Source organism: Micromys minutus (genome assembly GCF_963924665.1).
Source record: "Micromys minutus genome assembly, chromosome: 9".
In the NCBI taxonomy this organism is placed as follows: Eukaryota; Metazoa; Chordata; class Mammalia; order Rodentia; family Muridae; genus Micromys; species Micromys minutus.
The window spans coordinates 61782236-61852779 of record NC_137978.1 but is presented as its reverse complement, the minus strand read 5'-3'; the positions used below and the strand labels follow the sequence as shown (position 1 = coordinate 61852779).

The window sequence follows — 70544 nt, the reverse complement described above, 5'->3', positions numbered from 1 at the left end:
ATGAAACCTAGAGAAACAACACCCACGTAGCAGTGAGCAGTAACATCTTGTATCTTACATATATGTGTGTTTGTATATACATATGTATATTTGTATAGTATATTTGTATAGTACACACACACATGTGGTATATACATATATATATATATACATGTATATATGTGTGTGTGTGTGTATATGTGTGTGTGTGTGTGTGTGGTTGATGTCTATATGCAGGTGACAGCAGGCACAAGATAAGACAAGGGCTGTGATTGGGTAGTGAAAAAGAAAGGCAGGCACAAAGCCTTTTGAGAGACGGGAGAGATAGGAGAAGGGAGGAGAGAAGATAGCCGCAGGTAACTATGAATGTCAGATAAAAGGGATGGATTGTTACAGGACAATCTGTCTTATCTAGGTGGGCAATTTGGTTCTGAGTTTATTGTGTGGATGTTTAGTGGAGTGAGAATTTACTGATATAAATCTGATTGATAAATTACAAGCCTCGAGAGTTTTCATTTTGTCGGGTTACTAGGAATTGTGATGATAACAACGGGGGGCGTGGAGGCTGGGAACGGGAGCAGAGTTCACAGCGGGGAGCAGCGGGAGGGTGGCTGCTACATGGGGCTAAACAAGGAGGCAGGGAGACCACCAGGGGCAGAGAGTAACAGGAGGTGGTATGGTGCCTGAAACCATTACCTTTGTTTAATATTAACCACTGTGTGTGTTTACGTATACATATATAATCATATACATATGTATGTATATGATTGAACTGGAAAGATGGAGGATCACAGGTTTGATCAGGGAGGACCACTCCACAGCACCTGAAAGTCACTGACAGTGCTCCACAGACCCAGGGCTGAATGTCATGGAATCAGAATTGAGGGAAAGCCCTCGGCATCATGCAAATTTAAAAAAACTAATAACTTGGCACCATGATGCAGGTCTGTCATCCCAGCACTTGGGATGCTGGGGGAGGAGGCTCAAGAGCTCACGGTGGCCTTTGCTGCGCAGCAAGTTAGAAGACACCTGGGTTACTTGAGGGCCTGTCTCAAAGGTTGACTGACTAGTTTGCCACTTCATAGCAACAGCAGCCTCTGGCTACGTGGAGCGAATGGTCGGTCTGTCTGTTCATGGGTGAGCCGTGAGGTTTGCACAATGCCAACATTGTGTTTCTTTGATTATGTCCCCCTTGGTAAGCTGTGAACTTGGAGACTGTATTTAAGGAAGTTGTTGAAGTTAAATGAGGTCATAAAGCAGAGGAAGAGACTCCAGCAGGGCACACATCAGAAGGGAGGTCATGTCAGGACAATGGGAGAAGGCAGCCAGGAAGAAACCCCTCAGCAGAATCCAGCCCTGCCCATCCTTGGTCTCAGGCACATAGCACAAGTGTCAGCCACTGGAGCTCCAGTCTGTGAGACCGTGCTAGCAGAATACATTATATAACCTGCCATTTCCAGCTCTGGGGACAGTGATGTATACATTGTTGAAAGCTGTGTTCCTCAGCCAAGCTGGCTCCGGAGCTGTGAATGCAGAAATTTAGAGGCCATCTCTGAATGTCCTGTGGCTCATCACTGTAAGCTAACTGTCCAGTGTGAAATATTCCTTCGAGCCCCTCCCAGGCATTGAGAAATGGTGCATTCTTACAGTTCCCAGTGGGAAGCAGGCCACTGGGCAGTAGTTTACAAGACTCATCCTTAAAAAGAAAAAGAAAAAGTAGACATGTATAGCTCAGGTGCAGAAGACAAGCTTAACTTAGGAGGCAGGGGTTGTTTACTCAACCTTCCGTTGTTTTGATCCTTGGGGCTAATCGCTGATACCAAATATAAATCATAAAACTATAAAACTTGAGTTGATGCATCCTACCCTGGCCCCCTCCTGGGGATTGATAAGTAGATGAGACACCTGCTCCCAGTCATTGTCCCAGATACTCTTGATTGGGGCTTGGGATCAAACCTTCCATTCAGGAACAAAACACTTCTAAAGGTCTAGGCATGGGAGTGTGACCAGTGTAGAGACGCCTGCCAGGGCGCAGATATGAGCCAAGTCCCTGCCTTGTCTTTAACAACCAGGATAGAAATGCCAGCTTGGGTTCTCTATTCAAAGACTCACTCATCTTGTGGTTGCAATGCCAGCACAGCCTCTTGTGGAAGGTTATCTGACCCCCATCCCCCTTCCATTTCCAGAGAGAAAGCCCTAGAGTGAAGGACAGCCAAAGCCAAAGGAAGAAACATTTCCTGGGACAGCAAGTTCCCAGGAGCACTTGGGGTTCAGCCAGGACAAGCCAGTCTCTCAGAGAACCACAAATGGGGTAAGGAAAGGGAGAGGCACCAAATGTGGGCTGGAGAATGAAGGGTGCAGCCAGGTGGTGGCATCCCAGCACTCAGGAGGCAGAGGCAGGGAGATCTACGAGTTCAAGGCCAGCCTGGTCTACAGATCTACAGAGGGTAGCTCCAGGATAGCCAGGGCTACACAGAAAAGAAAAAACAAAACAAAACAAACCTGTCTTAGAGAGAGAGGCGGAGGGGAAGAGGGAGAAAAGAAAAACTGGAAGATGCATTTATTGATCTATTGAGTTAGTGTTATGCCTGATACATAGCATGTTCATCATATTTTCAGAGGCAGAGACTCTGGGACTGTATGAGCCAGGGTCCTGCAGAGGAACACAGAAAGAAATCCATGATCAGATATGGTGGTCCACGCCCACAAACTCAGAACCTGATCCGGGGATGGAAGCCAGCCTGGACTACACAAGGGGAATGTCTTGGGTTTCTGTCGCTGTGATTAAGACCATGACCAAAAGCAATTTGGGGATGAAAGGGGTTATTTGGCTTCCGCATCCCTGGTCACACTCCACTGAAGGAAGCCAAGGCAGGAACCCGGTGGCAGGAACTAAATTAAAAGCCATAGAGTAACTGTGGCTCCCTCCCCGTGGCTTGCTCAGCCTGCTTTCTTCTACAGCCCAGGACCGCCCACGGTGGGCTGAGCTCTCCCACGTCAATCATTAAAAAAACAAAACAAACAAAAAACTCACAAAGTTGCCTACAAACCAATCTGATGGAGGTGTTTTCTCAGGTGAGGTTCCTCTTCCCAAATGACTGTAGCTCATATAGAGTTGACAAAATGCTAATTGCCTCAGAGGTTTTTGTCTCAAGGAAACAAAAAGAGAAGAAAAAAGAGGAACAGAGGAGAGGGTGACGAGAAATGTGTTTACTTGTGTGACTAGAGAGGCTGAGAAGTAATGGCATCTACAGGCTGGGGACGCAGAAGAACTAAAACTACAGTTTCCAGCCCACACCCAAGGGCTTGGGATCTAAGAGTTAGTGGTATGGGGTCTCGGTTGCTTAAATTCTCAAAACCACAGACTCTTGCCCAAGGGCAGGTAAAGGAACAGGGAGGACTACCTTCCCTTGTGTCTATGTTCTAGTAGGACCACCAATGGATCAGACAGTCCTTGCACCAGCCAAGGTCACTGTGTGGTTTGTTTTTTTTTTTTTTTTTTTTTTTTTTTGTTTTGTTTTGTTTTGTTTTTTATGTGCATGGGTGGTTTTGGCTGTGTGTGTGTGTATATCACATGCATTCTTAGTGCCCTCAGAAACCAGAAAATGGCTTCAGATCCCCTGGAACAGGAGTTACAGATGGTTGTGAGCCACCATCTGTAGGCGCTGGGAATCAAACTGGGTCCTCTACAAAGAGCAGCAAGTGCTCTTAAGAATTGAGACAGCTCTCCAGCCCTGAGTAGCAGTGAAGTGGCAGAAGGGGGTGCCTGGGCAGGACCATGCCCTGTTCCCTCTGAGAAATCAACCGAAAGAGTTTATTTGGGACCTGGAGAAAGTGGTAGATGCAGAGAACAGGGACAGAGAAGGACACAAAGAGAGAGGAAGAGAGAAAGAGGGGAAGAAGCTGGTTGAGGACACGTGGGGGAGAGGGAGGGAGGGAAGGAAGGAGGGAAGGAGGGAGGGAAAGAAGAAGGGAGGAAGGGAGGGAGGATGGGAAGGGAGGGAGGGAAGGAGGGAGGGAGGGAAGAGAGGTATGGAGAGAGGCCAAACAGTTCTTTTTCTAATGAGCCAGGCTCTTACCAGGCTGGCAGCTGTTGCTAGGTAATTGTTGGGTGGAACCTAGAGGAAATGTAACTAGGAGAGTCTAACTTTTTACTCAGGATACCAATTCAAATATTGATCTCTTCCAGAAAACTTTCACAGGTGCCCCAGAAACACCATGCTACTAGCTGGCAGGGCATCCTTTGACCCAGTTAAGTTGAAATTCAGTGTCACAAGGACCAAAGAGTAAAGAACCTTGTAGGTCACACAGCACCCAATGGGGGTGCTGGAAGATCCCAGGCCTGGAGAGAAAAATCCCTCCTACTTATTGACATGGACACCCAGCTGCTTCTCCTCCTCTTAATTTTTCCCCACCTCTCTCTGTCTGCCCACCCCGACCCCTAAGCCCCCAACTCAGCAGGCTTCAGCCATATTGCTTTTTTCTGTCTCTTACATAGTCGGAGCTTCCTTCCACCTCAGGGCCCTCATACTTCCTTTTCCACTGGTCAGACAGTCTCCCCAGCCTCTTACCATCTTCTGCGTCTCAGCCTCACACCAGCTCTGCACTCTCACCAAAGGGAATGTGAGATGTTCACAGTGATTGCACGTTTACTGCCTTCCTGCGCTGAATTCGAGAATAGTTCGATGGACTTTTATGCCTGTTAGCAGTTGATCTCTACCACTAGGACTGAGCTCCATGAAAGATACAGGAGGATTTCTTATTCACACCGGAATCCTGGGTCTGACATTGAGGAAGAATTCAGGCAGAAGCTGTGTGTGTATGTGTGTGTGTTGTGTGCATGCGTGCGTGTGTGTGTGTGTGTGTGTAAAGAGAAACATTGGGCGTCCTGCTCTGTTTCCTTTTGCCCTACTCCCATGAGACAGGGTCTCTCACTGAACCTGGAGCTAGGCTGTCAGCTAGCAAGCCCTGCCATCCTCCTGCCTCCAACCTCCCACAGCTTTCATGGCCCTGGATTCTAAACTCAGGTCCTCGTGGTTCTTACCCACTGAGCTCTTCAGCCCAACCCCTCCCAACAACCCTCACACTTTTGCAGTGCTGGGGAATGAAATCCACTCAGAGCTTAGCACAGGCTCAGCTCCACCCCTGCCCTATGGCCTACTTTATTTAGCAAAATGAAACCACAGTTTTCCAATGTCTTTAAGGGCTGGCACTGGTGAAAAGGTGCCCATGTCCTAGTGGAATCCACAGGTCAGTGGGAGGGGCCTTGGGGCAGAGCCATAAAAGCTGTAAGGAAGGAGTGGGCAGAGTTCCAAGGGAGGTGGAAAGGCCACTTTTAACCCTTAGGAGACAAACCACACAAAACAGGTCCTTGGTGCCTCAGTTTCTTCCTCTGTAAATGGGGGATTGTGATAATGTGGTCTCTGCTTTGTGTTATTGTGAATGAATCTAGGAGATAAGCCTGAGGCAGGTATTCTACATGTGACCAGATGCCAGACCTGACAGGCCTGTCCCCTCCCCTTGCCTGGATCCAGAGTATCAGCCTCTTTCACATGGGAACCTCCTAACTCTGTCCCACTTGCACTGTGACCATGCCAAGGCTGCAACTGGAGCCAGCTCTTTGGAAGGAAACAGACATGGATCATTTCTACAAACTAATGAATTCTTTAAATCCTTGGGACTTACAGGCCCTGGGCAGAGTGCTTTGATTCCTTCTTTCAAAGTAAGTAGGCCTAGAAAAATAAATGCCCATGAATGGTTAGGTCCCTCTGGGTTAAGGGCCACAGAGGGCTAGGGATGTAACTCAGAGAGAAGAGTGGCTGCCTAGCATACATGAAGCCCTAGGTTCTAGCCCCAGGCAAGTCTTAATTCGTATACTAGAGAGATGGAGGCAGAAGGCTCAGAAATTGAAGGTCATCTTCGGCTAGATACCAAGGTTGGGCCCTACCTGGATTACACAAGAGCCTTTCTTAAAACAAACAAGCAAGCAAGCAAACAGGCAAACAATAACTGCTCAAGGAAAAGTGTCTTGGTGAGCCTGAGGCGGTTCTGTCTCACCTACAACACAGGGACTTCTGTATGAGTGACTACTGGTGTCCCTGGCTGGGACCTAAGACTTTCTGCTTTGAGTGCTTGTTGGTGTGGGATGCTGGTTCCTGGTCTGCCAGCGGGAACTCTAAATGCTGCCAGATGCAATTGAGGCAAAGCCACTGAGCCGACGGAGCCCTCCCTACTCAGGCACTTGTAGCCTTACCCACCCACAGTCCTTCCTTGGTTTGCCTCTAGGCAGATACCTAGCATAAGATGAGGATGCCTGGATTTCAGCACCAGTGGCTAGGAAGGCCAGCTATTCGCTGTTGGGGATCTAGGATCAGCACTTTGGCTCTGAGCCGCTAGGTCAGGCACACTTTGAGCATGTAACCATGGCAGGCTTGGCTTTGGGGCCCATCAGTTTCCATTGGGATACAATGGTAACCCCAGGTTCTCTCTTCTTCTCCCTTCCGGCTACCCTCCAGCCCCACAGGACTCATGACTTGGCAGCCTTTCTCTCCAAGCCTTGTCCCCCGGTGCTCTCTATCCCTAGATCACTCTCCCAACCCTTGCTGATTCAGGTACCCCTTCCTCAGAAAGATCCTCCCAATGCCTCCCCAGAGGAATTCAATGATTTTTTGCATTCAAACCTTTTCAGGCTTTTGCATTTTCTGAGGATCTCCATGAAGCCTGTATTGTGGAGGCTGGGTCATGGTCAGATTTGTAGCAGAGAGAAGGGTAAACCAGCATTCACTGTGTGCAGACATGAATGGGTGAGCAAATGAATGAATGAGATCCGTTCTGTTTCCCCACTCCTCAGGGTTGGATGCTGATGTGAATCTAGGCATCATTGTATCTCCAACACGAGATGGCTGTTAATGCCCTTGGTCCAGCATCTCTCAGAACTCAGGGCAGTCAATGTGTGTGTCTCTGTTGGGATGGGCTTTGAGATCTCTATGCTCAAGCTCTGCCCAGTGTGGAATTCCAGTCTCCTCCTGGCTGCCTTCAGATCAAGATATAGAGCTCTCAGAACAGAGTCTCCTCCAGCATCATGTCTGCCTGCACGCTGCCGTGCTCCTCGCCATGATGGTAAGGAATTAACCCTCTGAACCTGTAAGCCAGCCTGATTAAATATTTACCTTCATAAGAGTTGCCTTGGTCATGGTATCTCTCTACAGCAGTGAAACCCTAAGACATCTCACATCAGAGCCATACTCTGTGGAGGGTCCTCAAAGGCCTTTCTACCACTCAATGTAGCATAAATCCATGCTGAGAGCCAAATTGGGAGAATAATGTGGCTCACATTAACTGGGTGCTTCCTCTAGGTAATCCCATCAATCAATCATCATATGTAATCCTCACTATGCCCTAGGAAGTAGGTGTTGTATAGCTGGAGAAACCACTGCTCAGCAAGGCGTAGGGGTGGGCTCAGAGTCCTCGGATGTGAATCCATCTGGCCTGACTCCCCAGGGGGCTGCTCACTCTTACACCAGCTCAGCATCTCTCTGCCGGCCTGAGCTAATTTCTGACTCTGGACAGGACAATGTACTTAAATTCTATCTATCTATCTATCTATCTATCTATCTATCTATCTATCTATTTCTATCTCCCTCCCTTTCCTCCCCCCTTCTCTCTCTTGTATGCAGACGTCTTACATGTGTATGTTCATGTGTGGGGTGCAGCATGAGCACGTGTGTGCATAAGCCAGAGTTTAAAATCACGTGTCTTTCTCACCCTTAAAAGACAAACCAACAGCAAACAACCAGGGTCTCGTACTGAACCTGGAGCTGATTGGCTCAGGCTGGATGCTGGATGGCTGATAAGCTCAAGGGCTCACCCTGTCTCCACCCCCTTGGCACTGGGACCAGAGTGACATGCACATCATCAGCCTGGCTTTTACGAGGATGATGAGGATCCAGACTCAAGTCCTCATGCCTGTCAGCAGATACCTTAGTACAAACATCTCCCCAGCACATAACCTCTCTTCAGCTTGAATTAATGAGGCTAAGGAGCCTTGGGTGCCTGGGAGGCTCACATAGATAAGGTGTATGAAGCGCTTCGGTGCCCGTCAAGACTCAGGGGGCATGACTGAGGATCTAGCTCAGTGATGGGGTGCATGTGTGAGATTTCAAAGGAGAAGAGCATTCGGGGGAGGTGAGCAGGGACAGAATGTTTGGCTGGTGTGCCCTGCATTGAGTCTAGAACTCACCACAGTCAGCGTCTGGTTGTCAGATGAAGTGAAATAGATTCAAAGTCCTGCAGTAGTAAAACCCCAAAGTCAACAAAGGCGAGAGATTAACCCGCTTGGCATCAGGAGGCGACCTGGCAAGACCTCATCTGGCAGCACACCCTGACCTTTACAGGCCACAAAGCTACTTAAAGGGTGCTTATAAAGTCCCTGCATGTGACTATTCAAAACACTTTATATCCGAAAATGGAGTCAGACACATCCACTATCAGACTTCTGGAAAATCATTACAGCGCAGATCTCTAAAGCACACCCAGGCTTCTGCTGTCAGACACTATCCCTGAGATGTTCAAGGATCTCTCTCTCTCTCTCTCTCCATAACTGTCCTAAAACTTACTCTGTAGACCAGGCTGGCCTTGAACTCAGAGATCTGCCTGCCTCTGCCTCCTGAGTGCTGGGATTAAAGACGTGTACCACCGTGCCCAGTCAGCCCTCTCTTCTAAGATAACATCCTTAACATCTTTACATCCCAGCCTAGTAACAAAGGTTCTGTTTTAAAAAGAATTTATTTGTGCATGTGTGTGTGTGTGTGAGGGGAGGGGGGAGAGACAGGGAGAGGGAGAGGAGGAAAGAGAGAGAGAGGGAGAGAGAAAGAGAGAGAGTGAGTGAGAGAGAGGAAGAGAGGGAGAGAGAGAACATATGCTTGCATGTGCCTGTTGTTAAGGCCAGGCGAGAATACCAGATCCTCTGGAACTGACAGTTATGAGCAACCGAGCAACTAGAAGTAGGTCCTGGGACCTGAACTGGTTTTCTGCAAAAGCAACAATTGCTCTTAACAGCTGAGCCATTGCTTCACCCCCTAACTCAGTCATTATTATTAATCCTCTCTCAGTATCAGCTAAACTAGCCTGGCCACCTGCCACAGCAGGTGGGGAAACCGAGGCATAGGTGACTCTTTGGTCACAGAGCCTTTTGCTCTGCTGCCTCTCAGAAGCTAAAGCTAATAGCAGGAGGAAGAAAGGAGACCTTTTCAGGACAGTACCTATCCTCTGGCCTAACTACCCACACAGAGGTGCCAGCCCCTCCTTCCAGTGACCACTGAGTTTTCAAAGTCATCCAACATAAAAGGAAACACAGGTGTGGGCCTCTTGAACTTGACTTTCTTCCAAAGGTGATTCCCTTCTAAGAAGCAAAGAGAACAGGAACAAGGGGCTCTCAGGGAGGCAGGGAAAGCAGGTTCTATCCTGGCAGACAGAGACAGGCCGTCCTAGCTTTTCCTTGCCAAGAAAGGACAACGTTGGCCTTTCATTAATGAGAAAGCTTGGCTTGAAAAATCTCCCTAGGACCGTGGTGGGAAACCTGGCTCAGGCTGGATCTGGTACAAAGAAAGAGATAGGGGAGAAGAGTGTGTGTGTTTAACCCCAACAACATCTCTGTTGCCTCCGCTGCTACCCTCCTTGCACCTGGATAGAAACCAGGCTTTCTATCCGTTGATTATACAGGAAGCTACCAGAAGCCTCCGGATAAAGAAATGACCCCCGAGCCCTACCTCTGGTGCCCATAAATAAAGCAGTAATTCCTCACAACTCTCCACAAAGCAATGAAACCCTTAAGCCACTGTGGCGGCGGCGAGTCGTTGCCTGCGCTGGCAGTTTCTGCAGGAAAACAAGAATTAGAGGCTTGAGGGACAGCAGTAAGGGGAAGAAACAAGACAGAACCTGCATTGGGTCATGGGAAGTCACTGGCCTTGGAAACCTGAGTGGGGAAGGCCTTTTCTTCTTACACTCGCCAAGTTGGGGGCTAATGAATACTTACTTCCTCATCTCTGAACTTGACATGTAGTATTTTGGTCCATTTGATCAAATTATTTATGCTAGCGGCTGAACTCAGAGGCTCATGTGGTAGCAGCTGAACCCAGGGCCTCTGGATGTTAGCATTTTGTCTAGGTTCCGCCCCCACAGTTACCTGGCAACAGCCAGGTGTGCTTGACTCACTATAAAAGGGGCTGCTTGCCCCCTCTGCTCTCTTGCCATCTTGCTCTCTCTGTGTCTTCTCGCCCGTTTTTTCCCCCACCTCTCCCTCCACGTGTTCATGACCGGCCTCTACTCCTCTGCTTTTTCCGTCTACTACCCTCTCAACTCCCCTCCCCATACCCTGAATAAACTCTGTGGCTGCTCCCTCAGGAAGGCTGGATGCCTCAGCATGGAACCGTAGAGGCACCCCCTCCCCTCACACCTGACTGCACCCCCACCAAACATATTCTTTCTCTCTTTCCTTTTATAAACACAACGGACACTAAACATGTGCTCTACCCATGAGCTGCACCCGCTCCTGGACTGGAGGTAGTCAGCCTTGCTTTTCTCTATCTAATAAACTTCACTGAGATGCAACATACACACAATAGAATGTATCTGTTGTAAAGGGGACTTGGGAGGTGACACAGGTTTCATACGGTCCAGAATAGCCTCAGAATTGCTATGTAGTCAAGCATGGCCTTGAACTCAATCCTCCTGATCTTCCTGAGTGATGAAATTAGGCACGATCCAACGTTCCTGGAAAATTTTCACTTTATTTTCTTTGGATGCAGGGCATATGTATTAGGTTGGCCATGAACTCACTATATAGCAGAGGACAACTCTGAACTTCTGGTCAACCAGCCTCCATCTCCCAAGTACTGAGTTGAAAGCATGTGCCACCGTGCCTAGCCTTAGAGTAGAACTCTCAATGAATTTTATTCTCATTAGGTTCCTAAACCTATATCTCAGAATATAGGACATTTTCTTGACTCTTGGATGTTTCATCCAGCTTCTACTACACTGAATAGTTTTATGTCAACTTGACACATACTGGAGTCGTCTGACTGGAGGGAACCTTAATCAAAAAATGGCTCCATTAAGATGGGGCTGGAGAGGGGGCTGGAGAGATGGCTCAGTGGTTAAGAGCACTAACTTTTCTTCCAGAGGTCTTGAGTTCAATTCCCAGCAACCACATGGTGGCTCACAACCACCTGTAATGGGATCTGATGCCTTCTTCTGGTGTGTCTGAAGACAGCTACAGTGTTCTCATATACAATTAAAAAAAAAAAGTTTTAAAGATGGGACTGTAGAAGCTGGGAGGTGGTGGAGCTCACTTTTAATCCCAGCACTCCAGAGATAGAGGCAGATAGATCTTTGTGAGGCCAGTTTGGTCTACAGATGGACCCTGTCTCAAACAAAATGGATCAGATTGTAGGCAAGCCTAGAGGGCATCTTCTTAACTAATGATAGATATGGGAGGGTGTAGTCCATTGTGGGTGGTTCCATCCCTAGGCTGTTGGTCCTGGGTTTTGTAAGAAAGGAGACTGAGCAAGCCACGAGGAGCAAGCCAGTAAGCAGCACCCCTCCCTGGCCTCTGCATCAGCTCCTGCCTCTAAGTTCCTGCTGTTTAACTGCTTCCACTGAGAGCCCTGTCCTTCCCAAGTTGCTTTTGCTCACCATGTCATCACTGCAGTAGCAACCCTAAGACTGTGGAGTCAGCCTTTCCCATCCCCCACCCCAGGCAGCCAGCCACTCACTTGCCTAGTGGGAGTTATATACTACTGTGTTATATAAACAGAACCACGGGTTCTTCTACTGCTGCTTCTTCCTCCATTTCCACCTCTCATTTTCTCTCTCAAAGCTATTATGAATGAGACCTGTTTTTTTTTTTTTTTTTTTTTTTTTTTTAAGTCACATTTCTTTGCATGTGCCTGGGCATTTGTGTGCTGTGGCCCGTGTTTGGAGGCAGAAGGACTGTCCTCAGAGCCGTCTCTTCCCCCCCCCCCACTGTGTGGGCTCTGGATACTTCGTGTCAGACTTGATGGCACATGCCTTTACCTGCTGAGTCATCTTGTTGGCCCCAAACAGAATTTCTTCAAGTTTCTCTCTCTCTTTTTTAAAGATTTATTTATTACATATAAATACACTGTAGCTGTCCTCAGACACACCATAAATACATGTGTGTGTGTTTGTGTGTACATGCATGTGTCTGTCTGTGTGCATGCATGCTTCTGCTTTTAATAAAACTTGGCTGAGGGAGCTGGAGAGATGGCTCAGTGGTTGTTAAGATCACTGCTACTCTTGCAGAGGACCTGCGTTCACTTCCCAGCACCCACATGGCATCTCACAACCATCTATGATTCCAGTTCCAGGGAGCCTGATGCTCTCTTCTGTCCTCCCAGGGGATCTGGCACACGGGTGGTACACAGATATTCATGCAGGCAGAACACCCAAACACATAAAATCGTTGTTTTTAATTGGCTGTGGTGAGACTTGGCTTTTCCTACTTTTTTATTCTTTACACAGACAGAGAGAAAGAATAGGTTTCTATATCCCTAGGCAGCTCACGGTGACATCAAGCAGGGGCTAGAAAGTGTGTACTGCCACGCCTGGATCAGACGTCGTTTATTGGCAGGAAGGTTGTTGAGTCCACTTATCATGAATAGTGTGCACTTTTGACAAACACTTTTCTGTGTTTATTGACAAGCTGGTTTCCTGTCCCCACCCTCCCTTTGTTCTGTTAATCTGCTGAAGTGTATTATTGATATTCCCATTTTAAACCGGCTTCACATTTCTCTATTATAAGCCATCTGCTCATATTTTACCCTTTTTCTGTAAATGGTAAATTTGGTTGTGTATTTTGTTTTGTTTTTGATAGAAAGTTTTCTATAGCCCAAGCTGGTATAAAACTCACTCTGTAGTCAAGGACGTCTGAGACCTTATCATTTTTCTGCCTCTGCCTCTTAAGTGCTGGGATTACAGACACATCCACCCTGACCATCTTTTTCTATCTATCTATCTATCTATCTATCTATCTATCTATCTATCTATCTATCTACTTACCTACCTACCTATCTATCTATTTTTATGTGTATATGTGTTTTGCCTGCACATATGTCTGTATACCACTGTATGCCTGGTGCCTTTGGAAGCCAGAAGGCGGCACTGGATCCCCTGGAACTGGAGTTGTACAGACAACTGTAAACATAAACTGTGCATATGGATGCTGGCAATCAAACCTGGATCCTTTGGAAGAGCTGCCAGTGCTCTTCCATCTTATGCACAGTTTTTATGCTACACTGAATAAGATACATGAAGCCTCGTGCAAACACACACACCACCACTGACCCAACACAAAGGATTTGTGTCCATTTCCATCTCTGTCAGACCCTCAGAGCCTGAAATACTGATTTACACAGGACCTGTGTCATGCAACGGAAACCAATAGCTCTCACCGTGTGGCAGTGCTGAGCCAAAAATAACTTATTCACATAAGTCAACAGAAATTCCCAGACTTCTCTCTGAACATGCTGCCCAAGTTCTTCCTTCCCAGCAAGAGATACACCAGGGAGTTGATTCAAATAGTTCACAGCCTCCTGCTATGGTTCCATAGTGCAGATGCTGCAGTCAAATCCTTCCAGGGAACAGGAGCCAAGAGGGACTATAAGAAGCTTCACAAGGGGGCCAATCTCTGAGTCCAAGGAGGAGGAAGGAGAGGTATTGTAGGTCCAGAAGGAACCTGCACAGTGGAGGAAGGCTGACATCTTGGAGTCAGAAACAGCTCATTCAAAAGCACGGAGGCATGACAAAGCTTTGCATCAGCCACCAACTTAGCTGATGACCTTGAGTGGATGTGTCCTGCTTGTTCATAAGAGGGAACAAAACAACAGGGCTGCCAACAACATGGGTTTGCAGCGATAGTGGACGTGAAGGCCTTGGGAAGGCTGTCTCGGGAAAGCTGCTTGCTGGCAAGCAGAGAGTGGAGACTGAACTGTGTGACCAGCCCAGCTCTGTGCTGTCAGGCCCTAGAAGAAGAAGCCAGGAGACTGGCTCCCAGCCTCAAACAACAGCCAAGGAAAGGGGTGGCTTCCCAGGGTGGCACCTCTACTGATTTAAAATCCAGCCTAGGATGGGGGCATGGTGGTGCTTGGGGGGTTGAGACAGGCAGGCAGGCAGAGCTCTGTGAGTTCAAGCTTAGCTTTGTCCACATAGTGAGTTCCAGGCTGGCTACTGCTACATAGGAAGACCTTGTCTCTGGACAAACAGACAGACAGAGACAGACAAATAGACAAACAAGACCCCAAATCCTGCAAAGAGAGGGACAATTCCCTTCTGGTTAACAGCCTGACAGTACCCTGCTTAAGTTCCCCACTACCTTACAAACCTCCTTTAACTGGGGCTGGAGAGATGGCTCAGCCTATTCTTGGAGAGGCCCTGAGTTCTGTTCCCAGCATGTATATGGTGGTTCACAACTTTCCGGACTGCCTCTTCTGGCCTCCTCAGACACTAGGCATACACGTGGTATGTTTATACACATATTTTTAATTAAAAAAAAACTTAAAAATTACTTCAGCTAAAGTAAGCTCCACCACTGGACTCCATCCCCAGAGTTGGAACAACGCAATGCCCAGCTCTGCCTGGCTGCAATGGCTTTAACAGAGAGCAATCACTGTGTTTGTAGATGGCTGAGCCTAGCAGTTGTTTCTAAGCAACACCCACTATCAAATACAGATTGGCCGTGTTTGCTCACAGCCCGCCTCCTCCTCCAGTTTTCCAGTGTGTACACACAGGACGTCTGACAGCTTAGACTGTTAAAGGTGGTGTTTTTCATCAGGTGTGGAAGACAGAAGACAAAGGGTTGGTGTGTTCTGCATCTCTGAATACTCTCTGGAGGGTAAAGGAGCAAAGGTGTGGCCCGTGGAAGCAGCTAGCTTTTAGCTACTGAGTCGGTGGGCCACACAGACCTGGAATCCCTAGTGGGGGAGGGGCAGGAAGAAAGAAAGGGATGGGTTCCAAGACTTGCAGGAGCTAGAAGTATCAGAAGGAGAAAAAGGGAGAAAGTAAGAAAGAGAGAAGAGGGGAAGGGAGAGAGGGAGAGAGTATGAGTCAGTTTAGAAGCAGACATTAATGGCCTTGGTGCCTGGGCAGAATACAGAGTCACTACCAGGGCAGGGAACAGAAGAGGCTGTGCAGGTTTGGGGGAGGAGCGGAATGATCAGTTCAATCTAGGACATTTGTTTATTAGTTCCTTGGGCAACACTGGGTGGCAGGTACCGTGACAAGAACAATCTGTTAAGAACAACCATGAAGTGTAAAAACAAGGCTCCTACTCCCATGAAGCTCACATTCCAGAATGGGACAAACGGCTTGAATAAAAAACTACAGAGTGCGTGCAGAAGCCTACATGAGGAAAATCACCAAAGTCATGTGATCAGGGTGCTGCCAGGGCAACCAGGCAAGGCCCAGCCAGAGGCAGGCCTGGAGGTAAGGAGACGCCAGTCTCACTGTGGCAGTGGTCCAGGATATTTAAGCGGAGGAACAGTCTGGGTATCTCAGTCTGAGCATCAGAGCACACAGTACAAAATCCACACTGAAAAATACATACCAAATATAAAGCTATTTATAGGAAGATCAAGAACACACAAGACTAAGGGTATGCTGGAAGCCGGCAGGCTGTTTAGGTCAAGTTATTTTTTCCCCCCACTTAAGCTCAGAGCTATGAGATGTAATATGAAATCTGTATATATTTTTACATATGGAAATATTACAAAATGAACATTCTTCAAAAGATCGGGGGCTCAGGGTGTAATGTACTTGCAGCCAAGCCTGATGACTTGAATTCAGTTCCCAGGACCCACATGATGGACAGCAAAACTGACTCCTGCATGCTGTGCTCTGGCCTTCACGCTTGCAGAGTGGCATGTGTGAACCCACGACATTCCCTAAACACACACACAGTAAAGCACACACACACACACACAACATCCAGGTATGACAGTGCGTGCCTTTAATCACTGAAGAGGCAGAGAGGCAGGAGGATCAAAGTGACTTCGCGGTCATCTTGGTCTACATAGAAAGTTCCAAGCTAATCAGAGCAACATAGTGAGACTATGTCTTAAAACACCAACAAACTCAGGCCAGGCCTGTTGGAACACTTTTTATAATTCTAGCACTCAGGAGGCAGAGGCAGGCAGATCAAATGTGAATTTGAGGCTAAGCTTGGTTTACATGTTAAGTCCCAGGCAGTCAGCACTGCAAGACTATCTCAAAAGCAAAACAAATCACACATACACGTAAACATAACTTTTGTTTTTTTTTAAGTCGAGGCTTGGAGCATAGGCCATGGTCACGCACACGTTTCCAGCCTCTGAGAAGGGACCAAGCGGCCTCAACCGGTTTGCAGACCATCCACTTGCTATCCTGACCAATCCAACCAAGCCAGCCTCCGGGGACCTGGCCCCGCCCCGCGTTGCACGAATGCCACGCCCACATCCACCTGCCGCCCAATAGGCGTACGGGATCCGGGCCCACACCTTCGTCGCACCGCACCCCGTGACGTCACGGCCCGGCCTCCGCCACGTGACGGCAGCACGCTGGGCAGACTAGCGGCTGAAAAGCGCCGCAGAGGCCGTTGACGGGCCGGCGGCGACGCCGCGGAGGGAGCCGGGCGCCTGGGCCTCCCGCGCGCATGGGAGCGTCGGCGGCTGCCTGAGGAGGGCAGCGAGACCAGGGGAGCTCGAGACCTCTCGCGTCCCACGAGCGGCTACGGCGGGCCGCGGAGCCGGCGCGGCCATGGCGACGGGCACTCAGCAGAAGGAGAACACGCTGCTTCATCTCTTCGCCGGCGGGTGAGCCTCGGGCCCGAGTGGTGCTCGCCTCATCCTCGGCCTTCTCCCCCTGCGTGCGGTGGCCTCGGGAATCCGCGGTTCCCTTCTGCCGCAGTATGGGGTGAAGCCAAGGCGGGCGGCCCAGAAGGGTCAGGACTTCGGCGTCCCCACCGCGGGGTCAGCCGGCCACTCCGCGCGTCCGCGTTCCCATCCCCCACCACGGGCTGCCTCTCGCCGTGTTCTCCTTTTGAACAATTCCTGGCTGGTGTGACTGTCACCAGGGGCGATCGCGCCGGGCCCCCATGGCTCCAGCCTCCTGGCGTTTTCCTGAGCCCCCCCCCAACTGCGGTCACTCGCCGCTTCAGAGGTGCGGATGCTGGAGGTCCCGGGGTAGTTAGCCTAGGAGGTACAGCGCAGGGTCAGAGCTGCAGGCAGGTGTCGCCCGTGGCTTGCCCTGCGGAGTAAGGGGGGCGGGGGCGAATGGATGCTGGCCTGCACCACGTGGGAGGGTAAATGGGGGCCCTCGGAAGGTTTGTCTGTGCTTGTCGATCTTAAAGCACCTTCAGTGATTTTTCAGTGGAGGAACGCATTATGGTCGGAGGAAACAACTAGGGGCTGAATTAACCCCCTAAAAAACAAAAGTTAGGTTTTTTTTTTTGTTTTTGTTTTTTTTTTAATTAGTATCTTTTTTCCCTTTTGTCATGGTTGCTAGTGGCTTGGGACCCTTTTGGTGCTGGTTTTCAAACTATTTATGGAACTGTGTCCCCAGCGCTTGGGGTCTTGGGCTCTTTGAGACTTAACCAAACGGTTTAAGTGTATGATGTTTTACATAACATGCAGCGTTTATCCTGTGTTATCATCTTCACTTGAGAACTATATCTGTGGCCTGGACCTAAACAGTTCTTTATACTAGGAAGTAATGGTTGAAGAATTACCCAGAAAATAACCGCGATGAAAGGGTTTCTGGTGTCTTGGTACTTTTACCTGGCAAGCAGACAGCTTGAATGGGTGTGCTCAGGCAGGAGGAATTTCTTGTTCATTCATTTTGGTCAGCCCCTCATTCCTCCCATCCATGTCTTCATTGCTATTGTCTTTGAGAGTAAGCCTCTGAAGGCACCCTTAGAGTAAACCACTTTATATAAGTGTGTCATGCCTGGGAATTTTAAACCTGTTAGGCATATTTTTTAAAGCTGAGAGAAATCAGTTTATACTCGGTGGGGTTTAGTTTTTGTCCCTTTGTTTACACTTTTTTCTAACCGAGTTGTCCCTTATGTTGTATGTGTACGTGCTCTTAACTTGAGGAGTCTCAGAGTGGCTTGTGCTCAGCTCACTGGTTGATAGCCCTGTCTGGATGGATTTTCCTGCACACCCTTCACAGTGCCCTCTGGCTGCCAATTCCAACCTCTCTCCTACATTCTGATAGAGAATGCTGCAGTGGGCAGCGAGGCTTCTGGGACTCATTAACAGGCGGGGAGTTTATTAGTGTGCTTGAAGCGGTGGTGTGCTTAACAAGTTCTAGCGCCTTCATTAAGATCTCTGTGCTTGCAGACAAGAAAAGAAATGAACCCTCAAAAAGATGCTTTCAGAGTTACTAGTTGGATTTTAGCCTAAACTACCTTTTAAGGTAGAGCATGAAAGGAGTTGGGTGTAAAGAGGGCACAGCCTGAAGTTGAAAGTGTCAGCCCAGGGGTCCTGGTAAACGCTTTCCTCTGTTTAGCTGGCATCTCCCCAGGTGCCCCGACCCACAGGACAGTCTACAGGAACCCGGGATCACCTAGGAGAGAATGGGGGAACAAGAGGCTCGAAAAAGGCCAGCAAGTCAAGTGGTCTGATCAAGCTGACAAATTTTTAATTTTTCACATGCTAGTTTTATACAGGTGGTAGAAGGAAATAAGGCATGGGAAAGTAAGGTATGGAACTAAGGGAACTTTCCGGTTAAAGGATTTCTCACAATACCCTTTGTGAAGAATTACTTGAGGAGGGGGACAACCTAGGTACAGGAGGGAATGTTCTGCCAAGCAGGATCCGTTGTCTGGGTGATCGCTCTACTCGGCTAGCTACCTGACCAAAGTGAGATCACCTAATTTCTGGGAAAAGACCTTTACTGTGGGAAACAGAAACCTAGGCTGAGATCTGTGTAAAATGGCGTTACTCAGGCTAAGGAAGTTTCTTAATTCTGTCAGCTCCCGGCACCCAGGGAGCTAAGTTCAGTGCCTCTGAGAAGCCTGAGATCTTGCTTTTAAAATCTGTTGTGTTTCCCTTATTTATTGAATAGACTATGTTCCCAAACAGATTTAACCATATCCCAATTATAACAATACAAACAAGTTTTGTTTCTTTGGAGACAAGGTCTAGAACTCTCAGAGACCTTCTGTCTCTGCCTCTACCTCCCAAGTACCACAACTAAAGATGTGTGCTACCAGGTCCTAGTGATACACTTTTACTAGCTGTCAGAGGCTTACAAGTTAATATAATGAGTGAAAATTTATTTTTGATCGTGGAAAAATGGACCGCACCAAAACAATTCTTAGTCTTTAATTATTTTTCCTTGAAGAAACAAGTTTCTGGATTATTTCCAAAGGTAATTTCTAAAGATTATTTCCTATATTAACAGATCGTAGTCAGATTTTTAGTGTAGCATATTGCCTTTTGAGAAGAGAACAGAAAGAAAGTCCACCACAGACCAAAGTCTAGAAATAAGCATTTTGGGAAAGGTTCTGAGTGTGTATACACCCCAACCCGATTTTACACTTACTTTAAATGCAACATCGAGTTCTTGTTTGTTGTTCTGTGTGGGCAGGTCTGGAATTGATTGTATAGCTCAGGCTAGCATCACACTCCCAGTAATCCTGCCTCAGCCTTCTAAGTACTGGGATTATAAGGCATGAGCCATGTTGCCTGGCTGGCTACAACCCCTGCCTGCTCTTCACTTTGCTTTCTTCTTAGTGATGTGTTGATTTCCATTGTAGTGCATTCCTGAGTAGTTTACTGTTAGTGAGCCTGTGTTTAACATTCAGTGCCAGGTTGTAGAGAGAACAGTGGCTGGAGAGATGGCTCAGAGGTTAAGAGCACCGGCTGTTCTTCCAGAGGTTAAGAGCACCGGCTGTTCTTCCAGAGGTCCTGAGTTCAATTCCCAGTAACCACATGGTGGCTCACAATCATCTGTAATGGGATCTGATGCCCTCTTGTGTGTCTGAAGACAGTAGAGAGAACAGTGAAGGCACATCAGTCTCTAAAGCCTGTGTGCAAGTTGGCATCAGTGAATGAATGAGTGAATGGCATAATTTATAGCAAACCCTAAACACACTGATGACATCTTTTAAACGCCATATTGTCCCTTCTCATGCGCTAGAACTCATACCTGTGGAGATACAGCTGCTGAGTCAAATGTTTTTTAGATTTGATTTTATGTGGATGACTGCTTTGTCTATCTGTGTGTTTATGTATCACACACATGTGCTATGCCCATAATGGGCTAGAAGAGAGCATTGGATCCCCTTGAACTGGAGTTACAGATGGTTGTGAGCTGCCGTGTGGGTGCTGGGAGTCAAGCCTGGTCCTCTTAACCACCAAGCCATCTCTCCGGTCCCAGTCTACAACATTTTAAAGGTGTTTGGTCTCAGCGTTTTTGTTTGCCTCCTCGTGTGTGGTGTGTCTGTGTGGATGAGCCTCATTCCTGGCATTAAAGGGCGGACCTATACAGTTTGTGCTTTCCTTGATGTTGTCAAAGCAAGAACTCAGACATTGTTACTCTAACAAAGAATGTAACTTTAATTTTTTCAAATCCTATTTTAAATAATGGTTTTTAATCCTTTTAACCTTCCTTGTAATCCAGGACCCACCAGACTTAGTGGGAAAAAAAGGATAAAGGGAGGGGGTGTGTTTGGAGCAATTTCCGTCTGTGTTGTCCGGAAATCAGCAAGCAGTTCAGTTCACAGGTCAGCAGGCAGCTCAATCCTGCAGCATACCACCAGAAGTATTTTGGTGCATTTCTCTCTATGGAGGGAGTCCTGACAAATGCAGCTCAACTACACAATGTAAGACAGACCAATGCATGCATGTTGTTAGCAAAGAATCCTTAGCCTTAGCCTTTCACACCTGTGTCTACTTTAACATGTGTTTGCACCAGCAAAACACCAACTTTCCAAAGAAGCCTTAAGTTTCCACTTCATAAAAACTAACATTCCTTTCTGTGGTTTAAACTATCCCATTAAGGAAAAGGACAGGTCTGGTCTACAAAGTCCAGGACAGCCAGGGTTCTGGAGGTGTTGGGAAGGAGACAAAGATAGACAAGACAGGCAGGCAGACAGGAGGAGGAGGCAGCCACTGGAATTCTCTGAAGTGACCCTTCTTTGTGAACTGATTTGTCTTCAAGGTCTTGTGTTATGGTGATAGTGACATCCTTTGCCTACAGTGCTGCCATTAGATCTGCTCCACGCTGCAGATGACAGCACAGCTGGATTAATTATAATTAGGCTGTGGTAGATTCAGAGGTTGAGTCTGCATTAGATGCTTTCAGTCTTATTGTTTATGGTGTGGCTTTGTGTGTGTGTGTTTTATCATAATATACAGTACCATGACCTTTAAAATATTTTAATAGGGGCCAGGAAATAACTTTACTGGTAGATTGTGTGTTTATTATGACAGTGGCCCTGGGTTCTTGGTTTAATTCCCAGCATATTCTAAAAGAGTATTTTAATTGGAATATAATAGTTCTTTCAGGTCTGAAAATGTATAGCCTGTAGATATTTTCAGAATGTGTTGTCTTCCAACAGATCATTGAGGACAGTGACAGGTGTACTCTGGCTCTGTGTTGCTACCAGTTTAATCCTAGTTACTTGGAAGCATTCCAGAGATGGTGTTGGGTTGTCCAGGGAAAGTGTTAGACCATTCAAGCTTACCTGAGGCTGAGGCTACAGCACTGTAAAGCATGGCTAGCATACGCAAGTCCTTGGTTGTATTCACTGAACTACATAAAACAGACGAACAATAACACATGCTTACAGGAATCTTTATTAAACAGATATAATGAGCAATATTTCTATCAGGATATCTATATACTATTGTGAATATAATTGACTTATTCATCTAGTATATTTGTATATATGAAAAGTATATTTTGTCTTTTGTTTTTTTTTTTTTAATTTGGTTGGGAAATGCCCAATAGAAGGGAAATTTCTTTCACTTCCTCTTCTTCCTCCTCCTCCTTTTTGTACAAGACAGGGTCTCTCTGTGTAGTTCTGGCTGTCCTGGAACTTAACTCTGTAGACCATGCTGTCCTTGAATTCAGAGATCCACCTGCCTTTGCCTTCCTGGCATTTGGATTAAATGCATGAGCCACTACCCCAAACACTCACTCCTACCCCCAGCTAAGGATGGAAGTTTCTTGTGGTGCCCAGCAGGTTACAAGTACCAGTCAGTATTAAACAATTTAATATCAACTTATTAACTTAACTTGGGTATAAATGGATGTGGTCTGAATTGTCCCAAATGAAGAGAAACTACTTTATTGCTGAGTTACACAATAATATTTGCTGAAACTATATTGCTATAAGGTAATACTAATTTATATTTCTCTTATTTTTGAAAGATATGATTCTTCTTAAGATTTATGTATTTTTATTTTATGTGTATATTTTGCTTACCTATATGTATGTTCACTGTGTGTATGCCTGATGCCCCCTGAGGCCAGAAGAAGATGTTGTATCCCCTGGAACAGGAGTTATAGGAACAGTTATGAGCCACCATGTGGGAGCTGGGAACTGAGCCTGGGTCCCTCACAAGAGCAAGCAAGTACTCTCTCACTGCCAAGCCATCTCTCTAACCTTAAGAGTGCTATTTAAACTTTTCCTCCCAAAAAAACAAATAAATAAATAAAATTTTCCTCCCAAATTAAATGGAATAGAGGATGTATCATCTAAAGGAGAACTGTCTACTTCCAGTTGTTTTTGCCTTAATGAAACGAATATGCAATTTGTTAATTGACATCTCATAAGCCTGGTAATGTCAAATATTTAAATAAACTTACCAGAATATTGTAGTGTATGCCAAAAGTAACTAATGTTCTTCAAGTAGTGATTACAGAAGTGTCAGAGAAGAGAAGGAATCACTGAATTCCCAAAGATTAGAGGTTGCAACCGGTGGGGATTGTTTGCTGGGAGAGCCCATTTTGTACCTATATATGATACATGAACATGGAAATCAGTTTACCAGTAGTTGGGTAGTGAATTTTATTATAACTAGCACATTAGGGCCTGAGAGGTAACTCAGTGGGCAAAGGGCTTCCTGCTAAGCCCAACAACTTAAGTTCAAACCTGGAGACCCACATGGTAGGAGAGAACTGAGTTGTCCCTCTGACATTCATAGAAACACAGCAACAAGGCCACCCCCACATTAAATAAGTAAATGTAATGCAAGTTTATTGCCACATAATCACTACACACACACACACACACACACACACACACACACACACAATATTTTAAAAATAATAAGCTTTTTTAAAAATAGAAAACACTTTGGCTTTGATTTTAGTGCTGAAGGTGCGTGGGTTTATGCTCAGGAAACAGAATATTTTACTAAAAACATATATGTAAAATTGCTGATTATTTAAAATTCTGAGATGAAAGGTAATTTATGTACATAATTTAAAATTTTTATGTAACTTTGTGATTCCCATAAAAATAGCAGAAAGATCCAGTTTATATTTTGTAGTTGTTGTTCTGCCCTAAACTGGAGAGACACTTAATCCACAGGGGAAATTAAGCAAGGGCCATGTGGATATAAAAATATAAATGTTAGCAGCCACCAAACCCAGTCACTATTGCTGATGCCAAGAAGTGCTTACTGGCAAGAGCCTGATATGGATGCCTCCTCAGAGGCTCTGCCAGAGCCTTACTGATACAGATGAAGATTGCTGACTGCCCATTAAACATTGTCTGCAATAGTAAACTTTCTGTGAGCTTTCTGGAAAAGTTTAGGTGCAGATTTAGGACTTGTAGCTGTAAGCAAAGGGAAATCTACCCTCCACTGGTTTACCTCTTGGAGCAAGCTCTCCACAGTCACTGTGGAGCCCTGATGGCTCTCCTCCACCCAGTGATATCCGCATGGTCCCCTCTCCTGCATGCGGTTCTTCTGTCTCCACCACTGAGTGGGTCTTGAGTTTCAGTTATGAGACCAGCCATAATTTCAGTTGAAGACACACCCATCTCTAAACCAGTCATTGCTCTAAAGGAATTTATGATGAGTATCTTGGGCCAAATCACATGGTCCTCTCTGAAGGACGGTGTGGTAGAGTACGTAGTATCATGTTAATGGGTTTAAGTGAGTCAGAGTTAAAAGTAGAAATGGCCTTGGTCCCATTCATACTGTATGGCTTGAGACAGAAGAGCTGTATGCTGGGAGGCTGCCAGCAGTGCCACCCTATTTACACTGCCCCCACAATGAGCTTTTTGTCTTATCAGTCTAGAATGAATTTTCCAGTTTTGACAGGGTGATTGTTCCCCAGTGTTTTAGGATGTTTAGCAGCCTACCAGTTTGGTAATAACATCACTTCAACAACCAAAAATGTCTTGAGATGTGGCTAGATGTCACTGAAGGTAGTGTCAGAATTGCCTAGGCTAAGAACCAAGGAACCAAGTCTAAAATAGTGGTCTCACATTTTGGTTACATGGCTCTAAGATTACAGTGTTCTTGTGTTCCTCCATATGTTGGTATGTATATGAAGGTCAACTTTTTTTGTTTAAAGACAGAGTCTCTCTGTCTTAGTTTGGGTTTTACTGCTGTGAACAGACACCATGACCAAGGCAACTCTTATAAGGACAACATTGAATTGGGGCTGGCTCACAGGTTCAGAGGTTCAGTCCATTATCACCAAGGCAGGAACATGGCAGCATCCAGGCAGGCATGGTGCAGAAGGAGCTGAGAGCTCTCCATCTTCATCTGAAGGCTGCTAGCAGAATACTGGCCTCCTGACAGCTGGGATGAGGGTCTTAGACCCATGCCCACAGTGACACACCTACTCAAAAAGAACCACACCTCCAATAGTGCCACTCCCTGGGCTGAAAACCATAGCACTGTCATAGAACCTGGAGCTCAACAATTTGGCTACATTGGCTGGTCAGTAAGCTTTGTAGACCCACCTGTCTCTGCTTCTCCATTGCTATGGTTTCTGTGAGGCAAGCATTTTACACACTGGCCATCTCCCCAAACCAGCCACATATTGTTCCAGTACCCTCTTTATTTTATGACATAAATACATAAATTATACGTTAAGTTGTAAAAATTTAAGTAAAATTTCTCTCCATATTTTTATTTTAAAATTTTTATTTGTCAGTCAGATGGTATAGCATACACCTTTCTTTAATTCCACTTGGGATGCAGAGGCAGGTAGATCTCTGAATTTGAGGCCAGCCTGGTCTATATAGTAAGTTCCAGGACAGCCAGTGCTACTCAAAAAAACAAACAAAAAGACAAAAGTTTCTTTTGTTTTGTTTTGTTCTTAATTTCATGAGAGAGAGAGAAAGAGAGAGATTGTGTGTGAAATGTATGACAATTGTGTGGGTACATGTGGAGACCTGAAAAGCATCTCAGGTCCCCTGGAGCTGAAGTAAAGCAGTTACAAGCTGCTGGATGGGGGGTGCTGGGAACAAAAGTTTGGTTCTCTGGAAGAAAGGTATGGGCCCTTAGCTGTTGAGTCCTCTCTCCAGACTCTTCCTTCTTTACACCAGTGGATATTTAGAAACACATCTCAGTGTATGTACTCCACTTACAATAACCATTCTCAGCCTATAGGTCATGACCCCTTTTGGTAGACATACAGCCCTTTCACATGGGCCACATACACATAGCATATCCTGCATATTATATGTTATGTAATGATTTTAACAGTAAAAATGTTACAGTTATGAAGTAGCAACAAAGTAATTTTATGGTTGGGAGTCACACATGTGAGGAACTAACTATATTAAAGGGTTGTGGCATCCTGAAGGTTAAAAACCACTGACTTAGGAGATCAGTAGTTTAAATATTCCTTCCTATCCAGCCAGATAGTTGATCCTTCATCTCTGGTGTGAACACTGTGTTGAATAAGACTTCCTGATGTCCGAACATTGCCCAAAGATGCTCAGAACCAAAAGGCCGAGTCCACCCCTTCTCTGGGAAGAGAAGACTCTCTTATCAGTATTAGGCCCTGTAGAGGAGGGGTGCCTTCCTGTTATTCTTCCTGCTTTGTCTCTGGCCCCTCTTAGCTCTGGACTGCAGATTGAAGGACTTAGCTGGTCCCTTCCTAAAGTAGGGACTGTATCTGTGCCCAGGCCAACAAGATGAGAAGAAACTAGAAAGGACATAGGTGACTTCCTGCCACAGGATAGTCTTGTTGGCTTCTGGGGATATAGAAGATGACTCTCATGTTCCTCATTGGCTTTAGTGACCAGGAATGCATAGACAACCGAAAGAAAATACTCAATGCTGCCACAGAATTTCCGGCCAAGTGTGATAGATTTTTGGTTGCTGTGGTAATCAGCAGAAACCTCTTATTAAAGAGGGGAGGAGTTACCTGTGTTTGTGTTTTCAGTAACTTCAAGGTGACCAGGAAGCAGAGAGAATACGAGAATACCCCTTTTGTTCCGTGCAGCCCTTGACTCTGATGCTCTGACCCGCTTTGGGGACAGTTTTCATCCCTAGTTAGTCCTCAGACACGACCAGATGTTTGTTCATTTATTTATATAACTAAAAATAAAGTAAACAAGCCTTGAAAAGAACGAGCCCACTCATGTCTGTCCCGCACCCCTTCAGTCCTTATCGCGGCCCCTTAACCTGCTCTGTGGTTGTGACTCTGGCCTACCTCAGCAACACTGAGGTAACAGACGTGTACTAGTAATGCTAACACAGTGTTAGCAATGTCAGCTCTAGTTCTGGACTTTGTTTTGTTTGAGACAAGGTCTTGCTCTGAAGCCCTAGTTGGCCTGGAACTCATGATAGGCTTCATGCTTTTAGCCTCCCAAATGCTGGGATTGCAGCATACAGCAAACAAGCCCAGGCCGCCCCTTTGCGTTTTCCTGTATCCCTCTGTCTCCTCCCCCTTTCCCTGCTTCCTAGTCTTATTCCTTCCGTCTTCTTTTTGATAGTAGATAACAGCTCAATTTATTTTACTTTTCATGCTATGATCATAATTTTGACACAGGTTTGTTAAATAGCCAAATAAAGCTGTTTTTTCCTCCTCCCTCACCCATATATGTTTCTATTTTGTAACATTCAAGTCCCTTCTGGTAAATTGGGCTAATAATATTCCCACATCATAAAAAGATTGTTGGAGGATTGGATGCTTGTCGGAAACAGTACTTTGTTTCCTTCTTTCCTTCCCTCCCTTCTTCCTTCCTTTCTCTTTCTTAAACAGGGCCGTAGTTTAATTCTCCTGTAAAAGACCTCTCTGTGCTCCTAGCTACAACTGCCACCAAGCCTGCCTCTACCAAACTAAGGACAGTCACCCGTTGGACAAGCTGAAGCTAGCTCCCCTTCACCCCCACACCTTACCCCTGGCCCTGGGCTAAGCACTGTTCCCCCTATTCCCTTCTCTACTCTTCTTACACTCCCAGTGGCACCTGAGTGTCCAAGAGTCTGAGAACCCCACATTAGGCCCAGGGATCCCCCAAACCAGCTCCGGCTTTCTTACATCTCAGCCTGTGCTTTCCCACCCACAGAGCAATGTCGCAAAGCTGCCCACAGCCCTACAGCCTGGCACCTGCCCTGCGTGGGGTAAGCACAGTCAAACTCCTCTTTAAGCCTCCCCAAGAGGCAGTGCCCAATGCAGGGCGACTCAGACAGGTAGAAGGAATGCTCCCCCAAGTATTTACACCTTAAAAGGTACTGAACTGCTTGGTGGGTGTGGGTACCTGCTGCCAAGGCTGATGACCTGAGTTCAGTCCCTAGATCCATGTGGTGGAAGCAGAGAACGCACTCCTGAAAGTTGTCCCCTGACCTCCTTACTCATGCTGTGGCATGCTTTCCCCACCCCAATACATGTAACTTAAAAAAAGACTTTCTCTGTGAATTCTTGACTGAATAATCCTTGGCTGAGCCATCACCATTTGTGAACTTGTTTGGTCCTGATGCCACAGATGCAAATTAAGACCCAGGGCCCACCTTGGACTTGTTCTGCTCTAGGGCCATGTTCCCAGGGAGGAAAGTCCCTGATGTATAGGTGGTGACTTTAGATGGTACAGGGCATCATTTGTTGTAGCCAGACCATCCAGCAGGATTGGTAGACACTGTTGTGAAAGAGGTGAGAAGAGGTAGTGTAGGCTAAAGAAGTGCTGTCTTGAAGAAAGGTGTTAAAGCTTGGTGTGGTGGTGCACACCTGTGACTTGCTGCTCAGGTGCTAAGGCAGGAGGATTGCAAGCTGGGCAATTTAGTAAGACCTAGTCTTGAAGTAAAATAAAAAGTTCTGTGAGTGTAGCTCAGAGCATCTGCCTAGCGTGAGGCTGAGTTCATCCTTGTACCAAAAAGCAGCATGTTTAAAAGGAGATGAACGTGCTGTGAAGGGCAGAGCTGAAGCGACCCTGTGTTCTCTAGACTGTTCATGGTGGGTCTCATGGTGAGACTGGGTGGATATCCAACAGTGGGAGTTGGCTGCAGTTCTGTGTGGAGGTAAAGAGGGATGGCACCAAACTGTTGGCCAGTGGCCATGTGGCATCTGAGCTGGCAGGTCATTATGAAGTGTCTCTTTAGTTCTGGAACCTCAGCTAATATTTTTAAGTCCTTGCAAGTTGTGTGAAATGAACAGGAACTCTGTTTTAAAGAGGAAAAGACTAGATGTCAGTCATATTTACTGCCTTCTGATCCTGTTGTGGTCTCTCTCCTGCAGGTGCGGGGGCACAGTTGGTGCTATTTTCACATGTCCACTAGAAGTCATTAAGACGAGACTGCAGTCTTCGAGGCTAGCTCTTCGGACAGTGTATTATCCTCAGGTTCATCTGGGGACCATCAGTGGAGCTGGAATGGTGAGACCAACATCTGTGACGCCTGGACTCTTCCAGGTTCTGAAGTAAGTGCAGCCCAGTCCTGCAGGCCTCCCGTCACTCGCCTGTCCACTTTATGCAGTGTGGTCCTAAGGGAGGAGTCAGAGTTCTTACTTACTCTTTGAGGAATAGGATGATGTGCCTTGCATATGGGTGGGGGGCAGGGCTCCGGGAGCAGGCTCAGGTCGTCCTCACTCCCTGTGCCACTGTGCTCGTCAGAGGGGGTTTTTGCTTGTTTCTGTTTTTAATTAATAATTAGTTTTTTAATGTACATCGGTGTTTTGCCTGCACTTATGTGAGGCAGTTGATTCCCCTGGAACAGGAGTTACAAACCGTTGTGAGCTGCCATATGGGTGCTGGGAAATGAACCGAGGTCTTACCTGCTGAGCCATCTCTCCAGCCCTGGTCAGATATTTTTTTAAGAAATTGCTGTTGAGGAGGACCAAATGTTCAGTTTTAACACTGAGGGAGTGAATTCCCAAATGCAGGGGTTAGTGATAGGATGGGAAGGCCAGAGGCCGGGGTGTGAGGCAGCATGGAGCTCAGTGAGGGCAAACAGGATCTGCGGTCCTCCGTGGCTGAGAGAATATTTCCTGTTTGATGTCAGGTGACACCTTTTGTAGTGTCTTGGCCATCATGAGATGGAAGCATTCAGAAGGACTGCTTCCTTCATATGACTAGTTAACAATTACTCTACATGAGAAGCCATTACCCCAAAGCTGTAGCCATCTGCTGGACTAAGCCTGTAAGGTAAATGGGAATGTTTTATGGGATGTGTATTCTCCGTCTCTGGTTTCTCATATCTCCAGTAGCCCCACCTATACGAGTTATTCATCACAGTGGAAAACAAAGGAAAGGGGCACTTTGTTGTTGGAAATTCAGGAACCACTTCCACACCACACAGAAGCCAGTGCTTCTCCACAGACCTACAGCAGTGGGCGGCTGATAGAGTCAGTGGTGACGTCACAGACTCCCACCTCCACTATGTTCATGTCAAAATGTTAACCATGGAATTAAGTTAGGTTTTGTGTTAATGGTGCTGCCCGATTAGAAAGGTTGTGTGTGCTTGTCTCACTCACTCAGGCTGTCTTTCTTTAGCCTGATGCGTATCTTTTTAGGACGCTCCTGCAGCATGGGCTGCTGTCAGTGCCTTTCAGGCTTTAAAAAGATTCTATTGATTTTCACTTCAGCCGTAAAGATGAGTGTCTGGACCTGAGTCACTCCCATCTTACAGAGGAAGGCATGCAGATTGACAATTGTAGAAGCCCAGAGTTGTGTGTAATGCACATCCCACTTATTTCTAGGACAGTTCGGAACAGCTAAGAGCAAGGTAAACCAAAACCAGAACAGCCCAGCTCACCTCCTATAGGTCCTGTGTGGAGATGTAGCTGGTGCTGACCCAGAGATGCCAAGAACAGGACCTCAACCCCTTCACTGGCTGCTGCTTCTGCTTGCTTAGCTGTGGCTGCTGCCGTACCACCTCACCTCTTCCTGCTGCGGCAGGGTCCCAGGGCTCCCTCAGTGACAGCTGTCCCCGGGTGGTCTCATTTAGTCACCTGTGAGGGATGGAGTTTCTCACCTCTACTCCCTACTGACTGAACAGCATGAATGTTTTCAACTCATGCCCAACAAAAAGGGTGCAGACCAGAGCTCCTGCCCGGCTAGGCCCTGAGCCTACTTGGTTAAAAAAAGCTTTGTTCTTGTAGTCATGGTTCTGGGGCCTGGAGTCACTGTGGAGACTTCTCTTCACCCACAGTAAACCCTGTGAGCTCTGCTTTCACAGTCATGCCTGCGCTGCCGTGCTAGCCCCCCTAGCCACGCTGGCACAAGATGTCACCATCCATACTCCTCACACTGCTCAGCAGCAGCCAGAGGCCCTGCTCACTTCCCTCCGACATGCAAAAGCCATCCCTGGACCTGCGGGCTCTTCACACAGCAGTCCTGTGACTATGCTGGTCCCCTCCAGCCTCCTTGTTCCGCTAAAGGCACAGGAATGGTATGGTGGCATACGCCTTTAATCTCAGCACTCTGGAGATAGAGGCAGGTGGGTTTGTGAGTTCAAGGCCAGCCTGTTCTACATAGTTTCAGGACAGCCAGGGCTACACAGTAGGACCCTGTCTCAAGAATAAATTATAAAAGCACAGGAAGGTAGCTAGTACAAGTTCTCTGGCTTTGACATCTCTGCAGGTATATGCTACACGGACCTGGTTATTTAACCTGAGTTCCCCACCCACCTACCCGAGGCTCTGCCTTCTTCCTTCACCACAGCTCCTTCTTGTGTCCTCCACCTGCACCAGCTTCTTACCACATGTTCTCGTCTCCTCACTCTCACTTCTCCCTGGGCGGTAGAAGGTGCTTATGTGGCGTGATACAGTGTCCTCAGGCTCCTTGGAGTGCTGTGTGTGACTGAAGAAGCACTTGGTACTAAACAATGACTTTTGCAGCACAGTTTCTTTGTATGGTGAGTCCTAGTTCCCACCTGAAGAAAGCATGTCCTCAGGCTGTGTGGATGTTCTTGTGGATAAGATCCCAAAGTAGTGGACACTGTCCTGCCCTGGGATGCGGTCAGCGAAGGTAGCTGCTTTCCACTCAAGCCGAGCAGGTGGGGGGCACCTTACTGTTTTATAATGTAAGGTCTTTTTAAAGTTTTAATAATTTTTTAAGAATTTGAATGTGTGTGTCTCCTGAAGCTGGGGACTTAAAGGTACAGGGAGCTGCTTGACAGAGCTGCTGAGAACCAGCAAGAGTATGGAGTGATTGTAACCCTGAGCCTCCTCTCCAGCTCCCTTCCTCAGTCTGAAAATTAATGTCCATATCTTTCTAAAACTGCCTCATTCTGGTAGATACTTGTCTCTCCTGTGCATCCAGGTCTACCCTGGGGAGAGAGTGACGGACTGCAACAAGACTCTGATTGCTTTTTACACGCTTTTCCAACATGAAAGGTGGCGGGCCTGTGGGAGAGTGGCCTGGTTCCTACATTGGTCTTTCAAAACTGTATGCTCTGTATAGTGGGAACTTGATTGTTCCAGAAGAGTTCGTAAACACCCAGATGGGGCAGAAGTTCAGCTTATATAACAGGTTTGACTTGTTGCCACTGTTAAATGTGTAACTATGGAGACTGTCTTTCTTCAGCTCTTAAAAGGCTCAAGTCACTTGAGGACACACACTCCTTGCTGTATTATGGATGAGGGCTCCTAGCTTCCTAGAGCCAGAGGTTCCCTTAACTGTCTTAAATTAAATAGCTTCTCGGCTGCACAGGGCTCATTGCTGGAGAGCGCAGTGAAGCCTGCACACTGTCAGGTAGAGCAGCATTGGAATCTCTAGTATTTGCTGTGTCAGCAGGTCTAGGTCACCCCAAGGTGCCACCAGAGACATGCTTTCTTCAAGGAGCTTAGCCTTTTGGAAACAGTCCTCTCTCTGAGGAAGATAATAAAAAATAAAGTGTTTTAGTTGAAAACATTAAGTTGTGCCTGATAGAAGCCAGGAGGCTTATTTTTAGCCTCGTGACTCCTGTGAAACTCCCATGAATTTCATTTTGAGGGACCGTGTTCATAGAGGCCTAAGAATTGTTTGATTTTTATAAACTTTATGTGCTGTAACTTTAGTCTCTGATACTATGGCCTGTAGAAAGAGTTGTTGATGGTGTTATCTTTGTTTGTTTGTTTGTTTGGTTGGTTGGTTTGGGTTTTTCAAGACAGGGTTTCTCCATGTAGCCTGGGTGTCCTGGAAATCAGAGACCCATCTGCCTCTCCTCCCAAGTGCTGGGATTAAAGGTGTGCAGTACCAGTGCCTGACCTTTGTTGTTGGAGGAAAAAAAAAAAAAAAAAAAAAAAAAAAAACCTTTTGTTTTGAAATAATTTCAAATAATAGAGAAGTACAAGAATGACGCAGATAACTTCCTGTGCCTTTCTATAGACACACCGTTCTATAGACATGTTTCTGTCTTGCTTTGCCGGTTTGGCTCTGTATGCATTCATAAATTCTGAACCTTTTAAAATGTGCATCATGCCTTTTACTCCTGGACATGTTCTCTACTGTCCTCAGAACCACAGTGTAGTCTTCAAGTTCAGGAACTTTCATCTTGGGGCTGGAAAGGTGGCTCAGTGGTGGAGCACTTGCTATTCTCTCAGAGATGGAACATCAGTTCCCAGTGCACACACTGGGCAGCTCACAACTACCTGTAACTCCAACTTAATGAGATTCAACACACTTTGTAAATGTGCACATGCACACACATTAAAAGTACGTTTTTAAAGATAAATTGTTGGTAGGCAGTGGTGGTGCACACCTTTCATTCCAGCCAGCACTCAGGAGGCAGAGGCAGGTGGATCTCTATGAGTTTGAGGCCAGCCTGGTCTACAGAGCTAGTTCCAGGACTACTGAGAGAAACCCTGTCTCAAAACAACAGCAACAAAAGCAAAAACAAGGAAAGAAAGAAAGAAATTTCATCTGTTCAGTCTGAGGTATTACACATATATAATTCTAGCACTGAGAAGGCTGAAGCCGGGCTCAGCAAGTTAGTAAGCAGCCTGGGTTATCTAGTGAGACTGTCCAAAAATAATAATGATATGGTGAAATAGTGATGTATCATAGTGATACAGTTGGGCCCAGGCTGCAGGGAAGCAGCATGGAGACCTGAGCTGGAGTCTCCCACATGTGAGGTACGTGTGAGGTAGATCTTAAGCCAGGGGCTCGCTGCCCTGAACTCACTGTGTAGTCTAGGCAGACCTTGAACCTGTGATCTCTCTTTGTGAGCCTCCTAAGAAAGTGAGATTTCAGACTGAAGTGAGAGTAACTAAGAAACAGGATCAGAGATTTCCTAGGACAGTCTTTCTTTTGCATTTATTCTGTGTAACATTCCTGTCTGATTCTACAGCCTTCTAGTGTTATATTCTACAAAGGAAGTAAGAGTCAGGGGACTCCCAACATTTTATTCCTTCAAGGTGATGCTGCGAAGGTTGGCTTCTTATTGCCAAGATAGGCCGTCTTGGTTTGTTTTGAGACAGTAGCCCAGCTGGCCTCAGACCCTTTGTAGCCAAGGATGACTGCACTTCTGACCTTCCTGCTTCTGCCTCCCAAGGGCTGTGACTACGGGTACACGCCACTGCACTCTGTTTGCTCTGAGGATCCACTAGGGCTTCATAGTCTCTAGATAAACACTCACCTGTCCAACCACATCTGCAGCTACAGATTCCACAAAGATTCTAAAACTGTGTCTCTTTCTTATTATTCAGGTCGATCCTGGAAAAGGAGGGACCAAAGTCACTCTTTAGAGGCCTGGGTCCAAATTTGGTTGGAGTTGCACCATCACGGTAAGCACTTAACTGCTGAGCAAGCTCCCACTTATGCAGTAGAATCTTTTCTTGCCCCAGAGTGACACTGGTGAGTGGCTGTTTGCTTTCCCTCTGTAGTAAAATTGCCTAGCCATGTCTGACATGTGTGTGAAAAGGGGGCTCTGTTGTTTTAGTGGGAAAATTATCTGTCAGCGTTCCAGTCTCTCTGAGGGAGTTTCTTACCTTGAGTGTGGTCTGTGGTCAGTCCCTGGGTGTAGAAATGCCCAGGGTTGTGTTGCACACAGATCCGTGTCATCTGCTTTCTTAGCAGCATATCCAGGTGACTAATAGGAACATTAGTCTAAAGAATTACAAAGGCTCCTAGATTTTAGTTTCTAGAACATTACGTCCTTGGATTTTATTTTATTTTTTAAGATTTATTTATTAATTTGTTTGTTTGTTTATTTATTTTATACTGTCACTGTTTTCAGACACACCAGCAGAGGGCATCAGATCCCATTACAGATGGTTGTGAGCCACCATGTGGCTGCTGGGAATTGAACTCAGAACCTCTGGAAGAGCAGTCAGTGCTCTTAACTGCTGAGCCATCTCTCCAGCCCCTCGTCCTTGTTTGTTTTATTCTTTTTAAAGGCTTCATAGGATTGTACTATTCCAGCACACTAAGCTGTTGTCTCTTTTCACCTTTTCCATGAGAATACTGGCCACTTTCCATGCTCATTATCCATGCGTAGCTAGTGTCTCTGTATGAAGTTATAGGCACTGCTAATAGACAGGAATTGTGTGTGTAAAAGGGACAAGTGGCAGTATTGTCACAGGTCACAGAGGTGAAGACACACAGTGCTGCTGCAATGCAGAGATGAAGCATGCCTCCCGAGTCACTGTAGGCAATCAGACTGGTCTGCACGAGTTCCACACGAGACAGAAGTGAGCGCGCTTGCATTGTAGAGCACCTTTAAAATGATAGTATACCTTCCGCTCAGGAGACTAGAATTTATCCAGAATAAGAGTAAAGAATGTGAAAGGAGCCGGGCAGTGGTGCACACACCTTCATCCCAGCACTTTGGAGGCAGAGGCAGTTGGATCTATGAGTTCAGGGCCAGCCTGATCTACAGAGTGAGTTCTAGGTTAGCCAGGGCAACACAGAGAAACTCTGTCTCAAAAAACAAACAGATTATGAAAGAACTTTTATATGCAGTTCCAAAAAATCTCATTTCCTCTGTTATCCTGGCCATGGCTGTCTCCACCTCATCTCTGGAAGGCATGAGCATCACAGGCGCAGTGGCAGGCCTGGGCCTGAGCCCCGCCTCTTGTTCTTGTTCTTTGCTGGCTAAGCTTGTTACTCTCTGCTGTGGTCTCCAATTTGTGATGGATGTTGCAGAGGGACCTGTATACTTTTAAAGTGCAGTAATGATTTCTTCATGGTGTTCTCTGTTTGTCTAACAGGGCTGTGTACTTCGCATGTTACTCCAAAGCCAAAGAGCAATTCAATGGCGTCTTCGTGCCCAATAGCAATACCGTGCACATTTTCTCTGCTGGCTCTGCAGGTATGTTCCCCGGCAGGTGAGACGGGGACTGTCCCAAGCATGTGTTGTTTTGTTTTGCTTTCTCCTTTTTTTTTTTTTTTTTTAAATCATTCCAGGAATTAGATGTTAACTCTCTGCCCCTTTTGACCCTAAAACCATTTTCAAAAGCTTTGTATTGGAGTTTGTAGAACATGACTATTAGCAGTTTTTAAACAGATTTCATTTTCTCTGACCACTCTAGCTTCTTAGTCTCCCTCCAGGCGCCCACACATGTCCTACACTGGTCAGATGTGTTCTTCATCTTCCTGATTTCCCTATTGAGTTCTAATGTAGAGTGGGAGCTGCTTTCTTTCTGACTCCCCAAAGTATCCGGGGTGCATCTGCCCTTAACAGCTGACTTTCATAGCAAGAATCAGGGTTTTGCGTTTTGTGTGGTACTTGAGGCTGAACCTAAGGCCTTCTGCCTCCAGACAGTATGTTCTCTTCTGAGGAAAACTTCCCGCCACACTGTGGAGCTCAGGGCAGGACTTCCCCCAGGGAGTGTGTGAGAAAGCACTGGCTCCTAAATTGCTAGCAGAAACCTCTGCTCTTCTGCACAGAGGCTTCTGTCCATTTAAATCTAACAGAATGTTTAAAGAATTTATATTAACCCTTTAGAATTTCTTTTGCCAATAACCTAATGTGTCCATACCAGTTTCCTTTGTTACTCTCAATAAAATTACTAACCCAGTTTATGATCTTTAGTCAGAAAGAAAGCAATATTAAGTAAACTTCTTCACACAAGAAGAGCGATTCCCCTTAATACTGAGCCCTGAGAAGGGCAGTGTTCCATTCCAAAAAAGGGTGACCCATGGTGAACTAGCCGTAATCCTGACCCTGTTAATCAGCTTTGTAACACTTGTAAAATTAACCCAGGAGAACCCTGGGTAAAGCAAGCACACATTGAGGGAGCTTTTCAAACCAGTGCCCTCCAGTGACGTACTTAATCTGCTTACGCACGACTGTGGGGACATTAGCTGTTAGAGGAGAGCTAGGCATTTAGGGCCAACCTGGAATATTAAAATGCTGCTGAAGGCTTACCAAAATAATGATTTCTGTGGGCCAATGAGTTTTTAAATGTTTGTTTCCTTAAGTTTCCAAGTTTAAATTCAGGTAACTGAAGATTTAACATTCTTATTCAGTGTTAGCTATAAGAGATCAGCAAGTTTAAAAGCAGTTATTTCTGGATCTGAAGCTTCTAACTTGGAATGAACCGAGATGATAGCAGCACCTCCTAGTGGCCAGAAGGCTGTGCTTGGCAGCGGCTGCTAAACTGTGGGACACAGCTAACCCAGGGCTTCTGCACCCCACTCTAGGCCACTGCATGGTGACTGAGAGCACTGTATGGTAAAGACAGCGTTAGTGAGCACTGGCTGTATCAGTGATGACTGTTTTTTCCCTCCAGCTTTTGTCACAAATACCTTAATGAATCCTATTTGGATGGTTAAAACGAGGATGCAGCTAGAACGAAAGTAAGTCAATAGTTCCTTCCTTATCTGGAGTCTTCCTGGAGTGCTTTTTCCTTCTCCCAACACCAGCTGTGGACGGGAAGTAGGGACCCATAGCTATTCACTCTGATTTCTCTCTGACCATATGTAGAAATGTCTTTTGAGATCGATCCTGACACTATTGTGGAGGGAGGGAGCCGCAGAGAGCAAGGGAAGAGGGACAGAGCAGCCTCTCCATGGTCCCAGCTCCTTCCTGGGTTCCTCTCTGGGGTTCTCCGTGGAGCCCATGTCAGGAGGTTGTAAACTCTGCAGAGGCCTGGCTGTCTAGCTGAATGACCCCAGCGGAAGGTGGGGGGCACTTTGGACATAGTCTCCAGATGTCCATCCTGAACCCACCCTGGAATTCTTTTAAGTTCCTTGAGTGTTCTGGTGGAACCTACAAAATGTTTGGACTTTGTATTTTGTTGAGACGGGAACTTGCTGTGTAGTTCAGGCTGCTTCAGATTTGCAATTTTGCTATCTCAAGCCTCCCCAGGCCTTGCCTTGCAGACCTATTACCCTTGGCTAGAGCAAGGGTTTTAAAGAAATAGAAACCAATTGAAATGAAGTCATCAGCATTTTTTATTTGTGATACAGTCTTAATGCTTTTATATGTAAATCAGATTTCTCAGCAAGCCAGCAACACCTGAGAATTTTCAAAGAACAAGTATACTAAGCAATGCCTTTAAACTATGACAAAGGAAAACATTTCTATTTGAATAAAGCCACAGCTACTATTTCTGTGGGCTGCCACCCACATTCATACTTCTTGAAGGAATGTTGATTTCCAGTAGAAATTTGGGCTCTCGCAGACTTAAGTTCAAGGAGCTGCTGTATTCTAAGAGCCTCTGTGCTGTGTAGCCCAGATATTCGAACCCTGGGAATACTAGCAGGCTCACCTTCCTCCAGCTTCCTCTAAGGGAGAGGGGAAAGCCTGAGATGTACTTGTAGGGTGAGAGCGGACCTGCCTGGGTTTGTCATCCTCTTGTGACCATGCATGTCCTGATCAGGGCTTCCAGTTTCCACAGGCCATTCTGACTTCTGCAGTGCTCGATAGGATCTTATGACAAGGATCAGTTACTTCCAGGGTAACTAACTCCTGGACTGAGCATTGAGACAGTCCTGTGTAGTTTCCAAAAATGCTGTGTGTCTGACATGTCTATGTTCCTGAGTGTCCAGTCCCTCACCTCTCCTTACTGTTGTGCTTCAAGCTTCTGGTTAGCCTTGTCTCACCTCAGAGCCAAGTGTTCACAGTGTCCTGATATCACCTGTGGTTAGCAACAGATAAATGTATCTGTTGACTGAGGCCCCTTCTACTTCTTAGGAAGTTTAGACCTTTATTTAGGTGAGATCTGTGAACATCTGTGAGTATATATTGTTCCGTGGTTGGCAGGGAAATTGGGTGTACCTTCTACCTTATAGTGGTACAATCAGTCAGCAAACAGGATTATAATCAAACAGGGTGGGACAAGGGGTGTGAGGTGTCCAGCATTCTGGTCCATAGTATAATCTAGGCTGGATGGAGTCAGGAGAGGAGAACTTCCTGAGGTGGCAACCGATCCCACCCTCTTGAAAGGAGCTAGCTTGGGGTGGGGTGGGTTGGGGTGGGGAGCATACAAAAGGTTTGAGTACAGAAGTTTAGCAATTTATCTTAAATCTCTGTTTGTTGGGTTTTTTTGAGATAGGATCTCACTCTGCAACCCTCCTGGCTGTTTCCATTCTATTCTAGTATCAACACCACTTTATTCTGTAAAACAGAACTAGTCTTCAGTGACTCTCAAGTAGAAGACACTGTTTTATAAACAAAAGGAATATGTATACAAGAAACAACAAAAAGTAGATAATTTCTGTTAATGATTTCCTTCTAAAGTGAGCACAGAATACTAATACTAAGAAACAGAGAACATCAGCTCGCTCTGGGTTACCTACTTTCTTCTTTTCTTTCTTTCTTTCTTTTTTTCTTTTCTTTTTCTTTTTTTTTTTTTTTTTTTTTTTTTTTGAAAAGATAAGGCAGGGGTTCTGACTAACCTTAGAAATAATAGAATAAAAATACAGCATCATGGGCTGGAGCGCTGTGTCAGCACTAGGAGTACTCACTGCTCGGTTTCCAATACCACACCAGCCTGTAGTGTAGCTCCAGTCGAACTAATGTCTGCTACACACACACACACACACACACACACACACACATAAAATAAATACACCAATGGATACTTAAAAGTAAATGAGTGAGTAAAAATATCAGGAAATGTACCTAGATTTAAAATGCCATTTGACAAAACTAAGAAGAAATATGTGTGTGTATATATATATAAATATGTGTGTACATAATATGTTTTGTTTGTTGTTGTTTTTCGATGCATGAGGCCCTGGGTTCAGGCCTTAGCATGCACACAAATCACACTGCAGAGAGCGGTGGTAAGAGGGAGCCATTGGCCTGGGACTTGCCTACCGTACACAAAGCACCAAGTCTAATCCCCAGTACACCAAAAAGAAGACCACGCCAACCTTTCCCTTCAGCACTCTCTCTGTGCCATGATGATTTATCTGGTATATAACTTTGTCTATTTTCCACTTAGCTTTCTCATATCTCTTCCTTCCATCACAACTGTCCTCAACACACACCACACTTTACTTAGCTAATCCTGCTTTTAGATCCAAATGTTCACTCTGACAAATGTCATCTTCCATTAGTATTTTCTAGAATTGGGTCAGAAGCTGTAAGCCTGCTGCAATGACTGTAGATTCAGAGGCCATCTGCTATATGGCCTGTCAGGTTGCTCAGCTAATTGAACTGGCATCACAGTGGGCCAGGGGTCAGGTGGCCTCAGAACAAGAAGGACAGGTTTCTTCTCCTGTGTCATTTCTGTGCCATAGGTGATCCCTTTTATGACGGGGTGTGGTGTCTCTCTCTGATGTCTGTTGTTGGTCCCCTCTGACAGGGTGAGAGGCTGCAAGCAGATGAATGCACTCCAGTGTGCTCGGCATGTGTACCAGACAGAAGGCATCCGTGGCTTCTACAGAGGGCTGACTGCCTCATATGCTGGGATCTCAGAAACAATCATCTGCTTTGCTATTTACGAGAGTTTAAAGAAGTGTTTGAAAGACGCTCCGCTAGTCTCCACCGACGGAACTGAGAAAAGCTCCTCCAGCTTCTTTGGACTCATGGCAGCTGCTGCTGTTTCTAAGGGGTGTGCCTCCTGCATTGCTTACCCACACGGTGTGTTTTGCTCTTTTCTCCTGGAGCAGGGAAACAGTTGTTGGCTTTGTCATTTGTCACTTTGTAGACTGAAATGCAAACATACATTGGGTGTCCCTTACCTGAAATACATGTGACATGTTGAATCCAGAGATTCCCAGCTTGGAGCATGTGTAAGCATGCTTAAGCATGGCTAAGCATGTCTGATCTGGCCAAGGTGACACTCCAGACTTTTGAATTGGAGATGCTCACTCTGTCCCTGCAGAGTAGAGTGACACCATCATTGACTGTCCAGACAGAAGTCATGTGAGTGCTGACCTACTCGTCCTTGCTCAGCTCCAGCTCAGTATGGCAAAAGTTGGCTAGGCCAAAATGTGGGTCACTGAACATTTGTTTTCAAAGAAACCCAAATTAGACTTTACCTAATATTTTCCTGGCTCAAAACATTACATGGGAGCCAAATGAAGAGTCACTCAGCTTCTTTGAGTAGGTGCTACATAAATCTATTTGGGCCTGTTGCTTCTTTGAGTATTCTTGTTGTTCTGTGGGGTTTGTTTGTTTGTTGTTATTGTTGCTTTTGAGACAGCTTTTTCTATATCTGGCTGTCCTGGAACTCACCGTGTAGGTCTAGCTGGCCTGAAACTCGCAGAGATCTACCTGCCTCTGCCTCCCAAGCCAGGAACACTTTTCCTGTTGGGATGTTAGGGATTAAACATAGATAGCACCTTGTGAATGTTAAACACATGCTCTGCTGCTGAGCTGCAACATTATCCAAGATGCAAGGATGCGATTACTACTGTCCCACTGACCTACTTTAAAAATAGTTCATTATGACGTCAAAACAAGTGTGTTTTCAAAAGTCCCCTGCAAAGCCATGACAGATATATCATGTTTCAGGAACAAGGGTTAGGCCCCATTGTGTACTGGAGCACCACCAAGACACAAAGGCAGAAAGAGGGAGAGACCAGCAGTGCCTCCTAGGCTCTGAGGTCTGCTCAACAAGTAGGACTGACCAGCACTGGGCCACTGTGCTGGGAGGGAGCCCAGGTGGCTTTTCAGCTAGAGAGGGGAGATCCGAGGGAATCTTGGGAACACAGTCTAATAAGAGAACTTACCTTTTCTTTTGCCACTCTCAAGACAGTGTCTCACTATGTAGCCCTGGCTGTCCTGGAACTCACTCTGTAGACCAGGCTGGCTTGGAACTCACAGAGATCTGCCTGCCTCTGCCTCCCAAGTGCAGGGATTAGAGGCATGTGCCATTGTGCCCTGCTAGAACTTCACTTTCCATTGTCCCTCTCCATATGAGTGCACTGTCAGGTTAGAGCCAAGATGCCCAATAGACATGGGAGCCTTGACTTCTTCCTGCTGTCTTTCCCACAGAGGTCATCAGGACACGGCTCCGGGAGGAAGGCAGCAAGTACACGTCATTCGTGCAGACGGCGCGCCTGGTATTCCGGGAGGAAGGCTACCTTGCCTTCTACCGAGGACTGTTTGCTCAGCTCATCCGGCAGATCCCCAATACTGCCATTGTTCTGTCCACCTATGAGTTCATCGTGTACCTGATGGGAGAGCGTGCTTAGTGACAGGGCCACATGTGCTCTAGAAGAATAAAACTGAAAACCCTAGAGATTTTCTTTTCCGTTGATGTTTAGTGTTCAGAACTGAAAAGCGAAGGCCATAGAATACCTGGCTCCTGTCACCCGTTGGACATTTCCTTTTGGATTCATGTTTCTGGAAGGTTTAAACTCATTAACGTTAATAGTTAATTATAACTTTCTTTTTTAACTTAAGAGGATTGAGGATTAAGCAGCGAGTAAATTAAATCATGCTATTTAATTTAAGTTTGTGCTGGGTTTGTGTTCTCCTTTATGCTTCATAAGGCAGCCCCAGGTCCTGGCTGGAGGAGTGGGGAGATGAGAAGCATGACTTGTTTTCTAAGCAGCTGTGGGGCCGAGTGCTGGGCAGGGAAGAGCAGTTGCTGGGTGATGGCTATGAGCAAATGTTCCACCGTTTTCCTTCTGTACATTTCTATTTCCCCACGTGGGTTTATCCGTAATCCAAGTTTCCAAACACTGAAATGGTGGTTGGGGTGTAACTTCCTTAACCATCTGGCAGCATTTCCAGAAGTCAAACCTAGTTAAGGCCTGGCACACTCTTTAAGTGTGGCGTGCCACAGCCTGCAGTGCTGGCCTCTCACACTGAGTGTATTGAGCAGTGCCTGCCTCTGCTGCCGAGGGATGCCCTGAGACAACGGGGCCATTGCCATTCCCAGCACAGACGGGGGAGGGGGGTTACAGCTGGAGGGGGCTAGTGGTGTTTAGATACCTTCTTTTTAAAGGTTTTTTTTTGTTTGTTTGTTTGGGGTTTTGTTTAATGCTTTTTTATTTTGAGTCAAAGTGGGGTTTTTTTGTTTGGTTGGTTGGTTTGGTTTTTTCCTGTGTAGTCCTGACTGTCCTGGAACTCATTCTATAGACCAGGCTGGCCTTGAACTCAGAGGTCTGCCTGCATCTGACTCTAAATTCTGGGATTAAAGGTGCGCACCACCACACCCAGCCAGGGACTGCTGCTCCTCCTGTTCCTCACTCCCTGGGTGTTGGAATCACTAAGGTGTACCTCCGTACTCAGCCTGGCTTTGTGCGTGCTGGACAAGCACTCTCACCAGTGAGCTGCCGCGTCAGCTGCTCCCTGTTTCTACAGGAATGTAATGGGGATAAAAAAGACCACAGAAGGCTAAGGCAGGGGTCTAACTGGAAGCTCAGGGCCAGTCTGTTGGTCCACATGTAATACCTGGTGTTGTGGAGAAGGCAGGCCGGAAAAATGAGTAATCATCTGTCCTTTCCTTTCATTGCGGAACTTGAACATGAACTCTATACAGAGGTGAAGTCTCCTTCTGAACCCCAGAAGACTGACAGATGAGGTGTCATATTTCAGATTCAGCTGCTGATACTCCGAAGAGGTTGACAGGAGGAGTTTTCAAGTCCTATGGCATTTCCGTTTGTTGCCTTTACCGTGTGGGAGGCCAGTGGGTGTGTCCTCAGCACCCTTTTGCTTCACCAAGTATCTAGAAGTCAAGGCAAGTGACTGTCTGTCCAGACTCTTTAAGTACATGGTAAGAGAGTGGTTGCCATTCCAGACGCTCTTCATGGCCGCTTGACAGTGCACAAGCCAACAGCCTCCTGTTAAGATTTATTTATTATGTCATGTATGTGAGTTCACTGTAGCTGTCTTCAGACACACCAGAAGAGGACATCAGATCCCATTACAGATGGTTGTGAGCCACCATGTGGTTGCTGGGATTTGAACTCAGGACCTCTGGAGTGCTCTTAACCACTGAGACATCTCTCCAGCCCCAGACTCCTGTTTTTAAAACTCTTAGTAATGCCTGAATAATTGTATTTATCAGAATGTTTAAAAATTAGATTTCTTCCTTTGTTTTTTTATTTTATGTATACAAGTGTTTTGCTCAATGGTATGTCTTTGTACTAAGTCATATCCGTGAGTGCCTGATATGCCTTGGGGTTTAGGAGAGGGTGCAGGGTCTCCTGGGAATCAAACCCCAGTCCTCTGCAAGAATAAGTGCCCTTGAGATGTAGTCTAGGCTGGCCTCAAAGTCCTTATGTGGCCGAGGATAACATTAAACTGGTCTTGGGATTGGGGATTTAGCTCAGTGGTAGAGCGCTTTCCTAGCAAGCTCCAGGCCCTGGGTTCAGTCCTCAGCTCTGAAAAAAAAAAAAAAAAAAAAGATAAAATAACATTAAACTGGTCCTCTTAATTTTGCTTTTCCCAGCTACTGGGATTACAGGTGTGTGCAACCACACTTGGCTAGACTGCTTTGTTTTCATTTGCAGGTTTGGATAAATACACATGGTTTTAATCTTGGTTTGTATTTTTGGTTCTGTCTTTATTTGAATGTTTATTTTTAATTACTTCTGCAGTGTTGGGCCTTCTGCGTGCTAGGCAAATACTAATTCAGCTAAATTGCCACCCTCCTTTGCCTTTAAAGCACCAACATCTGGGATATTGAGGGAACATCCTGGGCTTCCCACCTTACTGGCTAGCTCCTCCCATACCTATCCCCATCCCCCATGACCTACCTCCCTGACCAAAAAAAAAAAAAAAAAAAAAAAAAGAAGAAGAAGAAAAGGGAAAAAAAAAAAAAAAAGAAGTTTATTTTATATTATCCATATACTCACTGGAGCATGGTCACATTGTTCGTTGTCAGCTCCCGAAGCGGGGGTGAGTCTTTCTCCTGCTCCCAGGGTAGAAGCCACCAACTCAGGAGAACCATGTACATCTGGAGAGGGATGGGCTACCACTGGTGCTACCATGGGGGTGGCTGGGTGATCCACAGACATCAACGCAGCCCCCGGCCAAATCAGGACCACCAACCTACTCAGGGCCTAAACATGGCCTTAGGTGGCTACATATGTCATCAATATGAGCATGCCACCCAGCCTCCACATCTCAGCAACAAGGCATCACCTGCATGGACTGACTATCCACATGGGTCTCAGGCATCATTGCAGCCTAGGGCAGCAGCATGGACCACAGACACCAACATGGCCTCCATGGTCCACGTGGTCCTTCGAAGAGGTCCTCATCTCTGGCCTCTAGCATAAGCTCCATAACACCAACCTTACTGGGCAAGGGCCTGGCGTCACCATGGGTCACCGCCATCACGTTTCCAGTTGAGCTTTCTCCACTGCCTATGCACCATTCCAGGATGGTAGCTAGTGCCTGAGGTGGTCAGTTTAAAAGGTGGGAAGGTTTGTTTTGGCTGTTTAAATAGTTCTAGTTCACGATTGATCCAGATCCATTGTTTGGGGGCCTCTGGAGCCATATCTACTATCAGGTATAAAGCATAGCAAAGCCATCTAATGTCCTGTTTATAGTTTCTATCTGTCACCTTCCAGGAGCTTCTTCGCCACTTAGACACCAAAACCTGAACACATGGACGGGGCTTGCAGGAGTTCTAAGTCTGAAATCTCGATCTGAAATCAGTTTTCCTTCCAGTTACCTAAGACTTTGAGATACCAATAATCGTGCAATGCTAAGATGTGAATGATGTTCAGGAAGCTCCTAGACAACAGTTCTCCACTGACTGGAGACCCTCCGTGGAACGGAAGCACCAGATCCAGAGAGCGAATGATGTTTCAACATGGCCACACATGGTGTGAGCCAGTGCACTCTAGACATAACTGAAGCTAGTAGAAATCGAAAGGAGGGTGGGAGAGACACCAGACACCTTTCAGCCCAGACCTGAATGCCCCTGTGGTTTTACATTCCCTGTTCCCTCCTTCCTGACTGGTGATATGTCGACAGGTGAACTGGCAACAAAAACCAAGTGACCCTCAAACCATCATTGCCCACAGAGAGCTTGACCTTAAAAATACTCATAAAATTGTGTATGTGTTGGAGGTTATTCCACAGAAACATACTATGTAATTAGATATAAATATTTTTTTTAATTTTTGTTTTGTTTTGCTTTTCAAAACATGGTTTTTCTGTGTAACAAAGCCCTGGCTGTCTTGGGACTTTCTTTGTAGACCAAGCTGGCTGAAAACTCACAGAGATCTGCCTTCCTCTGCCTGCCAAGTACTTGAATTAAAGGCGTGTACCATCATGCCCACAATTTTTTCAATTTTTTTGAAAGATCAAAGGCTTGTTCCCCAAAGCGTGACCAAGCTGGTATAATATAAATATAAATATTTCTTGCTAGAGTTTTTTTTGTTCTCTTCCCTTTAATATATATATATATATATATATATATATATATATATATATATATATATATATATATATATGAATGACAGGACTTCACTACTAATCTATGGATTGCCCGACGACCTGGAACTAGCTGTGTAGAGCAGGCTAGCTTCAGATTTACAGAAATCCCACTGGGATTAAAGACGTGCATCACCAAGCATCAGTAAGTTTCCCTTGATTTGTAATTTAGCTCACTGATGCTGAAACACTCCATAAGTGGCTCTTCCCTCGATCCCACTCCTCGAGATAATCTATTTGAAGTACACGGGCTTCATCAAATTTGACAACTATGAAAATCATCTACATTCGACTAAAAAATAAATAAATAAATAACCCCTTCAGGGCCAATCCCTCCCCCTCAGCCATTCATTCTAATGGCTGCATTATGTTCTGAAACATGCTTATCCTGTAATTATTTAACCTCGTTTCCGTCTTTGGACATTTGTGTTTGTAAAAGCTAATTTTCAACCACTGTGGCTTCTGGAGCAGCACAGGCGGGCTTTGGTCCTATGCCAGGAAAGCAGGACTAAGTGGAGGAGAGCATTGGCAAGGATTGGCGCAGGGTAGCAGCGCTGGGAACTGCAAGTGTACGCATGCGCTGGCAGCGCAGGCGAGGCTCCCTCCAACTCTAGAGAGTGGTTTTCCAACTGCGGCCGCTCGGGGGCGCGTCCGAGCCAGTGCCGAGTGCTTCCGTCGGCGCCCCGCCCACCCAGGCTCGCCCCGCGCTTCGATTGGCTGCGCGGCGGGAGCGCGCCGAGTCAAGGGGCGGGCCCGCACCGGCTACAAAGCGGCGAAGGTCACGGCGCGAGCCGGAGCGCGCGGGCCGCTGGGAGTGCCTTTTGCGGCCCGCGCCCCTAGCCCACCGACTCCTTCCGGAAGCCATGGAGGGAGTGAGCGCGCTGCTGGCCAGCTGTCCCACCGCCGGCTTGGCTGGAGGCCTGGGGGTCACGGCATGTGCTGCCGCCGGCGTGGTGCTCTACCGGATTGCGCGGAGGTGAGTGCGCGCCCCGCTCTGCACGCGGCCCCCGGCCGCCGCCCCGCCCCCGCGAGGCCACGGCGGAGTCGCACGGGCGGACCAGGCCTGCTCGCGGATACGAGACGCTTTCTCCGCCTCCACCTTAGCCCTCGCCCCCTAAAAACCGTCGGGGAGCAGCCTCCGGCCGTGGCTGGAGGAGGGGGCTGCTGCTTGCTCCGCCCTTCGGGGCCTGCGCTCCTGGCTGTACTGCCTTGCTGGGCCTCTGCAGCCCATCGGTTAGGGTGATGATGGTCTACATACGATAGCAATAACATTCCTCGCATAAGCTCCCCCGGAGAAGCCTTGGAGCTGAGTACTTAGAAGAGGCACGTGTGTACAGTAGCAAGCCTTAGACAGGAGCCTGCACTTCACACATTTAGGGAACTTGGACACCTGTCTGGGATGGGCTTTGGGATCAATACTCTGTCCTACAATGGCAGACTCCAGTACTCAAAGCTGGCCTTGGACATCCCCCTCCATGGTCAAACCCCAACGTGGAATAGTTTCTTCAGGAAGACGGAATAGCTCACCTGATCACATTTCCTGAGGATAGGAACATAAACGCATTTATGGGAGCCTCTACGGGACAGCCAGGGATGTGCAAAACTCAGGACTTGCCCCTAGTCTCTGGGCGACTAGGGGCTGTGGCTTGAACTCCTGGCAACCTGGATGATGGGTCACCTTCCTTAACCTTGCTTTTTTTCCTAAAGGAGAGGGCAGGCAAAAGTTGTTAGAGATAGGGAGTCACAGGGGGCTTGTAAGGAGAGAGGGGACTTGTAAGGGGAGAGGGGACATTATTTGTGTCTGAAGGAGGGAGCCACATCCCAGGGGGACTGAAGGGTGTCTGACTCTAGGGATCTCAAACAAAGCTTCCTGTCTTGTTTCCACCCAGTTTTTGGAAGTCAGGGAGCCTCTTAAGATCAGCTAACCCAAAGCAGTCTCTCTGTACCTGGATCTAGGAGAGCCTGGGCAGTCTTGCTGCTGTATTGAAACCCAGGCACCTCATGGGTGCCACTGCCTTTGCCAGCTCAGAATAGGGCATGTGGCCAGAAGAGTAGAATGGGACTGGTTGCTGCCAGGACTGGGTTACTGCCTGTCACCCCTTCCTGTCCTGCTAGAGACAGGAATCTGAGGCTTGGTGAGGTGTGGGGGAGGGGGGCAGTGTGTAATATTCTTGTAGGAGGAGCCAAAAATCCCTTCCTGCCTTTTTCATACTGACATCGGGCTGTCAGGATACTGCTGTGTTTGGACCACTGCTGCTGATGGGTCAAAGCATGGTGCCTCGTGTGCATGTGTCTTTATGAGGTCTGGGTTCCATCTGGAGGTGAACTGGCCACTCACAATTCTGAAGCAAGCCTAACTTAGAGGCTGCAGCTTTCCCCAGGAGTCAGCTGTGGAGAATAGGGGCTGACTATGCCAGAGGAGGGCCTGCAGGAACTTGGTTTTGGAAGGCCTTTGGTGGAGTGGGCGTTTTCAAGTTAAGCACAGAGATAGCAGAGGCCAAGACTGTGGCCCCAAGGAGCCACGTGAAGAGAATGTCTCTGTTCAGGTCAGCCCTTCCTGAGTTTTACAACTGGCCAGAGTGGTTGCAGAGAAGTGTAAAGCCCAAGTCTAACCACCCTGCTACCTTACCCAGGTCTGTTGATGAGAGCAGCTGCCATTCCTGTACAGGTGACATGCATGGAGCACCTGTCACTCAGTAGCAGCTCCAGTGGGGCAGGTGCCATTGTGGTCCATTTCACAGCTGGGAAACAGAGGCTGGAGGAGGTGGAGGAGCCCTGCTTCACATCCAGACTGCATACCAGCCAGAGCGGCTTCTCTGGACCTGGGGAGGGGGCGTCCTGGGGTGAAGGTCCCACATCCCTCTCCCTGTGCCTCGTCCCTTTGCACAGTGCAGTTTAGCTCCCGTCACTGTCCTGCATGCACAGCCCGCAGCACCTGTCGGTGTTTATTGAGGTCCTAGTTGCTGCGTTCGGAGGTGAGGACAAATATGGTTAGCCTCTCGGGTGTATCCAGAGCCTGTCCTAGCCTCCAGAGGCCCTCTGTGGTTGGCCCTCTCCTGCCTTCTGCCTCCTGCTGGGGGCGCTTGTTTCCTAGTGGCAGCATGTGCCTTGCGTGTTGGTGGCCAGTCCTAGGACATCTGTTACCTGCTACTCTGTGACTTGTGGTTCCTGTGTCACAGTTATTTTGCTCGGATGTCATCTGAAAACCTTGCATGGTGCTTGATGGACTTCATCCAGGGCTGGCTCTGTCCCCCGAGGGATCCGTTTCGGGGTTCCCTGCTGTTGTGGATGGCATCGCTGCTGTGAGATTAGGCTGGAGATTGGATCTTCGTGGTCCAGGCTGTGCAGAGCTGCCGTTCAGCTTTGCTGCTACCATTGAAGCCCAGGGTGCACCTCCTTGAACTCTTCCTCTTAGATGAGGTCACACTTGGATGAGCAGAGTTGGAGCATCCTGTGAAGCTGAGGGAACTAAGCCTGGGTCTCACAGGCATAGCTTGTCAGGCTCCTTAGGAGGATGTAGGCCCATTGGTCTCCCACAGACCCAGAGCACCCCACGAACCAAGCCCATCCAGTGTGACATGACATGGGCCCTGATTGGTTCCTGGGCCAAAGAACTTGAAGTAGCCACCTTTGCTGAGGTGTAGGGCAGGAGTTTTAATTTTCTTAAATGCCTAGGCTGGTGGAGAAAGCATCACCATAGACACATGTTCATATTTCCTGCAGTGTGTGTTCCAATCTCATGGAGGGGATACCAGGCATGCAGTTGCCCCATCCACCATGGCTCCCTTAGGTTCCCTCTGGCATCCCAGGAGTTGAGCATCGCAGAAACTAGCTGGAGAAGTGGCTTCCAGGTCCCTCACCTACCCATGGCAATGTATATGACCTAGGCTTAGTCATGGACCAAAATTCTAGCCTCTGCCTGATAAAGCAACTTGCTTTACTCATCTCCGCTGTAGTCCCCAATGTGATCTGTCATAGAATTGGGACTGTTGGCTTGGGGAGAAACGTGAACCAAGGAGTTTGCCAGGGAAACTCAGTGGACTTTCCCTAAAACAAAGCCGGGTGAGTTCTGAGGCCAGGACTGCGCAGTCTGCCCTGGGGCAGTGTTGAAACTGTGAAGAGTCCCAGCTGTTGGCTGCTGGGACTGTTTGCATGTCCACCCACCCTTTGGTACATGGTACAGCAGCTGGTTGGTGCTAGGTCTGAGATTCTGGCCAGCTGCCTTGCTGCTCCTGCCTGCGTGCCTTTCGGGGCTGTCTGTGAAGGAGGTGGCTTCTGTGTAGGGATCCCACCTAGCCAACACAGACAATGGTTGCTCTAGCTATAAAAGAACATGCCCACCCCCAAGCATCCACCCTTGGCAGAGATCAGCCTCTGGCCTCACGGGAGGATGAATCCCCCGCCTTCCACTTCCAGACCAGGCTTTTTCCAGAAGCCAGGAGCCATTTCCCTAGCAACGGAGCTGGAGACCCAGAGTGGAAATGATGGCTTCCTGGGTGGGATGGGCTTCCTGGCAGACTTGTCACTCCAGAGCAACAGCCCCTGCTGGCTTGTCTTTGGTCTCCAGAGCAAGCCCAGAAGTTGACCTTTCCCATCAAATAGAACCAGGGCTAAGGAGCCCCCGGGGCAGGTGGGCGCTTTGCCTCAGACTCGGGCAGACGAGAGTGCACACTGCTTGCGCACTAGGTATGAGGGTGCTTTGTGTATAATTACAAAGAGGCCTATAAAAGATGTACAAATTACCACAGTGTTTAATTACCCAGGAATGCCAAACACAGAGGCACCCAGCAGATCGTATTTCCAATCCCCCAGCCACGGCTAGTGCCGCAGTCTCCTGTGTTCCTCTTTGTATTTGGGGACAGGTAAAGCTGTCAAGTACTAGATACTAGCAAAGTCTGAACAACCCATTTAAAAAATGAGGGATTGAAATGAAGATTCTAGAAGGTAGAGAGACCCTAGGGACAGGACAAAGGCACAGGGTACCATGTCCAGTGTGCACTCTTAAGGTTTTGCCTGTGAGCCCTGTGCTGTTGTTACTGTTTTTAAACTCTTGTGTGTGTGTGTGTATGTGTGTGTGTGTGTGTACATAAATGCAGGAAGTGTGAGGCTGGACTGATAGATAGAGCACACCAGGTCCCTGTTGCGGTTGTGTGTTGACATGGACTAGGCCAGGATACTGTTCAGTTCAAGCCCCTGTGGGGGGTGGTATTATCCCCAGCTGACAGGACGCCCTTCACCTGCCCACTGTAGATGGAGGGAGTAGTGCTGATGGCGGGGCATGGGCTGAGCCAGGAACTAGAACCCCACTTCCACAGCCAACTTTCCTCCTGACTGCGTGGCCTTTGCCATTACAAATCTGGTGTCTTGTCATTGAAATCTGTGTGACATGCAGAGGCAGCAGGTGCTGTTCCTTGTCCACTCTACAGGCTGAGCTTAAGAGACAAGAGTCTCCTGAGCACATTTGTAAGCTCCACACTAGATGCTGTCTCGGGATGCATAGGCCAGAGTAGTGTTTTCTAAGGAGTAGGGTCACCTGTGTGTGGTGGCTCACTCTACTACGGTCTGGGCAGTGCCCTGAGTGAGGACAGGGCAAAGGGGCAAGGTCGGGACACCAGGCTCCCAGCTGCTGCCCTTGGCCCATTTGTTTCTAGATTCCTGGACTGGGTTTTCTGGGCAGTTGCTGTGTGCCCTCTGTTGCACAGATGCCCAGTGTCTGGGTCAGGATTATCCTGTAGGTCCCACCTGTCGTGTGACCAAGAACACACTGTGGACCTGTGCCCCCACACTCCACCCAAGAGGCTGTGCCCTGGCTGAGCAGCTGGGACTTGTCCCTTCCACTGTCAACAGTCCCCGCCCCTTGGCCACCCCTCCACCCCCACCAAGGACAGGACACTCCCTTAAGTCTTACAACTCTCCACAGCAGGATTCCTGCACCCTAGGATAGACCTCATGAGGGAAGAAAGTTCCTAAGTGTCATTTCTGTTAGCCCGCTGGTTAGCTAACTCTGATCTTGTGCTGCCCCCTCTCCGCCCTGCAATGTCTGAGACCCAGAATAGAAGGGGCTGGTGGCCCTGGGTTTCAAGGTGGATGCTTTGGAGCCTACAGAGCTGGTGAGTCTCCAACTGCCTCCTGCGAAGTACTTTGTTAGATAAATCATCCTGGGAGAACACAGCATCTAAGAGCCCCTTCTCCCTCCACGTCCTGTAGCTGGGCCTTCATTTCCACCTCGGATGTCACTTCCTGCTCTTGAAATGTGGTCTAACATTTCAGATGCCGAAGTTTTCCAGATTTAACTATTTTCTTGATCCATAGGGTGAAGCCAACACATACAATGGTCAACTGCTGGTTCTGCAACCATGATACGTTGGTGCCCTATGGGAATCGCAACTGCTGGGACTGCCCCCACTGTGAGCAATACAATGGCTTTCAGGAGGTAAGAGCTGGCAGTGGGTGACCAGTGCTGAGGCAGCAGCTGGGCTAGCCTGAGCTCACATTCTACACCACTGTTCTAACTGTTGTCCTAGCTCTGTGTCTACCTTTGAGGAGGAAGAACAGGTGCAGGGAACTGTGGCCGCTTGTCCTGTCTCACCACAACAGGGTAAGATTTAGGTTAGAGTCGAGAGCAGGGCAGGTCTAAGGCCCAGGTCTGCAGATGCAGTATCAGCTTTGTAGGTGGTTTGTTCTCTTTGCAGCCTGAGTTCTCCGTGTGTAGTTCTAGGGAACAAAGCCAGGGTGAGGGCTGTGGGCAAAGGACTCCCTAGGGCCTCCCTGAGGTATGTGCTGAGAAACTTCTCAACACCTAGGTTTTTGGGGTTCCATGTTAGGCAGCATCAGAAAGAACGTTGCAGTTCTTTTGTATAAAGAAAGCCATAGTAGGGTTGTCTGAATCTGGAACATCCCTGAGCAGACCCACTCTGACCAGAGGCTCTACCTCCCCAGAATGGAGACTACAACAAGCCGATCCCAGCACAGTACATGGAACACCTGAACCATGTGGTGAGCAGTGCGCCCAGTCCCCGTGACCCTGCACAGCCACAGCAGTGGGTGAGCAGCCAGGTCCTGCTGTGCCGAAAGTGCAGCCACCACCAGACCACCAAGATCAAGCAACTGGCTGCGTTCACACCGCGTGAGGAGGTGAGCATGCATGGGTGGGTAGAGCCAAACTGCTGGCGGCTCTTCACCTCCTGCCACCACACATTCTGGGGAGTGTGGCTTCCTTTGCAGCTGGAGCTGAACTTGCTATCACTGATCTTGTGACCACTGGGAGAACAACATGGAAACCAGAGCCTACCAGGCCACAGGGCTTTGTTCCTGAGAAGAGGGAGTTAGAGGCCTTGGGCTTCAGCTGCAGCCTTAGGGGGCAACCCCCTGGTCTCAATTATTAGTCAGTCCTGTTTAGCCTGAAGTCCTGGGAGGAAGAGAGACAGACCTCATCTGAGGCCCAAAGATGCCTAGGAAAGATAGGGGACCAGGAATGAGCCAGGAGGCTAAGAGGGAGAGCCACCAAGATAGCTTAGCAGGCAGAGACACTTACCATCAAGCTGGGTTGTCTGAGTTTGATTCCTGTGGTGCACCCAAAGAGAACAAACTCACCCAAATTATCCTTGTCCTAGTTAGGGTTTCACTGCTGTGAGCAGACACCATGACCAAGGCAACTCATAAGGACAACATTTAACTGGGGTGGGCTCACAGGTTCAGAGGTTCAGTCCATTATCATCAAGGTGGGAACATGGCGGCATCCAAGCAGGCATGGTGCAGGAGGAGCTGAGAGTTCTCCATCTTCATCTGAAGGCTGCTAGCAGAATACCAATCTCTGGGCAGCTAAGATGAGGGTCTTAAAGCCCATACCCACCGTGACACACCCACTCTAACAAGGCCTCACCTCCAAATAGTGCCGCTCCCTGTGCCACAAATGTACAAACCACCACAGTCCTCTAGTCTCTGTTTACATGCTCACATACCTACACTAAATAAGTGAATAAATGTAGTTTTTAAAGGGTTTTTACAAAGAAGCCATGAGGGAATGATTGATGCCAGGTGACTTTCCTGTTTACCCAACAAGAGATCACACTAGCTGTTCCCACTGGTGTGCTGACTGTGTACCTTGCCTCATCTCTGAGGAAGCAGGGGATGGGATTTTTATCCTGGGCCACTGAAAACTAAAGAATCACTTGGTTGTCCTTCTGCCAGAACCTAGAGCATGTCAGAGCAGGCTGTGCGTTACAGAATGTCAACTGTACTGTGGCCTCCTCTTACCGGCCCTCAGTCCTGGGAGCTCCCTCACCATCTGCTCAGGCAGGGCCGGAGTCTGAACCCAGTTCTCAGCTGTAATGCAGGCCTCTGTCCACACCTGCAGGGCCGCTATGATGAAGAGATCGAGGTGTACCGCCACCACTTGGAGCAGATATACAAGCTGTGCCGCCCGTGCCAGGCAGCTGTGGAGTACTACATCAAACACCAGAACCGCCAGCTGCGCGCCCTGCTTCTCAGCCACCAGTTCCGCCGTCGGGAGGCTGACCAGGCCCATGGGCAGGTCTGAGGCCATGGGACATTTAGGTGTTGAGTGTGTGGAGAAGGTGGTCTGGGGGATGGGTCCTAGTGACTAGAGCAGCGTGCAGCACACCAAGACTCGTGGGAAAGAGCTGCCTGGGGCCTGCTGCCACCAGCTGGACGTGCTCTTCCTAAGGCTGTCTAGATCATGGTGTGGCTGCCATGTACCTTACCTGGTCTGACCCTTCCACTTTCCAGGCACCCTTGTGTTTCTCATGGCGGTCACATGATACAGTAGTCTGAGCACTGTGGCCCCTGATCACGGCTGTAGGAACCAAGGGGGCTGAGTGCTGGCAAGTGCCTACACCATAATGCACAGCAGTGCCAGGGGTCATGCCCAAGAACATGTGGCTGAAATTAACTCTAGTTTTTGTTCTAGTGCGTAAGCAAATAGTTTTAAGTTCTTAAACAATAACAAACCAGTAAATAGGACTGTAGCCCAGCAGTAGGGGGCTTATCTGCATGCAGAAGTTAAGTCAGAATAGCAAATGAGCTGAGAGAGACAGACAGTCAGACAGACAGACTCCCCCACAAAGAAGCTCCTCCGCCCTGTGTCAGATGTGGCCTGCATCTGCCTATTCTGTCATTTCATGCTGTAGCTGGCTGCTGACCATTAGGACACACTGCCTCTGCGCCTACACTCCTGTGTCTGCTCAAAAGAACAGGTGGCCCCTGTCCTCAGACCTTTGATTGTTATTCTTGGTTTTTAATCTGAAGAACTTACTAACAAAAAAATTGGACTTTTCCAGAGTTGTCTGTACATTTTACTAACATTCTAGTCAAGTGTAATAGATTTTGATAAAAACTTGACAAAGTGATTGAAAGATCTAGAAGTATAAAGTACCAGTGTGCTGAAATGTTTCTCTAAAGGACACAGCAGAGCCCTCTGTCATAGTGAGACAAAAGCCTGGGACGAGACACTGGTCTCTGAGCATCAGAGCAAGGGCATAGAAACAACTGGCCAGCACCTCACATGGTGGGCATAGGGTGGCTGTTGGTGAATTTCTGGCTTCTCACTGACCCTTCTCTCTGTCCTTCCCTCAGAGTTTCAGTTCCTCGGCAATGAAGGCCCCGTTCCAAGTCATCCTGCTCCGTGCCCTGGCCTTTCTGGCTTGTGCCTTCTTATTGTCCACTACACTGTATGGACCCAGCGAACCCTTCACCCCAGGGGCTGCCTTGCCCCCGGCCCTACCTCCTGGGGGCAATAGTTCTGCTGCCTCAGACAATGCCACTTCTCAGGCAGAGGGCTGGCAGCAGCTGCTGGGCCTGTTACCTGAGCATGCCACAGAGAAGCTGCACGAGGCCTGGGCCTTTGGGCAGAGCCACCAGACCGGCATTGTGGCAGTGGGCCTGCTCACCTGCCTGCTGGCCATGCTACTGGCTGGCCGTATCAGGTGTGTTGCAGGGCCTTGGGACTGGGTGGGCACGGTCTGCACAAGCCATTGCTGCCTCCTTGGTGGTCCCCTACTCTGGGCTGAACTCTAGACAAGCCTGACCAAGTTCTCCAAGGGCAAGGAGGACAACACAGAAGTACAGGTGACAGTGACACTGAGTCCAGTCACCTCACAGGTCTCTAAAGTCAGTAGCAGAAGCTGTGGGAGCTCAAATGAGGCCAGTGTCCTTGGTTCCCAGGCAGTGACCTGCTTAGTGCTAGGCAGTCTGTGAGTCGTGGGATGGACTCGACCCTCCACTGGCCTCATTGGCCTCTCTTCTGTGAGCTGGGCCAGCTGTAGATAGGGTGTGGCACAGGAAATGACAGGGAGGTTCTCCACTGTCCTGGGCACACACTCATCTCGCTCTCTCCTGCAGGCTCCGACGGATCGATGCCTTCTCCACCTGTCTTTGGGCCCTGCTGCTGGGGCTGCACCTGGCAGAGCATTATCTCCAGGCTGCCTCACCCGGCTGGCTAGACACACTCAAGTTCAGTACCACGTCCCTGTGCTGCCTGGTGGGCTTCACAGCAGCTGTGGCTACAAGGAAAGCAACAGGCCCACGGAGGTTCCGGCCTCGAAGGTCAGAGAAGCAGCAGTGACTGCGGGGGGAGGACAGGTGACGAAAGTGCCAGGCTTGGCCCTGCCCCCTGAAGCAGGCAACTCTGTCTTGTCTTAGCCATCCTTCTCCCACCCCTTAGCAGAGCCTTGAGTTCATGCTTGCCCTCTCCACTGCCCCCTTTATTTACCAGCACCACCAAGTTCCAGACTCGGTGCCCCCCAGGTGCCCTGTACTTGCTCACCACTGCCACCACCTCTCTGGCCTAAGACCCTGTCATAGCCCCAGTGACCAAACATGGCCAGCCCACAACCTGTTTTGTGACCCATGGCTTCCTGCTAGCCCCAGGCACCCAGTCTTGTCATGGCTTTTCCCTGGCCCTGACCCACAGGTAAGGTTGTAGGCTGCTGCTGTACCCTTGTCATTCGCTAGATGCTGGCTAGTTGACAAGCCACGGCCCCTCAGCATGGTGAGCTAAGACTAGAGCAGAGCTGCCCGCTCACTCCCCGAACCTCCTGGTCCCTCAGGGTCCTTCCTTGGAGTAGCGAGGACAGTTCTTGGGTCCAGCCTGTCCTTGGCTGTGTTTGTGAGGCAGCCCCTCTCTGGTGGACAATAGAAAGCCCTGGAGTTCCTCATCGTCAGCGAGTAGCTTAGTCTGCCAAGTAGGAGGAGGGTGGATTATCTAGGTCAGTAGCTGCTCTGCACAGATGGGACCAAAGGAGACAGTGTTGGTGACATCGGGTCATTGTCCCTATACCTCTCTAGTGTTTGTGACTTCCTTGGAATAATTTGTGGAGGGTGTCAATGCTTCTACCCTTAGTTTCTCTGGGGACAACTGCAGGCTCTGGGTGGTCTCAGCATCACCCTCCTCCCAGGCACAGCTTCCTGGGATGCTACCCAAAAAATTGACCCAGATCAGGCTCCTGCAAGCTGATGGGTTTTGGACAAATCCCTGTTGTCTTTCAGCTTTGGTTAGCCATCTGGAGTGGGAGGTGGGTCCTCTAGGGCCCTGGGGTGCTGGCTTCAGTGGATTTGAGGACCACATGAGGTGACACATGGTGACACACTGGCAGTGAAGGTAATGGCCATGGGAAGAAGTCATTGTCTAAGGCTCCATCTGGACCACAGGCCGATGCTACACCCACCTGGAGCCCAGGAAGGGCAAAGGCAGATTACACATGAATCAGTGTCACGTCAGACACGGCCATCAGTTGTTAGGTCTTTGTGAGGTGGCTGGTCTGTCCTTTTTGGAACCCCATAGGGAGCTTGAGAGAGACAACCAGGTCCCACAGTGATAAAGCTGTTTGGGAGTCCTTAAAACCCTCTGTCCTCTGACCCTTCATTATCAGACAGCAGCCCACCCCACGTCTTAGCTTCCATGTGTGGACCTGGAAGTATCAGAAGACCAGGGGTTGCTTCTGGCACTGCAGGGCTCAGCTTGCTCTGGGTAAGGGTGTGGAAGGCCCCCTCTGGTGAGGTATAGGTGAGGCCGTGGTTGATGTGGGCCAGTTGCTGCTCACCTTGTGGGGCACAGCTGTCAGAGAGGACAGGGAACACCTACCTGTCCCTTTCTCCAAAGGAACTGGCCTACAGGGAAAAAGATGTAACAGGTGCTGGGCTGTTGTCTGCGCGTCCTCTCATGTGTTTGTGGATCTCAAAGAAGCTGACAATATGATGTTAATTTCTGCATTCTTGGCATTAGGTAGAAGCAGGGTGTATGTGTGTGTGTATATGTGTGTGTGTTTAAATTATTTATGATATACATAGCCAACTCTGGCCAGCCAGAATCCCTGCTAAGCATGTTGCCCTGCCTATGGTGGGAGTAGAAGGCATGTTAGATCAGAATTCCTGGCCTTTTAAATCGTTGATGTTACTTTTTAACAGTAATAGTCCTTTACAGTTTTGTTAGTTGTAGAAAGCATGTTCTGGTGTCGCTGGCAGAAGCTGAGGAAATGCAGGCACCCTTGGGTTGTGACTTGTTGACTAGGGACAACCACCAGGCCGTCCCCGGTAAGAGTGGGATCATCCTAGTTACATACAGGTGGAATCCCAGAAAAATGGAGGGACCCTAACTCACCTCTAGGTCTGGGGTCCCCACGCTGGCCTAGCAGACACTCCAGTAACATTTGCCCTGGAGCAGGGACCTCCCCAGGCCAGCCGTCCACCTGCTGTGTCCTCTGTCCGCGCCCAGTACAAGCCTGCGTTATGTAGTGAACTGTGATTCATTGTCCAGCGGCCCTAACCACTGTAACCACCACTGGCCATAGATGCCATGTTTTGAATGCTGTGATTTCAATAAATGCCTCCTGGGTCCTGCTCATTCCGGTTGGCACCAGGCACCGCGTCTTTTTTTTCTTTCATGTTCTTCAGAAGGGCTCTGTGCCAAGATGGGCGGTGGGTTGGTTTGGGGGTGCAGTTGGGGTTGGGAGCAGGCTGGGGAGCTGATGATGATCAGTAGTGCTTAAGGGCACAGCTGTGCCTTTCTCTTTGCCCAATGTGAGCCATGTGGATACTGGCACTTGAGCAGTTCTACTCTGGATGGAGCTGTGAGGAGGATGTCTTGCGGCTCCTCTCCCAGTTGGATTAGTGAGCTTTGGCCTGCTGGCCCTCTTCACACTCAGTGCTTCCCAATCAGGAGACTCGCAGAGTTGGGCTCAAGCATGCAGATATTGGGGACCATTCACTAAAGAATCATTGGACCGTTTACAGATGAGGCTGCCTTAGGAACTGCCCAGGGCAGGGCAGAGCTGAGCCTCTGCCAAGCTTCCCCACCTTTGGGATTCACTCCTCTGCTCTTGCTACTTAGTATCCCAACAAGAGGGAGTTAGACCTCTAGAGCCCTCTCCCACAGTGCGGCCTGAGAGAGGCTTTAAACCCAGCCACGGTTCCTGTGCTTAATGGCTAGAATCCCAGGCTTACCTGTGGCCGTGGCCCAAGGATGAGCAGAGCTGGAGAAAATGGGAATATACTAGCAAAGCCCGGCCCGACTTTACGTGCTGACCCTAAGGGGCCAGGAGAATGGAATCCCTGCCTGGCTAGGACCTCTCTGCACTGCATCCTCCATTGCTTGCTGGTACTTGGGGCTGCCTATTCCAGTGTCACCCTTGGCTCTTTGGTATGGCAGAGATGGACACAGGTGGCCTAGTGTAGCATCCTGCTGCCACCTGCTGGAAGGCCTTGGCCGCACCTTTGCACCTGCTCTAAGGCCAACTGACACCTGCTACAACTTCAATAAATTCTCAGCAGCACCCAGTGTCTTCCCACAAAGGCTCACACACAGTCAAGCGTGTGGTACCCACGTTCCAGCCTCACCTCTGCTGGCCCTAAAGTGCCTGAACATGTCCCCACTGCAACATTCATTGAAGTCCAGCCAGACTCAGTTGTAATCCTGAAATGAAAAGATTTAAACAGCACACTTTTGGGGGGATGGAGATGCTAGAAATCAAACCCAGACACACCCGACACACACACCTGACAGTCTACCACTGAGATAAACCCCATTCCCCAAAATCAACTTCTTTGCTTAAGAAAACATTCCTCCTCAGCCTTAGATCAAGGAGTAGTACTTCTAACAGCCCCCAGCCCCCAAGGCAGCTCTGGGAGCAAAGTTAGGGTACATCCAAGAATGCCCATCTGCAGTTTTGCTGTGCCCTGATTTCCTATGTCCCCCAGACACTGAGCTGGAAGTTCTGGTGGCTTCACGGTCCTTTGCAAGAGACTGGGAAGGTCATCTGGTTCTCTGGACATTCACCATCTGGCTACATGCACCTCTCTTATAAAATTGAAAAGTGGGGAAAGAGGTGGTGCAGAGCTTGGCCAGCCGTAGCCCCCAAGCACTCGGCCACGATAGCATGAGTAATTTAGCCCCGCTCACCATGGGCCCGGCCCTGCCAGCCCATCCGTCGGCACATTGTCTGCTGGGCTCATTTGTCCCTTGGGACTGAGGTAAGGCTGGATCCCGGAAGCTCCTTCCAGACGGCAGACTAATGTATTAACTGCCTCTGTCCCTCTCCCCTCTGTAATTGGCAGAAGCATGGTTGACATTCTGGCCTGTGGCCATCAGGTTCTGTTGTGTGATTTGTACTGTTCTCAGGTTAAAGAGACACTGTCACCTTCTGTCTTTCCGGCAGCTTGGTGGTTGTTTTGGGTCTTCTAAGTTTGAGTTTGGCATGTACCGTGTTGGGGATCCAAGGCCTGGCTGCCTCCCTCCCCCTGTGCTGTAGGAAGCAGGCTCATGAGGCACGGCCCCATGGAGATGTGATAGCATCTTGTAAAGTTCCGATCCAGTTGGGGATCATCCGGTGTCTCTGAGCCCAGCGGCTCCATTGGGAGCTTCTAGGCAAAGAATGGGAGGTGGCCAGAAGAACCCCAGGTCTGCTGAGCCTAGCTGAGTGCCTGGTCTGGGGATAGGAATGTTTGCTTCAGAGCCAACGGTGGATTGGCACGAAGCTGGCCAGGGTAACAGTGTCGCTTTAATGCCGAGACTCATGGTAGAGGTAGATTGCAGTGACGCCTGAGGGGGTTGGACGGGGCATGCAGGGTGGGGTGAGTCATGCTGGCATCTCCCAGCCACCCGCTCCTAATAAGTGGACAATTGCTCCTTTGCTTCAACTAACGCACGCCTCTGGGACCCTGACTCAGGATCACCTCATACCCTGGGAGGGGCTGGGCCCCATCGTGCAGAGGCTATCTCCAGAACCTTCCTGACTCCTCTTCTTTGTGTCCCATGGGCCCTTGCAGGTACTTCTCAGGAGACTCTGCCAGCCTTTTCCCTTCCAGCCCCAGCCTGGCTGTGCCCTACCCAAGTGTCACAGCCTCGCCAGCATCCCTGTTCATCCCCACCCCGCCTGGTTTCCTGCCTCTCACCAAGCAGCAGCTGTTCCGGTCTCCCCGTCGGGTCTCCCCCTCCTCACTGCCAGGCCGCCTCAGTCGGGCCCTCTCACTGGGAACCATACCTTCTCTGACCCGGACAGGTAAGACCTGAAGCATCGATGACAGAATCATGAGGACGGCCAGGCTGGGATCTTGTGAGGAGGAGATGGGTCACTACCAAAGAGTTAGGGTGAACTCCAGCTGAGGCCTTGCTCAGATCCAGGTGAGCCCACTCAGCAGTCAGTGTCCATGTTTTGCCTACCCAAAACATGGGCCTGCAGGAGACTGTTCCTCATGGGTGGTTGTATAATTTGAAATGATAAAGGGCTATAGCTCAGTTGGTAGAGTACTTGCCTATTCATGAGGTCCTGGGTTCGATCCCCAACACTACATAAACGAGACATGGTGGCACACACCTGTAAACCCAGCACTCTGAAGGCAGGGAGATAGAAGGATCAGGAGTTCAAGGTCCTCTTCAGCTACATGATGCCAGTTTTGGCCATGTGACACCACCCCCATCCCAAGAAAGTACTGTATCTTTTGGGTCTCAGTAAATGAATGCTCTATGAAGTTTACCATTTTATCTACCTTCCTTCCTTCCTTTGTTTCTTTCTTTCTTTGCTTTTTTTCCCAGCATATTGGTACTGATTCTTTGGGGATTTCATATCATGTACCCCATCACACTCACTGCCCAGTCAAGCCTCCAGTTCTTGTCACCACCCTTAAAACAAGTTCAGTTTGTGTTTTCTGTATACTCACTGGAGCATGGTCAAACCACGGCTGCCCTTAAACAGAGCGGAGTCCTCACACACCTGGGAGGCCATCAGCTGTGGAGAGCAGCACTTTAGCATCCTCATCACGCTTTGAGAGAATTCCCTCCCGTGGCTTCCTATCATGTTAAATAATAAAAAATAAAAACATGTACCACCCACACTATGCCGGACACCGAGGGGGGGCACATAGCACCAGCGGGGTGTTCTCATCTCTGCAGACGCTCTGACCTTTTGCTCTAAAATCTCCCCACCTGAATCGCTAAGTTCCCGTGGCGGGTCACTACCACACCAGCCCCACACAGCAACTGCCCATCTCACGCCTCTCACTGCAGACCCTGCTCACATTCCCAGCATCTACACCCTGTGGTTATTGTCACAGTTACCAGTAACTCAGTAAAATCAAAACTCTAGAGGCTTGTAATTTATCAATCAGATTTATATCAGTAAATCCTCAACCCACAAAACGTCCCAACAGTAAATAAACTCAGAGTCAATTGATGATACAAACCACCCACATAGATAAGACAAAGATATTCATAGCTACCTGTGGCTATTTAAAATCACTCGGATCTGAGTTGTCCTTCTCTTCCTTCATCTTCTTTCTCTTTCTCTCTCTCCTGTCTCTCAAAAGCTCTCAGCCCGCCCTCCTTTTCTACTGTCCAATCATAGGCTCTAGCCTTGTCTTTCACCTGCCCTCACCCGCTTGCAGACAGCAGTCTACAGCTTCCTGCTCAGACTGTTAATCATTTGGGGAGAGGGAAGTAGGGTTGTCACAGATGCCTTCCATGTCCCTCTTACTGCGTATCTGCAGGCATCGATCGCACTGCCAAAGTAGCTGCCTTGCTCATTACAGTCACAGGGGCTTGGTAGGGTGGGTTGGCTGGCTGGCTGGGTGGTTGGTTGGTTTGGTTTGGTTTGGTTTGGTTGGTTGGGGGGGTGGTTTTTTTTTTTTTTTTTTTTTAAGTCAGGGTTTTTCTGTGCAGCCCTGGCTGTTCTGGAACTCACTCTGTAGACCCAGGCTGGCCTCAAACTCAGAGGTCCACCTGCCTCTCCTTTCCTATTTTTATCACTGGAAAATCTGCCTGAAGAGCAAAGATTTTGTTTGGGTCAGTTGAATTTGTTGGTTGCTGTTCCTTGTGGAGCTTAAAGAGACCAAAGCCTTGCCCTTTCTGGGGGGACTCTGTTTTGCCCCTCACCTTCCTGGTAGACCTCAGAGTTCAAGGCTATCCCAAGCTACCTGGTGAGTTCAAGACCAGCCTTGGTTGGCTACAGAGAGAGAGAGAGAGAGAGAGAGAGAGAGAGAGAGAGAGAGAGATTGAGATTGAGATTGGTTAGGTGGTAGCCAGGTAATACAAAGGACCAGCAGAGCAGTAGCTCGGCATTAAGAGCACATACTGTGTTCTTGCTGATTCTGTTCCCAGCTCCTATGATCTGCAGTTTACCAGCTCCTTTCCTCCAGCTTCAGGATAGCCAGCACCAGGGTGAAAGGCAGGACTTTGCCCTGTACAGGAAGTAGTTCCTGGTCACCAGCCCCAGGCTCTGCCTACCACCCACTCACTCACCCAGCTGCCAGTGTTCTCCCCCTGTGCTGTCTTAGGGTATAAAATGGGGGCCAACTGTGACGAGCTGTGTTCCATGGTGTTCCTTTCTCTATGACAGGACAGTCATGTACACTTTGAGGGGTTTACTCTGTGCAGAGTGAATGCCAGAGAATCAGTCTTTATGTCAACTGGTTGCTGCCAACATGCACCTTATTCTCACCAGGGGACTGGGTTCTGACTGGGTGTACAGCTCAGTGTAGCACTTACCTAGGGTCACAGCTCTGGCTTCCCCTCAGCACTTGACAATAATGACAGAATCACGCATCTGTGTCTGGGACTGTGCTGAGAGCAGATAGGACTAATTGTCCAAGCACTTGCAGTGGACCCCTCGGCAGAAGTGTCTGCTTGTCTTAATTAGGGACAGCCAGGAAATCTGTGTCCCGTGTGTCTTCTGCAGCCCCGGCTAGCAGCTGACTCCTCCCCAGGCCCCAGGACATACTGACTGGGAGCAGCTGGGTTGACAGATTCTGTCTCAAGTCCCTTGGGAGAAGAAGGTAGCAGTGTCAGTGACAGTTAGGGACAGCAGAGCTCTCTCTTGAGGCATGAGGCAGCAGCAGAGTTCTGTAGATAGAGTTCACAACCATCTGTAACTCCGTTCCAGTTCCAGGCAGTCTGGCACCCTCTTCTGGTCCCTGGGGGTTCTGCACTCACATAGTCCACATACATACCTGCATGCGAGCTAAACACTCATGCACCTAAAACTAAAATGGCACGTGTCTGGAAAGAGGGCAAGCAATGAGGCCGAGACCAACTGGAGGCTTCGGTGTCCTTGGCAAAGTGGGAATGTGCCCTGTGTCCTAGATGGCAGTGCCTGTTTTCATGAAAGCATTAAAGTTAACTGTGGCAGGGATATGGGGACAGAGGGTGCTGACTCGTCACCCTTAGGTCTGTGTTGCATTTCTCTTTCTGAGCAGACTCAGGATACCTGTTCAGCGGAAGCCGCCCACCATCTCGGGTGTCTCCAGCCGGGGAGGTTTCTCTTTCAGGTAAGGAGACAAAGAGCTGGCAGAGGGGACTAGAAAACTGTTTCTAGGCAACCCTGAGGCCAAAGGCATCTGTATAAGGTTAGCCGTGGCTTTCTCTGATGGGAGGTAGAGGACTGTTGGAGGTCAGACAGTACCATGCTGAGTCCACGGATAGAGCCAGGCACCAGCTGTGGCCCCACTACACAGGCCAGCTGACCTCAGACCAAACATGAGTCTGTTTGCCAGAGCCCAGCCTTCAGCCCAGGGAGGTCTAAGGGAGATACCCCTACCCTCACCCCCTGTTCAGTTCCTGGGGGGGGAGGGGGCTGGCCCTTCCTGCATGGCTTTTCACTGTCCTCAGCCTACACCTTACCTTCCTGTATAAGTTAAGGGAAAGCACCAGGTCCCAGTGGCGGGTGTCAGTGTCCCCTGCTGCTGTGGTCACTGTTTGTCCTCTCTGTCTGCAGATTACTTTTCTCTGCTGTCCAGCAGCTTCCCCTCCTCCCCTCTCCCTTCCCCGGCACCTTCTGTGGCCAGCTCCGTGGCCTCCAGCTCTGGCTCCTTGCGCCACCGCAGACCTCTCATTAGCCCTGCCCGGCTCAACCTGAAAGGACAGAAACTGCTGCTCTTCTCACCGCCCGGGGAAGCGCCAAATTCCCCCAGCAGCTCAGAAGAGCACTCGCCACCCAATGGCAGCCTCTTCTTCGATCCTCCCCAGCTCCCTCAGAGGAATCGAACTGAGGACACAAAGCACACCATGGGTATGTGGGAGCCCTCCGCTCCTGGAGCTCACGTGCTACTGTGGTAGGAGGTGCTCTGCAGCACTGGGCTGCCCAGTGTGGCCCTGCTGGGTAGCTGTACTCTTTCCTTTTGTAATTGACTCTCAGGGCTTCTTTTTCTGGGACATTGGAAAGGGTTGTGCGTTGTCAGCCTGCACCTGTCATGAATGCTTTCATCTTGCCCACACCCTTTTACACTGACGAGCATTTTTAAAAGTTAATCAGACTTTCACATGGGGTGTGTGGCTCTCTGGATATGTCAATGTGTATAGATTGGGCCACATGGGCTGAGTGGTGCTAAGAGGAATGGATAGGCAGGCAGTCCTTATCCCTGGAGCCTCAAGCTTCACTGCCCTGACCCTCTGCCGCTCAGAGGAGGTGGGCAGTTTGAGACTTTCAAGGACCTTGTCAGAGGACTGGAGCAGAGTTGCCGGGGCTGTCCCTGGGGTTGAGCTTTAGCACAGCAGGATGCTCACTCTTCTGTCCACAGATATGAGGTCGATGCTGACGAGAGACAGCGCCCACAGTAGCCCCTCCATCAAGAAAGAGGACGAGTCATCCCAGTCCTCCGCCTGCGTTGTAGACACCACCACCAAGGGGTGCTCAGAGGAGACCAGCCCCTGGAAAGGTCTGTGACCCAGGGTGGGAGATCCAAGCCCAAGCCACTTCAGGGGACAGTGATCCATGCCTTTCGGTAGTTCTTCTGGTTCATCTCCTCAGATGCCCTAGCCCCATGTCAGATGTTCGGTGTCCATGGGTAGCCCAGGGCTCCTGTGCTTAGATACTGAGGACATCTAGGATGGCCCCACTCAGGAGAGCCTGCTGTGATATGTATGGGCCTGGGTGCTTCATGGTTGGACCAGAGTGCTTCTAGCCCCTGGGTTGACTTGGCTTCTTTCTGGCTGGATTGCTGACAGGCAGCATGTGAGACCATCAGTGATTAATCCCAGTGACATCCCCTGGGTGGGAAGGAAGGCAGGACACTGGGTGGAAGGAACAGGTCAGCCCAGTGAGGTTTCCTAACTGGGGGTCTCAGTGCTGCCCCTAAGTCAGGTCTGGACTGTGCTTCATGTCTTTGATGAGGCCTGGGACCCCATTTAAGCAAGGCCGCCTCTAGCCCAGGTTGGCCTCAAACTCAGAGAGCCGAGAACGCCTTTGACTTTGTCCTGAGTGCTGGGATTGGAGGAGTCCACCATCAACCTGGCTTCTTAGTATACTTTTTCATCTCTAAGACTTTGAGCAGGGCAGCCTCCCACAAGTTCCCGTCTCTTCCTTTGTGACATTGGTGTCTTGGTCACCCTGTTGTTTCTGGGTGCAGACATAGGCAGCCTGACCCAGGGTCCATGTGGTCACATAAGTTCTGAAAAGATAAATAGGCCTTCAGAGAAGCAGGCCTCCAGCAGTGCTTTCAGAAGGGCTCAGATTCTCCATGCAGGGAGAACTTTCCTGGAGGGAAGACTAGATGTGGCCCAGCCAGATGGGGTAGAAGGTTTGCCCTGGGGTAGGACCTGCCTGAGGGCTAGGGATGCCAGCCATGCTGCTTCTGACTTGTGTTCTGCTTATAGCTCGTGTCGGTCCTTCCCTGATCCGGGGCCTCCTGGCTATGAGTTTGGCTGTCAATGCGCTCTTCACCTCGGCCTACCTGTACCAGAACCTGCGCTGACCACCAAGGGTCCTTCCCGAGGGCAGTGCCCAGGTGCATGCTGCTTCCACCACTGGCACGCAGACCCCTCCCTGAGGGGCTCTGTCTCCACCCCGACCTCAGGATACCTGCTGTCCACCCAGAAGACTGCAAACATCAACTGTGTTTGGTGCTGACACTCTGACCCCAAAGCCAGGGATCGTTGACAGGCTTGCCCCGGCCCCAGGGACGCTAGTGCTACTGTAGCTGTGGCGGGGGCCAAGCAGGCTGCCTGTGCCCTACTGCTGCCTCTGCTGCAGAGCCCCACCAAGAACCAAGATGAAGAAAGCCCCTGAGAGACGGATCACTTCATTCACACACCTGCCCACTTCAGAGAGCAAGCCTCCCTGGAGCCGCCCTGGAGCCTCCCTGGAGCCGCCCTGGCCGCCCTGTTCACCCCTGACTTGGCTCCAGGCAGGGCTGGGCATGTAGGGATCCTGGGACTCAGCATTAAGCACCTGTTCTCCATCTCCCCTGACTCCTGCCTTGCACACCCAGAAAGTAGCTGTTACCATGAGAACCCTAGAGCTCCCCTTTTCCACTTGTCCAATCCCCCTCACATCCAGCCCTTGCCTGGCCCACCAGTTGCTCAGCTGTACAATTGAGATGAGACTGAATGCATCCTCATACCTAAACCCTTACTCCCAAGGCCTTCTGTCCTCCCTTCATCCTGCCCCCATCTGTGTCCCCCTTGACCTGTGGCTCCAGGCCACCTGTGTTGGTGCCTTCATGCCCAACCACTGCCCTGCCATGGACACTGCAGGCTTGCTGGAGCACATCCTGTCCCGTGAGAAGCAAAGAGGAACGTTGGCCTAACACTGGCCCTTTCAATAGTATGAGGCCACATGTGCCTGTGGGGGTCAGGCCTTGGCCCTGTGTGTGTGTGTGTGTGTGTGTGTGTGTGTGTGTGTGTGTGTGTGTGTGAGAGAGAGAGAGAGAGTGTGTGCGTATGTGTGTGTTTATACCCCTTGGGATTTGTTGTAGGGGAGGGGCATGGGGAAGGGAAGGATCTACACTGTCATTCAGGGATAAATTTAACTTTATTTTTCTACACATCTTTTGCCAGGTGAGGCATATGCTTTGAAGCAGATGCCTCCAGCCCTCCCTGCCAGGGAGGTGGTCTCTTAAGCTTTGGGTGCTTTTAGTACTTTTTTTTTTAACTATAGGGAAGAAGCCCTGGCCTTACCTCTACACTCCTGGGAGCTCTTGACACACTATCCTGGGTTGTCTCACACCAGTCAGGGGTCAGGACTCCACTGAGTCCAGCTACCACCAAGGTTCCAGTTTGGAGGTGACACCTCTTCAGTCTACATTTGTACAGTGGATGCATCAAGTTTTTAAATTATATCTCCTGCCGATTGAAACCAGATTGTCCCTCAGCATCCTTGTCTCCAACCCCGAGGAAACACCTAGAGAAAAGTGTGGCCCCTCCCAACAATGCAGCCTGGCACCCTGTGCACCCAGGAGGGGCTTTTACTTATGTTTTGATTCATATATAAACACGATGTTATTTTTCTTTACAAAAACAAATAAAAATCAATCGTACCAACCTTTGACTTCTATCAGGCTGTGCTGTCTGGGCTAGCCCTCTGTCGGGGGTCAGGAGAAATAATACCCATTTCACAGGTGGGAGTGCGGTGTGAGGGGTCCAGAGAATCTGTGGAGCCTGACTCTTGAAGGAGTGAGCAGATGGGTGTGTTGTCCTAGGGACCCAATGGCCAACGGGAAACTGATAGACGTGGTGTCACCTCAGCCTCCCCGCCACAGGCTGCAGAGGCTGTCTAGTGTCCTTTCTGTTGCTGTGATAAAGCACCCTGACTAGAAGCAGCAGAAGGTAGGAAAGGGTTTATTTCGCTTATAGTTTCCAGTCATGGTCTATCATTGAGGGACATCAAGACTGGAGCTTGAAGACAGAACTGTGCTAGCCCACATAACCATTACCTCTGACCAAGGAAGTATGAGAATGGTGCTAGCTGACAAACAGGAAGGCTCATGCTCAGCTTTCTGCAGTTCAGGAATCCCCAGCTTAGGGAATGGTGCTGCCCACAGTGGGCTGGGCCTTTGGGGCTACGTAAGAGTTGACAAGCTGCTGACATGTCAATCTGATGTAAACATTTCCTCAGTTGAAATTGTTTTTCCAGATTAATTCTAGGTTATATCAAGGTAACACTAACCAGAGCCAGAGGTCAGCAAGAGACTAATACTTGATTCCCAGGGCCTAGCAATAGCCCTGTATACCTGACGACTAAGCTCAGAACCTGAAGGCCTAGAACAGCTGGCTAAACAGGTGGGCCACCATAATGTCCACTTGAAAAGCCCATGCCTGCCAGCCCAACTCAAATCGGCACTAGAGAGGGAAACAGGCAGAAGGATTTCTCTGAGTTTGAGGCCATCCTAGTATCCAGAGTGAGTCCAGGGATATTACACAGAACTGTTGCCAGAAAAAAAGAAAAAACAAGCCCATGCCCTAGGGCTAGAGAGATGGTTCAGCAGTTGAGAGCAATAACTCCACTTCCAGAGGTCCTGAGTTCAAATCCCAGCAACCAAACCACATTCACAACCATCTGTAATGAGATCATCTGATGCCCTCTTCTGGTGTGTCAAAAGACCATGACTGTAAACATAAAATTAATTCAAAAAAAAAAAAAAAAAAAAAAAAAACCCATCCCCTTTCCTATCTCTGCCATCAGGCCTGTTTCATAGCTACCTTTGAGATCCAAGAGTTACTCGTCCACCACCGTTTGATGATTATTTCCAACCTGGGACCGAGGTTGTTTTACATCAGACAAAGCCTGCTGTGGCTGCATAGCCCGGCCTTCCCTGTAGCAGCCTGTCTGTGGTGCCAGCTTAGTCCTTTCCCACTGGAGCCTATGGCCCCACCTCACAAAGTTTACCCTCCTAGCTCAAGATCTCCTGTCCCGCTCTGTGCCTTTTAAAGGTGTATTGGTTAGTCTTCGATCACTGCTAAAGTGACACTGAGGACAGCTAATGGGGAAAAGGTCTCTGGGCAGGGCTTCAGAGGCTGAGTCAGTCCACTGTGGGAAGACATGGCAACAGGAAGCTCTTATCTTCAGCTGCAAGCACAGCGCAGAACGAACAAGAAGGGAGACCACACTTTCAAAGGATGCAGCAGTGCCATACTTCCTCTGGAAAAGCTGGACCCCTAAACAC

The 70544-nt window shown here is 48.6% G+C and overlaps 2 protein-coding genes across 2 annotated transcripts; both read left to right on the top strand.

Annotated features, from left to right (window-relative positions):
* Nucleotides 1-16604: 16604 nt before the first annotated feature.
* Nucleotides 16605-42202, top strand: SLC25A33 (solute carrier family 25 member 33). The gene is made up of 7 exons (XM_080921825.1): nt 16605-16841; nt 28684-28863; nt 34072-34149; nt 35575-35675; nt 37099-37165; nt 40123-40400; nt 41760-42202. Exons 1-7 carry the CDS (start codon nt 16786-16788, stop codon nt 41957-41959), a joined length of 960 nt encoding a protein of 319 aa, XP_080777951.1. The 5' UTR covers nt 16605-16785; the 3' UTR covers nt 41960-42202.
* A 4739-nt stretch (nt 42203-46941) lies between these two features.
* Nucleotides 46942-68922, top strand: TMEM201 (transmembrane protein 201). The gene is made up of 11 exons (XM_080922061.1): nt 46942-47139; nt 52476-52596; nt 53103-53297; nt 54520-54696; nt 55758-56107; nt 56523-56726; nt 61443-61675; nt 64863-64934; nt 65381-65674; nt 66183-66320; nt 67258-68922. Exons 1-11 carry the CDS (start codon nt 47027-47029, stop codon nt 67353-67355), a joined length of 1995 nt encoding a protein of 664 aa, XP_080778187.1. The 5' UTR covers nt 46942-47026; the 3' UTR covers nt 67356-68922.
* Nucleotides 68923-70544: the final 1622 nt, after the last annotated feature.

Coding starts and splice junctions, on each gene's coding strand:
- SLC25A33 (XM_080921825.1), top strand. CDS start 16,786: ATGGCGACGGGCACTCAGCAGAAGGAGAACACGCTGCTTCATCTCTTC. Junction 16,842..28,683: donor CTTCATCTCTTCGCCGGCGG/GTGAGCCTCGGG, acceptor TCTCTCCTGCAG/GTGCGGGGGCACAGTTGGTG. Junction 34,150..35,574: donor GTTGGAGTTGCACCATCACG/GTAAGCACTTAA, acceptor TTTGTCTAACAG/GGCTGTGTACTTCGCATGTT.
- TMEM201 (XM_080922061.1), top strand. CDS start 47,027: ATGGAGGGAGTGAGCGCGCTGCTGGCCAGCTGTCCCACCGCCGGCTTG. Junction 56,727..61,442: donor CGGAGGTTCCGGCCTCGAAG/GTCAGAGAAGCA, acceptor GGGCCCTTGCAG/GTACTTCTCAGGAGACTCTG. Junction 66,321..67,257: donor GGAGACCAGCCCCTGGAAAG/GTCTGTGACCCA, acceptor TTCTGCTTATAG/CTCGTGTCGGTCCTTCCCTG.